Here is a 60591-nt window from a genome sequence, read left to right as displayed (position 1 = left end):
ACAGTGCTTGATCTGCTTAAATCAACCTGAAGCCAGCACACACTAACTTTGAAATCAATAGAAATTAGTATTAACAGCCTACCTTTCACTCACTTTCAAAAGTTTGAGAATATTTAACCCTAATTTTAAAGAGACAACCAAATCAACTAATTTACTGTGTTTTCACCTGTAAACTGCCCTGTCCATTTTCCACCTCAGCTTGCACATTTGCCAGTGAACATAGGGAAATCAGGGAGCCTGTGTCAGCCCATCCAGAAATATAAGTTTGAGAACCAAGTTCGGTAACTTGCAAAGGAGGTACACTGAACTTTACAGTTCTTCCACAAACAAGTACTGTGCCATGAGGCCATTCAACATGTTGTTTTGATTACAGGTCAGATTTCTGTCTTTAAAAGGTACTGTGTTCAAGTTACAAGAGTAATTCTTCAGGAAGAGTTTTTAAAGAAATGCTTTATGATATTGAATTTTACTGTAACAGCTTGGAAGTAGAACTAATTCAGGCAGGAGGGATGAACAAAAAGATTATGGCTTTAATCTCAGCACCTGCTGAGAGAGCATGAGCAGCTCAGGAAGCCAGCTGGCATTCTGAGCCAGAGCCACCACCAGTTATCAGTGTCAATTTGCCTGGGCTGGTGTTGCAGTTCAGGTGGAGCTTGCTGGGTCCTCATCACCTTGCTCTGCCTCTTTTGGGTGCAGAGGCATTGGGGTAGGAAGAGCTCCCTGCTGGGTCAGGAAGGTGACCATCTCCTCCTGCCTTCCTCCTTCCCACACCTCCACCTGTTACATGCCAGAAAATGGTTATAAAGAATTTGCAACCACTGAAGAACTTGCTAGTGATGCTGGATGTTATGGAGTCATGTTACCAAAACTCTTGGACTGAAACAGTTTCAACTGCCTTTCAGACCACAGGATGATCTGTTGGCAGGTCAGGGCAGGAGGTCTGGCTCAAGTGGTAGAGCTGCCACCTTGTGTGTCTGAAGATCTGGGGATGCCAGTTTGGAAAAAAACAGAAGCTGTCAACATACTGATCATGCTGATGAGCAGACCCTCAGTGAAGAGAGGAGTTGCTGTCAGCTGAGGCATCAAGACAGTGCACAATTTGACATGAAATCCAGATGAAATTGAAGGCTTTCTACAGAAGATCAGAACTATTTCTAAAGGGGTTTTTTAAAAGCCTGCTTATGTGAACTGCTTTGGATTAAAGTCTGAAGAGAAAACTGACCAACAAAGGCAGTATATGAAAACCAATTAGTCCTCTACTACCCAGAACTGCATACTCATCCCATGATGCATATTCTGAAGATGTGAAGTATACCACTTTATTGTGATCATAAAAAACTTCTGTCAAATCCACCCTCACTACTACATAATAATTAGCCAGAGCCATGACTCAGGATCCTAAAAGTATGGATGCTCCTGCTTCTCATCCAACCCCACCCCATATCATGAAGAGCTAAATGTACAAAATATAGAATCATGCCTTTTGCTGTGCACAAGAAGAATGGTCATGCAAGAAACCAGGAATTTCTTTTCCACAGGACAAGAAAGAGCACTGCTACATCTGTAATTGAGGGTGGATTTCACTGATGCTTTTTATGGTCACAATTCGGCTCCACCACTACGTGGTAAAGGTGTCTACTTTGTAACATCTTCAAAATATGCATCAGGGGACAAGTACAGTTCCAGATAGTAGAGGACTGAAATGCATTTTATTAAGTAAAGTTCTTGGTGGAGAATTTACTCTTGGAAAAACTGTTACCATTTACAAAAAAAAATCAAAAGCATTTAAAAACAGTAGGAAGGTTTGTAAGATGCAAAGATATGATAATGTAGTGGAAGAACTAAAAAACCTCCTATGTTTGTAAAAATCCCTACATGGGGATTTAGAAAAGCCTGCCTATGTAAACCGCCTTGGATTAAAGACAGAGGAGAAATCCAGTGACAAGAAAGGCGGTATATAAATACTGGTATCTAAAATGGTGGCTAACAAGCTCTGTCCACTGAAAACACCTGTGCTTCACTTTTTGCAGCTGAAATTCTCAGTACTGGTTAAAAAAACCTCCATCCTTTCACACTGTGCTTTTATAAACTTCACATGTCATACTGAGAATGACTGAGCAGCATTTAAGTAGATGTCCAACAGCAGACTTGACAGCTCAGTGTGACGGAAGAGGCAGTCAGAGTTCTTCACTTCTGCAATAAAACAGTTAACATCTGAGCATCAAGAAGCCAGGTCTTCTGCTGCTAGTGTTCTTCAAAGCATGTGGCAGGTGTAGAGTGCTGGGCAAGAGGTACTTTAGAGCTAGTTCTGTACAGTTTCATCCATGAATTCCTGGGGCCTTTCTTCATGGCTATCGGGTTGCAATTCTTTGGTTACTACAGGGCTTTCAGTTGCCACTGAAGACAGAAGAGTTAGTGGACTCCCAAAATCTGCTGTAGATGTGTTTACAGAAATATCCATAGGAAGGGATGGTAAAGAAGAAACTGAAGACATTACTTCATCTAATTTTGGCTCAGGACACAAGCCTTCTGGATGTGTCATTGCATCTTCTGAGACTGGAACAGAGGCCTGATCTGAAAGAAAAACAAACAGAAATTAATCTATTTAGTGTGACTCTGGTCAGTTGCAATACCTACTGTTCTATGAGTGGAGATGGGGAAAAGCAGCAGGAAAGGCAAAACATACTTTAAAGATATGCTATTTAAATATTATTAGACGTTCATTCAAAGCAGAAATTCCCTACTATTCCCTCTACTGCCACCAATCTGGCAACTTCTACGGAATTAGAGCCAGCTGTTCACACCAAAAGAAAAATCCTATGTAGATTTGCTGGCATGCATCTGTCTTTGATAAATAAAGCACCAGTTGGACAAGACAGAAGATGTGCACTGTACACATGCAGGAAGATAAAAAGGTTTTGTTTCAACAAATGCTAATTAATGTGGATGCATTGTTTGAAAACATTTGTATTCAGTGATCACAAGCTAAATCCAACCTCTTATGTAACTGTGGTTGTGTGCTTTATGTATACTGTTCAAGACACACTGAGCAGTATACCCAATACACACAGAGAAAAGAGCGGAATAATAAAGGGCAGCTATATGCCTACTTAAAGGGACAAACTAGACATGCATGCGAATAACTGCTATCCTAGCATTTCCAGCTGGGAGTGCCTCTTTTGCAAACAGACAGCTGAACTGAAGGGGTGTGCCAAACTCCAATTGGGACTGGGGCATGTGGAAAAAGGAGACTGAGTTCCCCTTGCATCATTTTCCTGCTAAACCTTTTCTACCAACATCACGACAAAAATTTCCTCAGATCCCCACTACAGGGATTGGTTTTCATAAGGGAAAGAAGTGAGCCTCCTTTGTGGTGCAGTGTGTGAGTTTTGCAAAGGGGGCACTTCTGCTTGGAAATATACCCACCTAGTATGCAGATTTAGTCTGGCCCTTAGTTTTACTAGACACCCATATAGTAAAAACTACCATTTTTGGACTTCAGAAGCAACACAGGTACGTGCAAACCTTTAAAAGTAAGGTGATGATTTTAGAATTTGCTTACCAAAATATGAGTGGGCTCCACTGTTGATTAGTTCTGTCGTCATATTGTCTGTCATGCTGAGAGAAGCAGAGGAAGGCACACTGACTGTTTTCACCAAGTCAATTAATTCAGGAAAGGAAGCACCCGACATATCTATAAAACCTGAAGGAAAAGCCAAGAATTTACCAGAGAAATTAAACCCACTGCTTTAGAGTTGGATCTGGTTCCCTGAATCCTACTAAAGCAACATTTTCAGAGCATCATCTTAACTTCAGGGCCCAATCCTATCCAACTTTCCAGCATTGGTGCAGCTGCAATGCAGCCCCGAGGTAAGGGAGCAAATGTTCCCATACCTTGAGGAGGCCTCTGTGACTGCCTCCCCAGCACAGGATGTAGCGTACACCCCATTGGCACAGTTGCACTGGCACTGGAAAATTGGATAGGACTGGGTCCCCAGTCAGCTACCTGGTAGCTGTGCACAGTCTGATGCAACAATGCTGAAATCAATAGCTTGAACCTTCTGGAAATGTTGCACTGATTCCTGCCTGCTTCTGCCAGCACCTCTTCTAAATCCCTTCTGCTCTCTCTTTGTGGTTTGTTAGACTCAGTTACGATTAATGATCTTGGTGCAGGAAGTCAGAACAAGGTAGTGGCCCTGAACACATCATGGAGTCATAGGCATTGTTCCCTGTAAACTGCATAGTCCCTCAGCTCAAAGCCAAGCAGCCAAACCAGAAGTCAGTGGTGACATCATCACCAGATACACCACTGCGCAGCAAAGGGGTCCATATAGTGGCAAGGACCTCTTACAGGAAACTTTGATCACAAGACTGAAGCACAATTAAAACAGTCAGTATTAGCTTTTCAGAGCAATTCTGGAATTCACATTGCAGGAGTTAGTGACAGCAGAATTCAGCATTATGAGAATCCCAGCTTTCATTTATGTAAAACCCAGCACAAGCAAATTCCTAGTCATTACAGAAGTGGAATAGCAAAATCTCAATTAAACAGGACTTTCAGTTGACTAGAAGTGAAGCTTTAGCATTGTTCCTTCCTATGAGCAGACTACTCTATAAAGACTAAGGCTCTGCCTAACCTATAGAGGCCAAAGTTCAGCTTGGTGAAGAAATTTGGGAACACAGACCTAGCCATAAACAATCCATTTTCTGTTCTAAAACGTCAACAATTACCTGGATCCATGACTCTTTGGACAGGAGGAGGGTGGTGAAGGGAATTTTCTGCTGAATTCATGCTTATACTTTGATCTGTGCTAGAATCTAAGCTTGCAGCTTCTTCACCTTGGTAATTAGGTGCCAACAGAGGTGTCTGAAATAAGTATGATAAAAAATACATGCTTCAGGCCAAGGGACATATTTAACAAAGCAATACAACTACAGAGTGGAATGGCATTCCCTGGGCACCCCAGTTAACCGCAGCTTCTTCCTAGTGAAACATGGCTACGGACTTGTATAAAACAGAAGCCAGCAAAACTTGAATAACCAGAGTTTCGGGGGGGGTCTCCTCCAGTGAACCACCACTGCAATGCCAGCCAGCTCAGAGGGCATCACTGTTTTTCAAACAAGTTCAAAGTGGATTTCATAAGACAAAAGTGAGAAAGCTGTCCTAGACTGGATTCCCAGTTTTAAGACATAATTTTATTTGTATAATAAAAGAAACAATGTTTTTAAAGCCAGTGGAAAAGATTCAACACCAAGTTAATTAGGCATTTTGCTGAGAACCACCGTGTAAAAAGTACCTCTTTCCCCAGTCCACAGGGGTGACCTTACAAAACAACAAAATCTCTAGCCCAAGGATGTGCAAATTATCCACGAAAACTGCCTTAGCTACAAGGCAGGTGAGTGGAACAGATCCTCTGGAAGCAGAAACTGAGACCGAGACAGTGACATGTCCGTGATAATCTATGGAATGCTAAGATAACTCTCTCCTGTACTGTTGCATATGAACACCCAAATCACTGAATTATCTTTCATTGTGTGCTTACCTCTGTATAGCCATTGGTAGGCTGCTCTGGAGGAACATCTCCTAAGAGTGAAGAAGGGGGACCAACCTCCGTTTTTTTCTTTGGAACAGCAGGCTGTGTTGGAATTCGGTGCAAATAGCCATATCCAATGCCACAACCTAAACTGTACAAGAAGCAGGCAGATAGAATTTTAAAAATTTGGTGAGATTTTTACACCTGCCGATTCTGTAAAGAGAAAAAATAAATAAGATATTGCTCAACGATGCTGCTATTACTGAAATCATATGAAGAAATTTATTCCTGGATACCTCTTATTCCTGGGTACCGCTTCAAAGCTGCAATTCACAGAGCACTAAGGACTCCATCCTAAACGGTGTGCACCATAAAGGACATTTGCAAGCCCTTAGCACTGTTGGAACACCAGTGGACCGCCACTCCATGGATGCCTGAACCGCCAGGCGGCGGAGAGGTAGGTGGGGGCACAGGGGAGGAGGTGTTCTGGAGTGGGGGGAGGGCAGGAAGGAGGCGGATCCTGAGCTCTGTGTCGGGCTGCACGGCCCAGCACGGAGACTCTTGATTCTACGACAGCCCAAGGGTTGCTGCAGAATCGGGTATCCCTATTGCGGGGCTTCTTCCCTTCCCCTGAGGAGCTGGCGGTGGCAGCCCTTTTGTGCACAAGATACCACAGCAGCCATTTTTGTGCTGCTGTAGTTATGTACATGTGAACCAAACCATAAAAAGTTCCAAATATACATTAGTAAGCTGGGTCCCCTGTGTGATGAAGCCCAGATAACAGGAGGGCTGGAAAGAACATCTCCCCTTTCCTCACAGGAAAAGACTGCAGAAGAGTCCACCCTCTTCCCAACCTGCAAAATCAGTCTTGGGTGGCATGTGTTCACTCCTTTTCTACCATTAGTGCCAAGCTGGGACTGGGGCATGTATGTGGGAGGCAGGCAGGCCTCAGCCTCCCTTTGCACCCACCTGAGAGGAAGGAATTTCTCCCTCAGTTTACACATCCCATTCATATTTTAAAGGGTTCCCAAACTACTTATTTATTTGAGACCAATACCCCACCAGATTCAAGATAAATCCATGTGAATCAGTTACTTACAATCACACCTGGACTGCATTTTTACCATGCAGGGTACAAATAAGTGAGTTTCCTATGCAGGACTCTCATATGAAAATGTAGCAAACAGAAAGGGGGGGGGAGGAGTGTAGTAGCCATGAGCAGCAGATGGGAGAGGGGTGTGTGTCTCTCCTACTGACTCAACAGAAGTGGAAGGGGGAAGGCAAGTAATTTGTATGAATGGGATAGGCATGTCAGAGTCCTTGTGGTTGGAGTGACCAATATCACAAGCTTTTTTTCCTCTCGAGCTGAAAATCATGATTCAAGATATTTTTCCTCTCCTAAAAAGAGGGAAGGGAAAGAATGGCAACATACACAGCACACCTGTTTCAAACTGTTCTATGAAGTTCCAGAAGGGGGCAGCACAGTCTCATCCACCAAGGTCGTTCTAAACCTCATTTTGCTGCCTGCCTTGGACTGTGAACACAGGTACCCTTCAGGCAAAAGGACATCTTACAAATACAACATACCAGAACAAAACTGGTTTCACAGTGGCTTTCCTATGCATACTTCCCTATGTTCATATTGCTTTCCTATGTGCTGGAGAGCACATGGAGCTAAAGCTCTTCCAAGTAATTTCACAGAGAAGCAAGATCTCTTTCTAAAAGTCAGTATCAGGTTATAGTCAACACAAAGAACAGCATTATGTTCACTGAGTGAGGGCAAGATCTGAAACACAACAAGCCAAGAATAGGCCTCAGTTTGTCTACAAATCGTATCCCGTCACCACTTCCAGGTCCATACCTTCCTTCTCCACCCCATGCTCCGTTGGGGGTGACAAAAACCTCTCGACAGGAATCCATTTCTGTGTTATACACCATCAGCTTCAGGGGCTTTCCCTCGTGGGATTCAATCAATGAGAAGAAATCTTCAGACTGAGCAAAAGAGAGGTATTTTTGTCATTAACACATGAGAAGCACTCCATCTGCCCTCTTTATGTAATTTCCAGCTGTTCTGTTCCTGCAGGACAGAGGAGAAGGACCAACTCATTCCACACACCAAACACAGAATTAGCATGGCCACCCCAGCGAGGTATTCTATAGGCAGCTAGAAGAAGACAGCACAAAAGCAGGCTGGTAGTCTCAGGATTTCTGCCAAGATGTGGTGCACTATGAATGGGGCAGGTTAGGGACATGCTTACATTATGGAGGAGGCAGAAATTTTGACCTTCTACGGAGGCAAAGAGAGTGAGCATATGCAAAGGGGAGAGGGGAAAGAGCACCTTTGGGGTAGGAATGAGTAAAAGTGGAGAAAGCTCCATATGGGCCAGTTGGCTTTAAGCCTGTCTCCCATCATATCACTCCTATCTGCAGAAAACATTCAGGTGCAACTTCTAGAGAAAGAGTTCCACTTGTGCAAATTGTACATATCTGAGGCACTGTTCAAAGCTATGAGAACAAGGGATGGATGTTGGGTATGTAAACAAAAGGAGACCATTGTTGCACAAAGATTTTTAGCCAATATCATAGTGAAGGAATTGGGCTACACAGGGAGAAAACAGGCAAGTCTAAAGTCTGGGGATCATTGCCATGACAGTCAGTAAGAACAGCCTTGATTTCTTCTGCCTGTCAGTGTCACTGATGACCTCCACGGTTCCCCTCATACCTCCTGCAGTATTTGGTCTGATCCAACAACGTAGTCAGTGTATGGCTGCAAGCCAGCTAAGGCCGCAGGGGATGCTGGCTCCACATCCTAGAGAGACAAGGATCAGTCATGTTACTCCACATCGATTCAACAAAACGAGCAGCAAAAGTCTTAACTAGATTGTTTTCAAACTGTATTCCTAGGGACCTGACCAGGATTTGTCAGTAAAGAAATGTTACGATGGACAAATTCTGCCAAGAGATCGTTTGTCCATCATCAGTGTATGGAACGGTTGGACAGGCTCTCTGTCAGAGGCTTCACAAAGCCTCTGGTGCCACACGGGAACTGAAAATACACTCAAAAAAGCCCAGCAATGTACTGAGATACAAGTCAATGAGGAAAAGCATTCTCTGAAAAGAAAAAGTTTGTGTTTCTGTCTTGATTCATGAAAATACTGCCAGGATTTTTTTAAAAAAAACAAAAAACCCAGAATTTCAAGAAAAAGTCTGAGCAACTGAGACAGCTGACCAAACCTAAATTCAGAGTAAACTACCTAGCCTATAACATGCAACCTTCTGTGAACTTGCTTACCAGAACATGCCACACGTGTTCGCTGGCTCCTTGGAAACTGCAGAACCTCACACTGGCCCCCAGAAGGCCCTGTCCCCCCCACATGTTGCTGGGGATCACCTCCACCTCACGCACTTTCATTGTTTTGATGTTGTAGACCTCCAGCTTCACAGCTTTCTCAACATTGGCCTTCAGCAGGTCTTTTAGGGTGTCACCTTCTTTATTCTAAAAACAAAAAGAAATATTAGAACTTTGCTGGTGGATATGGTACCCAAGGGACTGCTGGGCCCAAAGAAATTTGACAGGGTCACTCACACAGGCTTTGTGAGAGAGTACAGCAACACAGCAGTTAGAGATCAGAGCATCAATGTTTTTCCAATAAAGAATTTGCTGCCACAATACATAGTAATGAGCACTAGCTTAGACAACTTCTAAAAAGGAGGAAACAAGTTTGTGAAATAGAGGTCTACCATGGCTAATAGCAATGATAACTAAATGGAACCTCCATTTTCAGAGGCAGTGTACCGCTGAGTATCAGGTGCTGGGGCTCAGAGAAGAGTTACTGCTTTCATGCCCTGCTCGAAATCTTCTGAGACGCACCTGGATAGTTGAAAATTAGATGCTTAGCTAGGAAGATCCTATCTCCTATCCAGCACAGCTCTTATATATTTCAAAGATTTATACCCCAGGTGTTTGTTAGGTTTTGTTTGGTTTTAAATCAAATTATCTCCAAGGCTGCTTAGAACAGTACAAAAACCATGCAGCAGCCCATGTTCCTCCGTCTCCTGGCAGAGACCAGAGTGTCCTTTTCTCATTTCTTCAGACTATCAAGTGAAATGTCATTTGTTGGCCTTAAGAGACACAACCTAAACTTTGTGGCAGCTTCCTCTAAGTTAATTATTGACAGGGCCATATTTGCACAAGCCATGGAACATGCTTCATGAAATGGAAACTGGCAACACCCTTCCAGTGTGCCACAAGCATTTGCTCTGCTGATTTAATATGCTTGCAGCCCAGTTGCAAGCCCACACGCTGCAGCAAGAGGAGTAAAAATGGAACAATAAGGATTAATGGCTGATCTGATGTCAGGGAAAATGTTCCATTCCTATCCCAGCTGCAGCACTATTACTGTATGTCCATGATCAAGTCTCTAGAGGGAAAATGCTATAACTAAAGACTGCAGCTCTGATCTCCAAAGCGATAAAAAAAAACTTGATGCGACTAAATCTGTGATTCAGATCTTATAATGCAAGGAGCACTAACTTCATGAGTGGACATGAAGTTCTTTTTGCTTCCATAACCATCAACAGGGAAGACCTGCCTAGGAAACAGGAGCTCGGTTTCTACAGTGTCAAATGACTGGTCCACCTACACTAACTGGCAGCAGTCCTGGGGGGGGTTCAGAGACTGCCTTTCCCAGCCCTACCTGCCAGCATCTGAACCTGGGACCCTCTAGTGTCTATATGCAAGACAGGTGATCCAGCACTGAACTACAACTCTTCCCCCTGCTTGTGCATGCAGGCCCTGCCATAACCTGGTTGGTCTAAAGCAAGAGAGAGTTGAACGCTGCTTGTTCACTGTTCTAAAGCAGGAATTCTCAAAGCATGATTTGGGACCCCCGTAGGGGTTGCCAGCAGTTCGGAAGGAGGTCATAAAACTGAAGAATGTGGGCTGCCACCAATGCAACTTTCTCCAGATTTCTTTTGCCTCCAAATGACACTTGAGGAGCCAGGTGGCACTTACTGTAAGATTAGGTCCAGTAACCTTTGTTCACCAACACCTCATTTATATTCATTCATTCCACTGACATCCTGCCTTGAACATAATCATGGAAAGAAGGCAGGATACTGGAGGTGTCAGGCAGTCTCCCATTCAGGCATGGACCAGACCCAGATCAGCTGAACTTCCAAAAGGTGGCTGCATCAGGTGCATTCAAATTATGCCATGGGATGCCACAAACACAGAACACAACATACAGACATACATCAAAACAGGGATGTGCCTTGAGTTGCTTACCAATCTGGTGTGTCCTATTGCAAGGATGAAATCAAAGAATGACTCCAATCCAGCCTGCTGAGCAGGGGAATTTTCCTGGACCTGCAAAATTGCAGTTAATATGTAAAGAAAAGAATGAAAAGAATATCAGTGCAAGCATGAATGGTCTAAATTAAGTTGGCAGCTTAATGCTAAAATGTCCACACCAAGAACACACTTGAGCCAACAAAAAAGAGACATGGGCAGCAGCGGGGAGAGGTTATTCAGGCCTGGGGCAAAAATAATGCAGCCAGCCAGCCTAAGAACTATGATTATTTTTGGAACCCCTCTCTGCCCCACCCAGATAGAAACCACAAGGCATCTTAAATGAAACATCTGAGATATGCATTTACAATAAGCCAAGTCTATAGGAAAGAGTGCAAGCGGAGGGGGAATACTGAAGAGCACAAGTAACATGTGGAGGCCAAGACCAAGTTCTTTGGACCTGAGTTACGCGCAAAGCACCAGCTGGCAAAATACTGACCTACGGCCGCTATGCTTGGTCTGCTTTCAAGCACTCTAGGCAAAGCTGAGCGCACCAGACTGGACTCCCTAAACAGCAATTCAATTGTATCATATATCCTTTCATAATCAGACAAAAGGATGAAAAGCCTTTATGTTGCAGAAATGGGCATTAGGAAGGAAAGACTTCATGTACTTCCTGCTGTGCCCAGAACATCAGTCACTTGTCAGTGTTTCTAGAACCTGCATGGTGCAGTTAGTGGTTAGCATCAGGCTAGAACAAGGAAGGTGTTCAAACCCCCCATACAGCCCAGAGACTCAGAAGTTTGTTATGAGAACTGGGGTGGGGGGAAGCAATGGCACCACCCTGAGATCCATAGTGGAAGCATGTTCATAACATTCCTTGCCTTGTTTATAGGCAAGAATGGAAAGAGGGAAGGGTATAGGAACTGAAATTAGCCAGCCAGTATACCCAATTGTGTCACAGAGGCAAAGTACAGTAGCTATGGGAGAAAGATCAAGAGCTGTGCCTTATGGCTTCATTACACTCCTCCACATGCACCATTCAGGTACCAGCCCCAAATTATCAAAATTTCCGTCACAACCACAAGGGTCAGGAATGGGTTTAAAAAATACTGAAAGCTAGATTCTTCAGCTTCCAAATTCTACCAGGTTCCATAAGGAAAGGAAAGCAACAGCATACACAGAAGCTTTGGCTGTCTGCTGGTATTCTTTTGCATCTTTTTAGATTGTGAGTCCTTTTGGGACAGGGAGCCATTTAGTTATTTGATTTTTCTCTGTAAACTGCTTTGTGAATTTTTAGTTGAAAAGCAGTATACTGTTGTTAATCATCATCATCATCATCATCTTAGAACATCAGAGTTGGAACAGACCTTAGAGGTCATCTAGTTATCCCACCCATTATTCAGGCTAAACTCTTGTTATAGCTTCCCTGACAGGTGTCAATCCAGCCTCAGCTTGAAAACCTCCAATGAGGGAAACCTCACAATTGCACAAGGCAGATAGTTCCAGTAATAGATAGCTCTTGAATGTCTTCCTCACCTCTAGCCAAAATCTATTTCTCTGCAGCTTCAATTCATTGGTTCTAGTACTGCCTTCAGAAGCCACAAAGACTCACAGCCCAATCCTATGAATGTCTACTCAGAAGTAAGTCCCATAAGAGTCAGTGGGGCTTACTCCCAGGAAAGTGTGGATAGGATTGGGCTGTAAGGCAGGGCTGGCAACCTTTTCCTTTGAAAAGACCAGATGCTCCACAGCAACATCATCATGTCACCACTTCTAGGTTGCAGAGCACTCAGAAGTGGCCTGCACAGAGCTCAGCTAGGCAGGCAAAGCCTTCCACCCAGTTTGCCATGGGCCTGACGGGGAATGGCAGTGCTTCCCACTCTGGCTCACAGAATCCCTGTGGCAGGCTGGATGACTTTGGCTGATGGGTCTGATCCTGCCCACAGGCCACAGGTTGCCAACACCTGGACTAAGCCCTCCCTTCTTCTGCGTGGTAGATCTTCAAATATGTGAAGACAGCCATCAGATCTCCCCTTAGTCTTGTCTTCTCCAGGCTAAACATATCAAACTCTTTTAACCCTTTCCAGATCTCTCCCTCCTCTGAAACCCTTTCAGCATTTCGGGGTCCTTCTTAAAATGTGGTGCCCAAAACTGGGTGCAGTATTCCAAGTGGGGTTTGAGAGTAGAGAGAGTAGAACTGTTACTTCTCACAATTTGGACTAGGCCTTTATCAATGCAGCCGAGCACTGCATTCGCTTTTTTGCAACTGCATCACACAACTGGGGCAAGCTCAGCTTGTCATTCCCTAACAACACAATTCTAGGCAGGTCGATTCAGAAGCAGGTTGCTTTAAGGTGAATGAGGCTTATTCTCTAGTAAGTCTGCACAAGACTGTAGTCCAAGACATCTTGATACTTTTCATACATGCTGCCAAGCTGAGTCCCCCCACATCCTTTAGCTTTGCTTTTTGGACAGGGTTTTAGATTTGTTTCAGAAGAATTTCACCATGTTGGTATTGACCCAACAATAGATTGTCTTCCAGGATGTTGACTTCCTTCCCGCCCCCCTCCCCCAATCAAAAACACAGCCTCCTGAACAGCTCTTTTTAAAAGGTAACACAAAACAGAAGCACCAAAAGGTACAGCACAAACTGTGCCAAGCTTTAATTTTCAACTATTCTCGCCTGAAGAGACAATTACACAGCCAATATCTTCACAGTATTGTTCTAAAAGATCTACAGAATAGGAAAAATGGAACAGAAAAAAGTGAGACTGGTGATGGGAAGAGAAGAAACATCCAGTGGGGCTACTTCTGAGCAGAAGTCAGGGTCAGCATACAGTATTTACTTTTGAATCAATTTACGGTCTTCCCTTTCGCAAAACAGCAGCTTCTCCAAAAAAACCTCAATAACAAAACACTGTATGCATACGGCACAACCTATGTGCAATCTTTACAAAGATTAGGAAAGCAGAGTGGATTGGAAAATGACTGATTTGGCACAGAGTACAAAACCAGATGGTGAAAACCGTTCCAGTTTACATAATCAGTTTTTGAGGTATGGTCTTGTTTAAGTGGCCTGAGAGCTGCTACGTTTCATATCCACCTGCACACATGGGCAGGGCAAGAGTGGAAGGAGGCATGTATCAAATTCCTAAGAGCCAAAGTCAATATTTGGGGAGGCACCCTCAGTTACCCGAGAGTCAACTTTATAGAGAGCTGTAAAAAAATATGCAAGTGTCCAAGGGCCAACGTCCAGTTTTCTGGACATCAGGATTTTTCATCGTAAGAATAGCTAGCTTAAGTCACAGCTCCATCTGGTTCAACATTCTGCTTCCAACGCCAGTCAGCCAGATGCTCCTGTCACACAGACAGGGCACAAAGGGCATGGCTGAGCAGGGCCATTATGAAATTATGTGCAGAAAGTAGAGAGTTTTTTTTTCTTTAAATTAAAACGATATAAACCTAAACATATAAAACAATATAAACCACTCTTCTGAACCAAATCCAAAACAGCAGCAACATTACAAATCAAGAGCACAGAGATGTTTGTAATTTTTGTCTAAAAGTCAGCAATGAGACAGCAATAGAATATTCAGGACAGGCAAAACAAATGAAACATGATCAACAGAAAATAAGAGTTTTGCCACCCACTGTCTACGTAACATAATGAAAGTTAGGTGGTGGCAGCAATGGAGAAACAGAGATATATGGACCCACACAGACGACAAACCACCTTCAGTGCAGGTTTTTAAATCTAGGTTGCGCTGGTTTGGCCATCTACTGTGTACAGACAACTCCCGTCTAGCCAAGCAAGTATATGACGCCAAAAGAACTGGGAAAAGACCAAGAACAAGACCAAAGAAAAGATGGCTTATCATCATCCTAGAGGTCTTGAAGTATTCAAAATATGGTTTACCAAATGCCACACAACTTCGTCAATATTGCACAGGATGACTTAATATCACTGCTATGTTGCTTCAAAGGGAACTTGTTTTATGACATGGCTGTTGACAATATGCAGAGAGAGAGGCAAAACAAGGCACTTTTCTCCTTCAAAGCGCAATTCTAAGTTTACAGAACACATTTCCAGAAAAGGCAATGGAAGACGCAAGCTCAGTGGTTCCCAAACCTTTTAGCATTGGACCCTGTATTCCAACTGTATTCCAATAGAAACAGGCATTTCCAATAGAATACGAGCCTCCTGGTGCCCTCCCAGGCACCGGCCTTCTGAGGCAGCCCACTTCTAAAACCAAGAGGTTGCACATATTCATCATGGCTTCGAGCCTGTGATGGACCATTCCTTCATTAATCTGTCCAATCCCCTTTTCAAGGCATCCAGGCCAGCTGCCATCACCACACCCTGTGGCAAGGAGTTCCACAGGCTCAGCTACACGGATGAACAGAACGCCCTGAGCGTGCCTGCGTGTTAGCCCTGGTGGAGCCTCCCTGTACAGTGGCAGGCTACCTAGGCAGCACTGCTGGGGGCAGGGGAGGCGCATACTGTCCTGGTAGCCTGCTACTGCACAGGGAGGCTCCACCAGGGCTAACAGGCCGGGCACGCTCAGGGCGTTCTGTGCAGTCGCGTAGCTGAGCCTGTGGAACTCCTTGCCACAGGGTGTTCACTCCTCACCTTATGGCAGAGGGAGGGATGCCCCCCGCGCACTGGCCAGGCTGCGCTCTGCAGGCGAAGAGCCCCTGACCCCCCGCGGACACCGACGTTACCCCGTGCACGTGATAGCCTTCGGAGCCGCCGCTGGACACCTCGGAGCTGGAGCCCAGCCCCATGGCTGCGGCCTCGGAGCGCTAAGACCGACCCGCTTCCTCAGCCGCTTCAGCCGTCCTCCTGCCAACTTCCAACGCTGCAGGAGCAACAGCGCATGCGCACGCGCCTGGAGGGAGGTGGGCAGGAGACGGAGCCGACCGGCGCGCGCGCACTAGCTCCGCAGACGAAGCTGCCTGTCGCGTCCTGGACAGCTGGTCGCTAGGCAACGGGAGAGGGGAGGGGAGGGGAAGAAGTGGGCGCGGCCCCAGGGCCCTCCGCCTGCCGTGCCAGGCGGCGATTGGCTGGTTGAGGCGGGCGGGGCGGGGTTCGGAAAGTGGGCGGGGCCTAGATGGAGGTTATGGCCGTTGGTGGGCGGGGTGGCAGTGCTCGTTGGGCGGGGCCATGGCTGACGCGGACCCTCAGGCCTTGGTACAGCGAGGGGGGGAGAGAAAAGGCTCTCCCATTTTCCCAGGGTGTCATTGGTCTGTGGAACTCCTTGCCACAGGGTGTGGTGACGGCGCCTGCCACGGACGCTTTACCCAGTGTTATTGGTCTGTGGAACTCCATGCCACAGGGTGTGGTGACGGCGCCTGCCACGGACGCTTTACCCAGTGTCATTGGTCTGGTGGAACGCCTTGCCACAGGGTGAGATGAAGGCGTCTGCCACTGACGCTTTACCCAGTGCCATTGGTCTATGGAACTCCTTGCCACAGGGTGTGGTGACGGCGCCTGCCACGGACGCTTTACCCAGTGTCATTGGTCTGTGGAATGCCTTGCCACAGGGTGAGGTGAAGGCGTCTGCCACTGACGCTTTACCCAGTGCCATTGGTCTATGGAACTCCTTGCCACAGGGTGTGGTGACGGCGCCTGCCACGGACGCTTTACCCAGTGTCATTGGTCTGTGGAATGCCTTGCCACAGGGTGAGGTGAAGGCGTCTGCCACTGACACTTTACCCAGTGCCATTGGTCTATGGAACTCCTTGCCACAGGGTGTGGTGACGGCACCTGCCACGGACGCTTTACCCAGTGTCATTGGTCTGTGGAATGCCTTGCCACAGGGTTTGGTCCCCTTAGGGCCCAATCCTTTCCAACTTTCCAGCTCTGGTGTAACCACAATGCAGCCCCATAGTAAGGGAACACATCTTTCCATACCTTAAGAAGGCCCCAGTGATTGCTTCTCCACCACATGATACAGCACACACCCCAAGGGCTCAACTGCACCAGCACTGGAAAATTGGATAGGATTGGGCCCTCAGTCATTAATGAAAGTAGTCATTAGTTGCAATGAGCTGTAATTGCTGCAAACCAAACAAAAGTGGGTTTTTTTCTCCTCTTTCTCCTCCCCACCAAGTCGAGAATCCTGTACTATGCTCAAGAAAAATACTACAACCATGTCATTCACTTGACCAACGTGGAACTGTCAAAACATGCTTATGATCCAGTGCTCCTGTTTTTCAAGGCTTTTGGAACTTTGCTTCTTGGTAATTGGGAAATGTTGAATGCTACTGGGTAATTTTCTGCCCCCTGCCTCCCCAATCTCAGTCCACAGATAGTGTAGAAAATGTGGGAACTTGGTGAGATGGAATGGAGTCCTCTGGGAAGGGCAGGACAGAGAATTTTGCAGAATGCAGAAGTGCTGGTAATTCTTATAGATGTGTGTGCTACCATGCTTCGTGAATGAGGCTTTAGGGCAGCATATACAGCTTAGCATATTAAGGATCACCAAGTAGTATTCAGCAAACACACTAGAAGTATATATTTATACCACCCTTCCTCCAAAGAGCACAGGGCGGTGTACACATAGCTGCTCTCCTCCTTTTATCCTCACAACAACCCTGTGAGGTAGGTGAGGCTGAGAGAATGTGACTGGCCCAAGGTCACCCAGGAAGTTTCATGGCTAAGGAGGGATTTGAACCTAGATCTTCCAGGTCTACCTACCTAACCACTACACCACCCTGGCTCTCACCCTGGTATACTCTTTTAGTATAACATCCTAGAAAGCATAGCAACATTTAAAATCAGTAAAATGAGTATTAAAGACCAAGGCAACCTCTAGATGAGCAAATATCCACCTTTTGCATCTCATGGTACATTGGCAAGGTGCTAAAATTGTCAAGGTACACCATCTGTTTTTTCACAGTTGACACCATGCTACTGTTGGGGGACTTGCAACCTATTGATAAACAACCCTCCCCCAAACTCCCACAGCACACCTGCTGTGGCACACTGGCTGAAAATCATAGAGCATGAAAATCATGAACCCAGGCAGTCTGTGCCTATGAAGGAATCATTAGAATTTGACACATAGAAAAATTAAATGTCAAAGTATCAAATCCTGGAAAGCATCACCAAGTTTTGCATGTAAAATCCAGTTTCCACTAATCCTCATTGCTTTGATCAATCATAATTCCTTGACCCAAGATTTTGGGCTCTGTCCCCAGTCTATTTAATGGAAGTTAAAATTGAGAAAGCCCTCCATGTTTGCAGGTATCTCAGTGGTATTTTTTGACAGCAGTTCTGGCCACATTTAATTGGTCAAAATCTGCCTAGCAGAGTCCTGTTGGTGACTGCTAAAAATTAATCCATGAGTTGTGTTATACCTTTGCAGGCAGAATTCAAGAAGGTATCTCCTTGCTAGAGAATTCCCGAAAGCGCCATGTCGATGTTTCCTTATGCTGCCTCCTGGGTCTCATTTATGCACACAAAAGATGTGAACATGTTGGTGAGTTATATGGGGCTAATGAATACATTTTATGTTATTCATAAATCCCCTGAAATGAGAGACATTTGTGACATCTCTAATTTATCTCATATTTGGATCTTGATATATAATGTATGTATGCAAAAAGAGTACAGTTTTGTCTCAGAGTATAATACAGCAGAAAAGAAGAACCATAATTCATTTTGGGGTTGGTTGTGAGATTTCTTCTTCTGTATTTTCTTTCATGGTGGAACTGATTTTTTTCCAGCTGAATAAGTGTTAATAGTTTTTAGAGACATGTAGTTGACTGATCCCAAGCAAAGTTAATCCATTTCTGCCCAACGTTGCATATGTGCAACAGGGACCAAATGCGTACACTTGTGGGCCGGGCAAAAATGGGTTTAAGCACACTTCTCTGCAGAGGATCTTCTCTACAGAGGATCAGACAGCACATCTTTATCATTAGTAGTTCAAAGTCATTTACTAAACCCAATGTTCTTTTTGCTTTAGTTTGTCTTAATCACTCTTATGCATGAGACTTACTCCCAAGAAAGTATGTATAAGATTGCATCCGATTTTGATACAATTAAGGACTTATTCCAGTTATTTGTTTTATATTTTCTTAATATTTTAAGACAGTGTTCGCTTATCAAATCCAAGATTCTTAGTTGTTCTATTTTACAAGAGTCACAGCATCAAATTTTATAAGTGGAATAAACAAAGAAGAACATCAAGATTGGGCAATGGATATTTAATAGCCCAGACATCTAAAATGGTGCAGTGCCCCTGCCCCCCTGTATTTTCATACTCCCCTGCTTTATTGCTCCCTGGTAGCTATACTTATACAATACAAAAGCAACCCCAGGTTCTTCCTTATTAAATTAATTTGTAGTATTTTAAAATAAGGCAAGTGAAAAACCCCTTCTGCTTTGTTTCAGATTCTGCAGCTGTTTTAGACTTAGAAAACAAACTAAAGGAAGCACGGAAAACTGCTGGAAGCACTGCTTTGTATTATGCCGGGATGTTTCTGTGGCTAATGAACAGAAATGATAAAGCAAAGGAATACGTTGACAAAATGTTGAAAGTGTCCACTGGAGCAAGAGAGGTAGAGTATATCAGTCTGTTCACTCTTAACAAAAATCACACCTAAACTTTGAAAGGTATTTAAAATGTGATCTTGGTCTTTTTAAATACTAAGTGGAGTGCTAAAGATCTTATAGTGGTGATGCTTGCACAGAACCAGTCACCCATAAATGTATTACCCTCTGGATCAGAATCCGAGCACACTACAGGTACTACAGGTGGTGAGAGGAAAGATCTGCAGTTAATTCTCAAGGATGTTTGCACTATGATCCTGAAGAGGCCATGCAGGTGCATGCCACATGCGTACATACTCAAACACACCATCAAACAGATGGTCAGCACTATCAGAACTGACAGGCTTGACCATCTGTTTGATGGTATGTGCTCTCTCCAGGATCATCTATTTGTTTAGGGAACAGATTCCTGGCATTTCCTTTCCTTCTACCCTTTCAGTGGATGTTTGCAAAGCAGTTAGTGCCAACCATCTGTTCAGTCTTCAGACCATGTGCATGCAGCCTTCTGGATTGGGACCAGTGTATGTTTTACCCAGTCTTCATTTACAGAATCATAGAGTTAGAAGGCACACCCACAAGATCATCTAGTCCAACCCCCTGCCATTGTAGGCTGTCCACAGCTACAACATCCCCAAAAGGTGGCTATTCAGCCTCTGCTTAAAGGTCTCTGATAACAGAGAGTCTACTACCTTCTGAGGCAGGCTGATCCACTGTCAAAGAGTTCATAACATCAGGAAGGCCTTCCTAATATTTAATCAAAACCTCCCTTACTCTATTTAAATACAATTTAAACCTATTTGTCCTGGTTTCCTCCTTCCATAGCAACTGAAAACAAATCCTCTCCTTCTTCCACGTGTCCTGTCTTAACTTTTCTTCTTCAAACTAAACACGTCCAACTCCTTTTACCTGTCTTCATAGGACATGGTCTCCAGCCCTCTCCCCACCATCTTAGGCTGCAATCCTAGACACACTTTCCTGGGAGTAAGCCCCATTGAATGCAATGGGACTTATCTCTGAGTAGGCAACATAGTCGCCTCCCTCTGGACCCACTCCAATTTGTCAATATTCCTCTTAAACTGTGGGTCCCAGAACTGGACACAATATTCCAGTTGGAGTCTGACTAAAACAGAATGCAGTGTTACCATTACTTCTCTCAGTTTTGATGCTATACTTCTGTTGATTCAGCCTAAAATCACATTTGCCTTCTTTGCCATCACATGACACTGCTGGCTCATGTTTAGTTTATTGTCCACTAAAACACCTAGATCATTTTCAAATGTAGTACTACAAACATCCCAAGTTTAATATGCGTACTTCTGATTTTTCCTACCCAAATGCAAAACTTTACCATTATCCCTAAGTGCATTGTTAGGGATATCCTAACATTTATCCCTAACTGCATTCTGCCCACAGGCCTGATGCTTTGCCTGTCCTACCAGACTCATAAGAACATAAGAACAGCCCCACTGGATCAGGCCATAGGCCCATCTAGTCCAGCTTCCTGTATCTCACAGCGGCCCACCAAATGCCCCAGGGAGCACACCAGATAACAAGAGACCTCATCCTGGTGCCCTCCCCTACATCTGGCATTCTGACTTAACCCATTTCTAAAATGGGTTCACTCCTGACTTGTTCACTCCTGATTCCTTTCTGCTGGTAGCTGAACCTGCCTTCTTCTGTGCTGAAAGTGTTTCCCATGATCCTATCTCACCACTTATCTCCTCTGCAGGCCCTGATTTTTGACAAGATGCATGGTTGCATTTAGACATAACAGCCAACCATGATTTGTTGATAAGAAGATATAAAAAAATAAAAGTTCTAAGGTTTCTAATTGCATTTAACTTCTGGATATTTAAGAGAAGTAATTGCATGTAAATGTGAAGTTGATATTCTGTTTCATTTGTGCCTTTATTACAAAGTTTTATGATGTTGCTGAGGAGGGGTTTTGTTTTTTGAACTTCTATAGGGCCTTGTTTTGAAAGGATGGATTTATGTTACATCTGACAAAATGCATGCTGTGAAGAAAGCCATCAAATACCTGGATGAAGGGATTCAGGACAACACAGATATATTTGGGATGATGGGAAAGGTAGGTTGATGAATTGTTCCTTTAAAATTTTGCCATTCACATGTTCATTGTGGAGCTGTGGTGTCTAAGCAGCAGAACTGTATTTCTGGAGGCTAAGATCTTGAGCTATGGCAAGAAACTCAAATATTCTGCAGCCTGTTATGGAGGGTTGGATGTACATAACCCCATTGAAATAAATGAAATTTGCCCAAACTTGGCATACGTTTGGACTGCCTGAATGGCTCATGAGAGGGGATAAAGGGGGTAATTTGTACCTGGGCCCAGGGTCAAAAAAGGGGCCCAGGATCCAAAGGAGGGGGCCCAGAAATTTTGTGGGATCTTACATTTTCCAATCTCACCCAGACTTACTGCCCATGTGGGATGCTGGGGGCACTGCTGTGGGCATGTGGCTGCTGCTGCTGCCACAAACCATATGCGCTGCATTGAGGAATAAATACATGACAGCCCTTAACACAGTGTCAGATCTGGGAGGAAACCGGCCTGCTACAGTAGCTCTTTTGCTTGTGGATCTGATCCATTGAGTTGACAAAACCAATTATGGCTGAATGACCTCATCCATTATGTATTGGCCAGAGTAATGTATGTACCATGACCCAGATATTTTGGAATGGATTTAAGCTTTATTTTAATTCCTTGTTAGGTAAATATTACTTCTTCTTTTTTAAATAGTGGATTTGGCTATTAAATTTTCTGTCCAAAATACATATTGTCTTTTGTTTGTGAAGCAAAATTGATTGACAGAACTCTGGTGAAATCACAGGAGCTCTTTTGGATCAGTGAAGATGTAGGCATGGGCGCCAAATCCATACTGTGTCTAATTTAGCAAGATGGCTGCCAATATATTGTGACCTCCATGGAAGCAGAAGATTATACAACTGGTTCTGCTGGCAGAAGGCCGCATAGTCACCTTTTGCAAATGATAGAATAATTTTTCTCTCCACCCCCTTCTCTCTTTAGGCAAAATATTTCATGGTGCAACAGAATTATTCAGGTGCTTTGGAAATCGTGAGTCAATTAGTGGTTACTTTCCCTTTCTTTACACCAGCCCTTGTAACAAAGATGAGGCTACACTTGGCTTTACAAGACTGGGAGCAGAGTATAGAAGAAAGTAAAAGGTAGGAGATGATTTTAAACAATGGAAGGTTTTTGAGTCATTTTATTTGGGCACTCTTGGACCTATGAAGTTGTTTCTTAAAATGTAATGATATTTCTCAAGGATGAATGGTAGATAGCACACCTATAGTGTTTGGTCCACCAAATCAAATGCTTCAGCTTACATTGCTCCTAATCTTCAGTACGCCTAGTTTTTCACTCCACAGCAGTTCCCATTTTGACTGTTATCTGCTCACTGAGGTTGAACTTAAAAACAGCCCTGATCCAGACCAAAGGTCTATCAAAACCTGCATCCTTTTCCCCACAGTGGGAAACCAGATATCTCTGGGAAGTCCATAAGCCCAGCAGTGGCATAGCTAAGAGGGTGCAGGGGTAGCAATTGCAGTGGGCAACAAATTTTAAATGGGCAACAACCTGAGCTTGACACTAGTGGCCAAAATTGTGAAAACCTTGGTTATTTTTGAATAATACTATTTGATGTGGAATTTAGTGCAGAATGAAACAAACTGCATCTAAATATTTCTATTCTAGCAAAACTTGTAGCTAAATTATCCAAAAATAAAAACACAAGTGCATTATGTAACAAAAATTGAATTTTCTTAACTCAAAACTGACCAATGAGACTGATTGTTATGAGGGCCAAATAGGTGTTGTTATGATACAGCAGGAAACCAATAAGGTGTTAATTTGGAGGAGAACCTGGGGGTAGGCAGCAGAGCAAGTGGGTGGCAAGCTGCTGGGGGAAGAGGTGGATTTTTCCCCATTTTCACTTTTTTAAAAGTCAGGCGTGACGTCACTTCTGGGGCATCATATTGAGCTCGGCACTGGGTTACACAATCTTTAGCTATGCCACTGAAACACAGCATGAAGGCAAGAGAACACCACTGCAGTTGCCCCCAGCTACTAGTGTTCAGCAGCATATGTTCTTTGAATCTAGCTGTACTTAGCTTTCATTTATTTGTAGAGTCATCACTATTGAGCTGGCTTGGTCTAAACAAAAGGGACAAAGGAGATAAGTGGCTAGATGAGCCAAAGAGATACCCCAGTAATAGTATATATTGTACAAATAGAATAACTTGAGGCAAAAGGGCTAGTACAGAGGTAATTTTGGTTGAGGTCTTAATTATATTTAAGTCCCTTTCTCTCTTCTTGGGCACATATTATCTCCGCTTTTAGTTGTGGCTCTGTGTTACATTAGCAGCAGTGTCAACCATAACAATTGATGCCAGTGTAATGCCTAATTTTAAGTAGGAGGAGGGAATTTCCACCCAAGAAGAGAGAGCAAATGGAACGTATAATCTTGCTGATTGCTCCTGGTTTCTTAAAAGATCTACCAGTCTTAGGTCTGCCTTACGTTATTCTGCCTTACGTACGTTTTGCCTTATGTTAGTCTCAAGTTGTTCTTACCAACCCAGTATTTAATTTCTGCAGATGTAGTTTTCTTAAATTTCCAACAAAGGAGTTTCCATGATTTCCTAAACCAGGGGTGCCCAAACCCTGTCCCTGGGGCCACTTGCGGCCCTCAAGGCCTCTCAATGCGGCCCAGTCTCCAATGAGCTCCCAGTCTCCAATGAGCCTCTGGCCCTCCAGAAATTTGTTGGAGCCTGCTGTGCCCCGACGCAACTGATCTCAGCGTGAGGATGACTGTTTGACCTCTCGCGTGAGTTGTGGGATGAGGGCGCCCTCCACTACTTGTTGTTTTACGTCTGTGATGCAGTAGCGGCAGCAAATGAAAGGCCAGCCTTGCTTTGTGCAAGGCCTTTTATAGGCCTTGAGCTATCGGAAGTCCTTCATTCATTCATATAAGTCCATCTTTAATATATTCATTTATGTAAACGTATGTAAACTTATTCAAATTTTAAATGTAAATTTAATTCTTTTTTTCCCCCTGGCCCCCCAACACAGTGTCAGAGAGATGATGTGGCCCTCCTGCCAAAAACTTTGGACACCCCTGTCCTAAACCAATTGTTTCACTGTCCAATTGTTCTAAAATATTATATGAAGGTTCAATTTCAGAACCTTCCATTCATTATCTTTTATCATACTGTAACTATGTGGCAGTCTAGCTATAAATTATTAATAGTTTCTTTGTATATAATACAGAACTCACCAATATACAGTATTAACATTTCATATGATTTTACTTTCTAATACTTTTGAACAAATTATTTAAGAATCCTAAGCAAGGAAGCAAATGATATAGATGCACTCCAGTATATTCTTGTAAATCAACTTGCCATGACTGGGAATATAGATGTGGTGAGTATTAATACATTTTCTGACATTTTTAATGTGATACTGATGTTGTTTAACAAATTACATTGTTAAATGCCTATCAAAGGAATGGGATCCATTATAACCTTTGTGAGACTCTTTCTACACAATGACATGATGAGTTTCTGATTGTTAGTGATGTTGGCTGTATTTTTGTACATTTTACTTTAAGCATGTATACTTCTGGATATACTTGCATTATAGATTAAAATATGTACTGTGATGCTAAAGAACTCTAATCAATAATCTGTCATTTTCTATCTCATAATTAAAAATAAGTTTCTAACTTGTGTTGGAAAGTTTTAGTTAAAATGGCAGTTGCCTTTAGAAGTGCTGAAACCAAATGCTGCCTTGAGCTGAAATTTGGGCTGTCCAACTGTTGCAACCTTAGGGAGGGCTTGGGGTGCTCAGAGTTCTTGGTTCTCGAACCCTAAAGCCCCCCTGTTCAGTAGTACTGCCACCACCCTGTACGTGCCAGTGCCTCAGTCCAGGGAACTGAGACCCTCTAGGCTTAACTCTAACCCTTGCAGGCACTGAGCACTTTCTCCAATTAAAGCTTCAGTCCTCAAGTTACTAGACCTCAATGAGCACTTGGTAGCTTGCTGAACGGCTAGGCAGGATTCTGAAACTTTGTCCCCAACAGACAATGAAACAACTTAGTAAAATAGATTTTAGTTTATTAAGTACATAAGGTTACATAAGTTACATAAGGCAGCAAATGTTAGAGGCATAAACATCTAGGAAACATATCAGCAATAAAATAACAAAGCCAGCTGGCTATCTCTATTAATCCCTGTCTCTCGCCTGGGTCAGCTTCTTGTTGATCTTTTAGCTCCAGGCTACCTGTGAGGCCAGATGCTTATGTTGGACAATGGAGCTCACCGCTTGCAAGATGTTGCGCCCAAAACCTCTGACCAAGAAGGGGCCGGACCCACCATTTGGGCCTCATTATTATACTGCTTATGCTAATAGTACTGAGGTGACTTCATACTTATTTAGACTGTCCAATCTGAAACTTTTGAGGACAGAACCTTCTCAAAGTGGGTCTGGTTGCTAGTCCTCCTAGTTCTTACCCCTCCCAACTGGAGATCCACAGCTGCATTTCATCAGCTTGATAAGGTGCCGTTCTGTCTGCAAAGGTGCTACATTCCAAAGGGTTGTAATTCTTGTTGTCTGTCCTTTCTGGCCAGCAGAGGAGAGACAACAATCTTTGTGTTTGTTTATTCACATAAACTAGGAACTGCTAGCAACTTTTCCATTACTGACTTAGTTTGGTTCAGGCTCCACATGCTAACCAAGGCCTAACATGTACATATTCATGACACCAACCCAAATTGCATTGTTAAATGCCTTTCAAAGGAATGGGATCGAAGAAGTTGAAGTGCCTCTGATTTTGAAATCATATTCATATTTTAAACACAGGCAATGGACCAGCTTAGAGAATATATTGCTGCTTTAGAGCTGAAAGAGCCTCAGAGACCCAAACTTCACCTTCAAAAAATTCTTGTAGTCAGTAGACTGGTAAGGACATGTTCATCTTAATTGTCATTAAGGCCTATAAACACATAAGAGAAACCCTGTTGGAGCACTCATGTTTCCAGCATGCTGTATCCCACAATGGTCAACTAGCTGCTTCTGAGAAGCCCACAAGCAGTCGAGAAAGGCATACTTCTCCCCCCACCATTGCTCCCACAGCCCAGAGGGAATGTGTAGCCACCATGGCCAGTAGCCATTGATACTAGATGCTTTTCTCTTTATAAATATTCCTCCTTTTCCCTCCCAAGAAATATGTTTGACATATCTGTGTAGAAAAATCTGCAGTTTAACAAGCTAATCTCACCCATTTGCTATGCTTTGGGTTTTGTTTTTGTTGTTTTTTGGGGGGGTGAGGGTAGGAAACTATTTAATTCAGTTTGAGATTTGTTTTCCTTGACATGGCTGCTGTTTGCAATAAAATGTTTGATAAGAGATATGTCTCATTGGCATTACTTATTATTATTTTCAATTGTATTGTATTTAGTCTGGGAAAAATCATGAACTCCTGCAGGAAGTGTATCAGTTTATTAAAAACTCAAGTGATAAACTAACATCAACTGATGCACATTTTGTGAATGAGCTTGGATATCAACTAATTCTTCAAGGAAACTGGAAGGAAGCTTCTATGTGGTATACTAAAGCTGTAGAGTTGGATGAAAACACAATAGATTCACTTACAGGTAAGTGATTAAACCAGTACCTTCTGCCTTCAAATTGTGGGCCATATGCTATCCTCAAGTTATTCCTGATTCAGGGCACAATCTAAACCTGTAGATAGGCCGGCCCAAGTCCCTTGGGCCACCTGGGAGGGTCGCAAACGTGCCATAAAGCACGTTTGCACCTCCTTGAGGGGAAGCCAGGCCGGTGCTCCGAGAAGTGAGCGGCTTCCCCTCCGTGCCGGCTTCCCCTCTGGTGCTTGCGTTGGCCCCACAGGACCGACGCAAGTGAAAAAGGTAGGCATGTGGGGGCAGGGAGGAGGTGGGAGGGAGGCGTTCCTGGGCAGGGGGAGTGAGGCCAATGGGCGGCCCCTGGGTCGGGCAGGAAGTGGGAAGCAGGGCTGGAATCCGGCAGTTATGCTGGATCCCAAACCCTGTTCCCCGGGAGAACAGAGCAGCTTCAAGCCGTTTCAAGCTCTTCAAGCCGCTTCAAGCTTCAAGTTCAGGAGGTGGCGCAAGTCCGAGGAGACCCATAGGCACCAGCAGCCCGTACCCAAAGGTAAGGGGAAAAGTTTCCCCTTGCCTCTGGCTAAGCGCTGCTGGCTACAATCCTGCGCTGGATACAGCGCAAGCCTCCTGGCTTGCCTGTTCCAGCGCATGTTAGGATTGCGCCCTCGTGCATTTACCTGGACTGTGGATCCTTTTAGCATGGTGAAGGAGTGCATACATGCCTCCCTTCTACCATACGTGTAAGATGTTATTTGATATTAAGATGTCATAAGTCAGTCCTTGGTGGACACAGCCTTAAATGCGGTGCTCTAACATCAGATGGTACACTGGGCATGCTGGAGTGGAAGGGCTCATGAACCTTCTCATCCACTATTTTGAGAGGAGTTATAGCTCAGTTATGAATTGGACCTTTGACTTTCTTGTTTGGAATCTAGCTTTCTCCCAACGACTGTTTTATGAAAATAGGCTGAATCCTGAGAACTGTATTTTCTGAAGGGATGGTTGTTGAGTTGGATTGTAGTCACAGACTTGAGCCAGAGGCTGTTGCCAGGTTCCCTATTACTGGAATTCACAAGTTGGGCAGGCCAATTATAAGGGGCCATGAAGCAACAGCAGTGAAAAAGGAGTAGCTACTGAAGTTAAAGCAGCATCACATTCTGGGCAAATGACCCAGCTTTGCCTTGCTCCAGTTCGTGATTCATTTCTAGAACAGGCTCTCATGGCTGTTAACCTGACACATATGCTAAGGTATGTGTGGTTATAGTGCTGCACACTAAGAGGATAAGTGACCAAGACAGGTTCCTGTTGTTCCTGCCTAGGCTGATGCCAAGGGGGGGGAGTGGAGGCCTTCTTGTTTTGCCAAGCTGTCTCTCTCTAGTTATGTTTTGGGTTGGTCTGTGATCTTGGGGTTATTTTTATTGAATTTGTTTTTATTGGATTTTATTGTATTTTTAATTATTGTAAACAACTTTGTGCATCTTATTTTTTTTAAGGTAAGAAATAATTATTTAAATAAATCACTATTACTGTGTTTGAACCTATATTGCTGTCTCTCCCATTCTTGATGACTGCCAAGGTTCATTGGGGTGTGTCATGAACTAATGGCTATGGTCCTTATGCATATGTTTATTTCCTAATGTGTGCATGTTAACACATGTCTTTGAACATGTCTGGTGACATGTTAGACAATATTTGGCTACTGAGTTCAAATTAAAGCTTGTGGTCTGAAAAGTTTTAAAATATATTTACAAAAATGTAATATTGCTGAATAGGTTTAATGTATTTTGCAGGCATTATTTGGTGTCTGGTGCTTGGGGGAAAGCTAGAAGAAGCAGAGCAACAATTGGAGTTCCTCAAGGAAGTTCAGCAATCTACTGGGAAATCTTCGGTTAGGTTATTCTTTTTTTCTTTGATTTTCTGTTTCAACACCTACTTTTAGCTAGGAACTGACAGCCCTTGGTTCAAAATGCAGTCTGGGTTGGCGATATTCACTCGCAACACTGAAGGCAGATGTGGGAGGCCTGAAATTCAGGCATAAAGAGTGAGAGAATTCTGATTTATTTGCACATTTGCCATAGTGTGGATATAATAGTGGATATAATGCCTAAGGAAAGATATGGGTTGATCAGAAATGGAGTCTTCAGTTCAGTCAAATGCAGTGATCTCTGTCTGACAGGTCCTAGCTTATCTTCAGGCTGTGCTTGCTTCAAGGACAAACAAGAACGAGCAGACGGCCACCACCCTTCTCAACGAAGCTGCAGAACTTCATTTTTCTGCTTTGCATGGCCTTCCTTTGAGCATTGAATACTATGAAAAACTCAACCCCATGTTTTTGATTGAAATTGTGAAAGAGTATTTGGTTTTATGTCCCAAGCAGGTGAGTGTTTTGGTTTCTCCACATTTGGTTAATCCCCATTTCACTAGAAGGGCAGCCTTTTTCCAAAGCCGGCTTATTTATTTGAAGAACTTGCACCCAGCTGTTCAGCTGACAAGATTCCCAGAGTTGTTTATATAAAACCCATAAAAATAGCAAATCATTAATAAAATTGTGAGTATTTTTCATTCTTCTGCCGCTTCTCACAGGGCAGTTGGGACTTAGGGTGTTTTAAGCTTTAAGCTTAGGGTGTTTTGTAATATCTCTTGATTTACAAATGTACAAGTTGTGCATAGGGAAGCAGTCAAGCACCCAGGCAGATCACACTAGCTTCAACAGGGAAGTGCAGTGGGTGTGGAGGCAGATGAGGTAGCGTCTCCCCACCGGAGTCCTATGAAAAGTGCCACTGCCCTGCGAAGTGTGCAGGCACTCACAACCCACATGCGAGTTGTGAGTGCTTGCACATCTCCCACAGGAGCAGTGCTTTTTGAAGGATTCCAATGGAGAGGCTCTGCCTCACCTGCCTCCCCACCCACTGCATGTTCCTGAGCTTTAAGTACAATCAGTTCTCACAAAAACAAATGACAGGCAGGACTTGGTATTTCTCCCAGATTGCTTCTTGCTAGCCAGCTAAAAAAAAATCTGTTTCCTTCCCTGACGGCACTCAGTTGCTAAACTCTTTTGCTCCTCTGTCTGAGCAGCTGAGGTGTGTTCTGTAGCCAGAGCCTCAAGAGAAGAGAAAAAAAAAAAACCTCAGTCTATGAAAGTATCTGTTAACTAACAGGCCCACTAAGGAACATCTTTAGCTATTTAGAAGTCTCAAGAAGGTTAGCGTTTTGCTTGACCCAACAGACTATCATTTTCATTTTACAGTATTTTAGATTAATTCCTTTCATTCCTTTTTTGTTCTGTAATGAATATTTGTCATGCATAACACTGAACTTTATAAATGTTTCTCTAATCTCTTATGTATTCATAGAGATCGTGTGTGATGGGTAACCAGATTGTTGCTCGTAAATACCATATGACATGCAGGCTATTGAATTGAATACCAAGCAAATGTATTTTATATTTCCAGAAAATATGTAATTTCACTTTTTTTTTTTTAATAGCCCCGGTTACCTGGTCAAGTTTTATCCCCTCTTCTTAAGCAAGCAACTATCATTTTGAATCCCATTGTGAAAAGTGCTCCTGGGATGATAGAGCCACTTTTTCTAATGGCCCAGGTTAAATATTTATCAGGTAAGTTGAGAGATGATTGCCTTCTCCAGGCAAAAATAAAAACACAGGGTTGTATCATAAGGTTTGTCATGGTCTCTGTGCAGTCATACATAGTGGAGTTCTGTATATATGCAGAGCAGATCTTGGCAACCTCCATAAATGTGTTGATCATTCTGCCCATGCTCTCATTCTGCCCATGCTCTCAAATGCACATCATTTGGTTGCTCCATGTACATCATGTGGTTCACGGGCGGGGAAAAACATTGAATCCCTCGCTTTGTTTTTGTCTGCCGCTGAAGTAATTCTGTGAGGAATGCTCTCCTTGGCTTTCATTCCTCAGAAAAATTCAGTGTACATTACACATCTGTGTTTGGGAGACTTACGTCATCATGGGCACCTACATCCAATGTAAAAAAAATGTTCAGGCAGATGAGGAAGAACAGGCAGATCCATCATACATTTTTTAAATTTCTAATGGCTTTTGGTTGTGGGTAGGGTGGAGGAGGGAGATTTGATAGTTGAGGACATTGGAGAGTGCTGGAGTTTTAAATCTGCTGTTTTTCATATGGTTTTATATTTATCTGCAGTTTTGTTAGGCTACTATGGGTTTAAGTATTGTTTTAATGTATGTTTTATAATGTTTGTTTCTCTCTTTTTATGCTGTAAACTGCCTTGAGCACCAAGTTTGTTACCTAGGGAAAGGTGGCTTAGAGAAATCTCCAAATAAACAGAAAGACATAAAATCTCAGCACTCTGGGAGTCAGCCCACGTTCCCTCTGGAACAGTACTTGATGCCCCCTTGTAAATCTGCCTCCTTTCAGCCACCACCAATAGTGCAAGGACTCCTGCAAGTGGAAGCTCCTTCTACCGGAACTTTCACCCACTCTATTTCTAATGTTAAGGTAGAATTTTTCAACAATGTTGATAAAGTCAACAAAAGTGTGGAAAATTACTTAGAAATCTCCCTTCTATGTGGGTGCTTTAGGGTGTAATCCTAACAGGGCCGTAAAGCACTTTTGCGCCACTCTGCTGGGAGTTGGGCCAGTGCACGGATGTGCATTGGCCTTCCTGCACCACTGCAGGCCCTGGGGGACAGGGTGAGTTGTGCCTGCCGTGCTTGACTGGCACAGGGGTCTGGGGAGGGCATGGGGAGAGCAGGGAGGAGGTGGGAGGGAGGTGTTCTAGGGCAGGGAGAGGGCAGGTGGTGGGCATTCCAGGGGTGGGCAGGGAGCAGGAGGCAGGACTAGGTTATGCCAGATTCTGACCCCATTTTTGGATGGCGTGGCACAGCCTCTGGCTACTCTCTTCTGCTCAGATCTGTATAACCTCCTGAGGTGGCTCAGATCCAAATAGACCCATTGGGGCCACTGCAGTGTGACACAGGGTAAGGGGAAGCAATTCCCTTTGCCTTGAGCAGTGCTGCTTTCGGCCCCAAACTTGCTACAGTGCAGGTCCGCTGGACTGCCTGTTCCAGCACCAGTTAGGATTGGGCTGTTGTTCTCATAAATTGGTTAGTATGCTGAACATGTGAGTTTTTCATGTGGTTGTATTAGAACTTCACCCCGTGAATCTAAGATGCTCCAGTGCCATGCAGAGTTCAGGGCAGGAGAGAGAGATCTTGTTCACCCCTTTTCCTCCATCTTTTGCCCTAAGCCCATTGCAGTGGCTGAAAGGAAGATCTATCTGTAGCAGTTGAAGGCTTGCACTTGTACACCACAAATGGTTCCTGGCAACAGAAGATAGCATGTTTGTGTAATCATGACTGGAGGACTTTTTGGGGGGGGAGGGAGTAATTTCAAGGGAGCAGAATTCAAGAAAGAAATTAGAAATTGTCCTGTTCATCCTTGACATCATACACACTCCTTCACTTTTCATTAATAGAAGGAGGGAGAGGGAACAGTGCATATCTTGAGCCCTACTACTTATATACCCCTACTTATATAGCCCTACTTACTACTGCCCTACTTGGAGGCAGGCCCGCTTGGAGGCAGGCTGTGCAGCATGGCCTTTCCCAGTTTGAAGAGACACCTGGCCAACAGGCTGAGGCAAAGAGGCAAAGAAGGAAGGCCCATAGCCAGGGAGACAGGCCAGGGACAGACTGCACTTGCTCCCAGCGTGGAAGGGATTGTCACTCCCGAATCGGCCTTTTCAGCCACACTAGGCGCTGTGCCAGAACCACCATCCAGAGCGCGATACCAGAGTCTTTCGAGACTGAAGGTTGCCAACAACTACTTATATCTCAAGCCTCACTGCTTCAAAAATAATGCATCAGTCTTCACCTTAACAAAATAATTGTGCAGCTGGGCATCAAGTTAGCAAATTGCTGAGCTTCCTCAGTGAGTCTCGTCTTAGATTTTGAAAATAATAACATAAAAAGAGTATCCGCAGGTAATAATGCCAAGGAGAAAATAACATGCTGGCTGTTTTCAGGAGAACTAGAAACTGCCCAAGGGACGCTGCAGCGTTGTTTAGAGTTGGACCCCACATCGACAGATGCCAGTCTTCTTATGGCCCAGATTCACCTCTCTCAAGGAAACATAAAAGAATGTGCCCACGCACTAGAGATAGGGGTCAGCTACAATTTTCAGGTGAGACTGAGCCCAAGAGATTTTAAAAGTCTTGCAGTTAGTTCTGGCAAGATCAATTCCGTCTGCCTTGCCAGTGGGTCTCCTTGTGATGAAGCAGCACAACTGGTCTGCTCAGTCACACATAATTTCCTGCTTGCTGATGTGAGCTGTACACACATAACGAGCAGCTCAGGAATTTGCCAAGTTTAGAGAAGTAATTTAGAGAGAGCGTTAACCATTCCCACTAAGGTCTGAGCCAATCCAGGAGTCTTTAACCTATTCAGACCCAAGACCCACCCTTAACTACAATTTGCAACATATGACCCACTTTCAGTTTTTTAACTCTGCATTACCTCTTTTGTCTGTAGCTTGGGTGGCATCAAAATGAGGCAAGGGGCTTGCATTTGCCCAACCAGGAGGGAGGCGGAGCACCCATGGCAGGGAGGCTCAATGCAGCGGGCAAGTGGCCCCTCCCTTCAGAGCCATTCCCTGTGGGGGGGGGGCAAAATGGAGCTGTATGAGCCTCCCTGCCATGGGTGCTCGGCCCCCCTCCAGCTACGCCACCATGCCCAACAACCCCCATCCTTCATTACTGACCCCTTGCAGGAAAGATACATTTTACAAACTCAAAGTATCTTTTCTCTCTTATCATCATTCCATAATTAATTATTCAATAATCGGTTTTGTCAATCCCTGGAAATGATCACTGAATCATGAACCAGAAAGTAAACTAAAGCTACAGTTAGAAGTATGCTCACTTGAAAATCACTTCTATCAAAATCAATGGGTTATCCCCTAAGTCATAAATAACTGAGGGCCCAATCCTATTCAACTTTCCAGCACCGGTGCAACCATAATGCAGCCCTGAGACAAGGGAACAAATGTTCCCATACCTTGAAGAGGCCTCTGTGACTGCCTTCCTGCCACAGGATGCAGTGCACGCCCCATTGGCACAGCTGCATCAGCACTGGAAAATTGGATAGGATTGGGCCCTAGGTTCCCAATCCTAACAGGCCGCTGCACTGTCAGAACTCATGATTTACAGCCCAATCCTGAACCCAATTGCTGCCGCTGCATCCAGTGCGCTCCAGGCGGCTGCCGCCTCTTCCTCAGCAGAAAAGGACTTTTGTCCCCTTCCCCCAGGTAAACCAAGTAGCCCTGCAATGGGGCTACTCGATTCTATGTCAGCTCAAAGGTTGGTGTAGAATGAAGAGCCTCCGTGTTGGGCGGCCAGCCCAGGGCACAAGACATTTATATGTGTTGCCCCATCAGTTAAAAGCCAATAGGCCAGTGTATACTGCTTCATCCCACAGGAATCAACTCCAAACCTGAAACTTTTATGAGCCTTATATTTTCAGATTGGGGTTCTAATTGGTTTGGCCTCATGATGTCATCTTTTGATATTTTTGCCAGCTTCGTGATTATCCAATGTACCACTTCATCAAGGCCAGAGCACTGAATAAAGCTGGGGAATACTCTGAAGCCATCAAAGTCCTTAAAATGCTTATCAGTCTGCCACAGATGAAAAGAGAAATTAAGAAAGGCCAAGGGGCCTGTATAACGACAAGCGAACAGGTCTCCATCTATCTAGAACTTGCCGAAGCTCTTCGACTGAATGGGGAATTGGTAAGTAGTTAGTACAACTTCCTTTGAGAAATCAGATGTCAGTTATTTTTAAAGGAACAAAGACCCTTTGTGGCTAGAGCTATCAGTTGAAAAATAAACTGGTCAAAAATGAATCTCATTAATAATTGTGCGTCTAAGAGGTTGGCAACCTTCAGTCTCGAAAGACTATGGTATAAGCCTACAGCACCTGGTATTCCCAAGTGGTCTCCCATCCAAGTACTAACCAGGCCTGACCCTGCTTAGCTTCTAAGATCAGACAAGATCAGGCATGTGCGTCTAAAATGCCTGCAAATGACTTTTGAAGATAATATTATTTTGTAGAAGTGATTGCAATAGACTGTAGAATGGGGAAAACATGTCTCTCACATAAGACAGAAAAATACTAGTGAATCGCGTTTTATATCTTAACTGCATCTTTAAGGAATTGCCTTCATCCACAAGCAGGGGCAGTGGCAGGGTTCACCAAGCCATTGGGCAGAGCCCAGTTGTGAGCCTCTGTGCACACTGCCTATCAACTTTCCCCACCCATCAGCATACCTCGCACCTGGGTTCATCCCCATACCCCTAGGCTCATCTCATTTCCCCCTTCCTTCCCCCAGCCTGAAACTGGGGCTTGATTGTGACAAATGTGGCAGCTCCTCTTCTTCCCACCCTTTCTGTCCTGACTTGCTGTCAGGTGGTGAGCTGGCTGCTTGGAAACATGCCAGACCACTGCTGCATTGGCAGCCAGTAGGAATTTCTCCCAGGCAGGCCTGACTAAAGCCTGACCAGTGTCTGAAGTGGTTCCCCAATTCCGCCCCCCCTCCATGTACACACACACACACACACATGCATATCTTGTCACCGGCACCCTACCTCATCTGTCCAGGGCTTCTTCAAAACTGGCTGGGCAGAAAGAATACTTTGTTTCTCAGGATCCTCCTTGCCTAGTTTGTTTGGAAGAATGAAGAAGGCCAATTCTATGCTTGGGATCATTAGGAAGGGTATTGAGAACAAAACGGCTAGTATTATAATGCCGTTGTACAAATTGATGGTAAGGCCACACCTGGAGTATTGTGTCCAGTTCTGGTCGCCGCATCTCAAAAAAGACATAGTGGAAATGGAAAAGGTGCAAAAGAGAGCGACTAAGATGATTACGGGGCTGGGGCACCTTCCTTATGAGGAAAGGCTACGGCGTTTGGGCCTCTTCAGCCTAGAAAAGAGACGCCTGAGGGGGGACATGATTGAGACATATAAAATTATGCAGGGATGGACAGAGTGGATAGGGAGAGGCTCTTTACACTCTCACATAATACCAGAACCAGGGGACATCCACTAAAATTGAGTGTTGGGCGGGTTAGGACAGACAAAAGAAAATATTTCTTTACTCAGCGTGTGGTTGGTCTGTGGAACTCCTTGCCACAGGATGCAGTGCTGGCGTCTAGCCTAGACGCCTTTAAAAGGGGATTGGACAAGTTTCTGCAGGAAAAATCCATTATGGGGTACAAGCCATGATGTGTATGCGCAACCTCCTGATTTTAGAAATGGGTTATGTCAGAATGCCAGATGCAAGGGAGGGCACCAGGATGAGGTCTCTTGTTATCTGGTGTGCTCCCTGGGGCATTTGGTGGGCTGCTGTGAGATACAGGAAGCTGGACTAGATGGGCCTATGACCTGATCCAGTGGGGCTGTTCTTATGTTCTTATGTCAGGCAGCAGGGAAGGAAAGGATGCAGTAAAATCTTCTCTTTCAGAGTCCCAAAATATTGCTTTATAATTATATGCAGCAATAAATCAGAATGTCAAAACCGGTTTTCCTCTGCATCTGAATGATATTTAACCTCTGAAAGAAACTTAGGTGGATTCCTAATCTGCCTTGGTTTATGTGTTCAAGAAAGTGGGTAAAAAAATAACATAAAATAATTTTTTAGGAGTGTTCCAAAAACTGGGTCTCCAGTTCAAGTCTTACTTGCTCCATGAACCCAGTAGGTGACTTTAGGCCAATCCTTTCTTGTCCCTTGTCTGCACTATGAAGATAATAATACTGACCCACTGCATCAAGTTGTAAACATTTCTGAGATAATGTATGCAAGCACTTCGAACATTCAAAAAACATTTTAGAAATGTTAGGTGGTGTTACAACTTTTAAGCAGGTGCAGTTTGTCTTCTGCTGGTTTTTAATCTTGTTGGTTATTCTTTTGGAGTCTTTTTGCTGGATCGCTGCTTTATCTTTGATGTTGGATTCAAACCAAATCTAAAATCTGTTTCAACAGTTGCTGTAAACCATCTAGAACCTTGGAAAGGTGTAGCAAATGTTTTAAATCAATCAATACAATAAATTGTTATCAATATCTTGACCTTAGTTATAGAACTTTTCTGGTGGCCACCAGGGATGTGTGGTGAGGAGGCAGGCAAGGCAGAGCCTCCGAGTCCTTCATAACGCAGCGCCGCCACTGTGTGAGGCACTCAAGCAACCCACGCGCTGCGCAAGTTGGTTGAGAGTGCTTGAGCATCTCACACAGCGGCGGCACTGCTTTTTGAAGGACAGTGGGGTGCCTCCCCACCCACTGAACGTCCCTGGTGGCCACAACTGTTCATGTAAGACACGATTGTTTCAACATTCCAGCATGAAGCTACGAAGATAATGCAGGATGCCATCAATGAATTTAGTGGCATGCCTGAAGAAATCCGGATCACTGTTGCTAATGTAGATTTGGCTCTCAGCAAAGGGGACGTGGACTTAGCCTTAACTATGCTGAGGAATATCACACCAAACCAACCATATTACACTGAGGTGAAGGAGAAGATGGCTCAGATCTACCTTCAGATTCGAAAGGATAAGAGACTCTACATTGGATGCTATTGGTACTGTTTCAGTTAACCATTGTTTTTGCCAGAATGCATTTTCACATTTTGTTTTAGGTGAAGAAGAATCCAGAAAATTAGAACAAAGATTATTTGGAGGTCTCAGAAATCCATTCTAGGGGTTAAGTTTATTACCAGCTCTGAGTATTGGGTTCATGCTCTGCCTCTGCTCTGTAATAAGACAACGGCTTGCTATGCTGAACAGGAGACCTTTTCCCCACTGGGAACTCACTGTTTATATGTCACATGGAGCTGGCTCAGCTTAGGCAGTAGCCCCATCATCCTGATCTCTGTAACTGGTGCGTGCACTAGAAAGGCTTAGCTTGGGACATGTATTGACAGCACCAGTGTGGGCAATTTGTTTCCCTGGTAGAACAGTGGGCCAGGAAGAAACCACCACCCCCTACTGGGGTTTGCTCACACGTGTTCATGGCTGAGAGGGGATCTGGGGGCACACCATGGGGCGCAGCCTGGGTTTCAAATCAAATGACTGACAAATCACTGTGTGGTTTGCTTCCTATTGGTTCATCAATAACATTCCCCTTTTTATATAGTGAGCTGTGTGAAAATTTGCCTAGTCCTCATACAAGCCTTCTCTTGGGTGATGCCTACATGAAAATTCAAGAGGTTAGTATCAAGGAAGAGTTTTTGTGCTGACTATATTGTTTTTTATGTTAAACTGCAAATAAACTGTACCTAAACAAGTAAAATGCTGCATTTAAAGCCAATTTTTAGATGCATGTATGCAGAGCTCCCCAGAGTGTGTGCAATGTACTAGAATCACGAGTGTATTCTTAATACTAAGAGTACTAAGAGTTTGTTCTTAGTTCTAGAATTATAATTATTAGACAGCGCAGAGGGGAAGAATTTTCTCTGCACCAGGAAGCTCCTACATTGGAAGGAGGCTTGTATCATTCACCTTTCATATAAGAATGTGGCTGTGCAGAGTACTTTACACTCTTTATCTTGCACTCAGGACTTCCTTCTAGAGGCAACTGGCCATTTGGCAAGAGACTGTGCAGAGATCTTGACATGCTAGAATAATTTTTAGTGGAGGAAAGCATTAACCTCCATAGGATCCTTGCATGTCCTAGACTTTGGTGTCCCTCAGCTTGCCCCACACTTTGAGAACTTAGATCTTTTGAACTAGAGTTTGAACTATCTCAGTTTAGTTCTCTGCCTATCTTCTTATCCAGAATGACCTTCTTGGGTGCTCTTGCCCGTTTTAATCTGTCGGTAGTTCTTAGAAGTGTCGTTCTGCCAGCTGAAACTTGCAACTCAATCTGCCACTACTCAATTGGCATCCTTCAGTCTCGGAAGACTATGGTATCACACTCTGAAAAGTGGTTCTGGAACAGTGTCTAGTGTGGCTGAAAAGGCCAATTTGGGAGTGACAATCCCTTCCACACTGGGAGCAAATGTAGTCTGTCCCTGGTCTGTCTCCCTGGCTACAGGCCTTCCTTCTTTGCCTCTTTGCCTCAGACTGTTGACCAAGCATCTCTTCAAACTGGGAGAGGCCATGCTGCACAGCCTGCCTCCAAGCAGGCCGCTCAGAGACCAGGGTTTCCCACTTGTTGAGCTTCACTCCTAAGGCCTTCAGATCCCTCTTGCAGATGTCCTTGTATCACAGCTGTGGTCTACCTGTAGGGCGCTTTCCCTGCATGAGTTCTCCATAGAAGAGATCCTTTGGGATCCGGCCATCACCCATTCTCATGACATGACCAAGCCAACGCAGGTGTCTTTGTTTCAGCAGTGCAAACATGCTAGGGATTCCAGCTCGTTCCAAGACTGTGTTGTTTGGAATTTTGTCCTGGCTGGTGACACCGAGGATGCGTCAGAGGCAGCACATGTGGAAAGCGTTCAGTTTCCTCTCCTGTTGTGAGCTAAGAGTCCATGACTTGCTGCAGTACAGAAGTGTACTCAAGATGCAAGCTCTGTAGACCTGGATCATGGTATGTTCCGTCAGCTTCTTGTTGGAGCAGACTCTCTTTGTGAGTCTGGAAAACGTGGTAGCTGCTTTACTGACACGTTTGTTTAGCTTGGTATCAAGAGAAAGTGTGTCGATCATTGAGCCAAGGTACACAAAGTCATGGACAACCTCCAGTTCATGCGCAGAGATTGTAATGCAGGGAGGTGAGTCCACATCCTTAACCATGACCTGTGTTTTCTTCAGGCTGATTTTCAGTCCAAAATCTTGGCAGGCCTTGCTAAAACAATCCATAAGCTGCTGGAGATCTTAGGCAGAGTGGGTAGTGACAGCTGCATCATCAGCAAAGAAGAAGTCACGCAGATGTTTCAGCTGGACTTTGGACTTTGCTCTCAGTCTGGAGAGGTTGAAGAGCTTTCCGTCTGATCTGATTATTTGATTTTTCTCTGTAAACCGCTTTGTGAACTTTTAGTTGAAAAGCAGTATATAAATACTGTTAATAAATACTGTTAATAATCTGGTCTGGAGATAGATGCCTTCTGTTGCAGTTCCAAAGGCCTGCTTCAGCAGTTCAGCGAAGAAAATCCCAAACAAGGTCGGCGCAAGAACACAGCCCTGCTTCACTCCGCTTCGGATGTCAAAGGGGTCTGATGCGGAGCCATCAAAGACTACAGTGCCCTTCATGTCCTTGTGGAAAGACCTGATGATGCTGAGGAGCCTGGGTGGACATCCAATCTTGGGGATAATCTTGAAGAGGCCATCCCTGCTGACCAGGTCGAAAGCCTTTGTGAGATCTATGAAGGCTATAAAGAGTGGCTGTCGTTCCCTGCATTTCTCCTGCAGCTGTCTAAGGGAGAATACCATATCGGTGGTGGACCTGTTGGCTCGGAATCCACACTGCGATTCTGGATAGACGCTCTCTGGAAGTACCTGGAGCCTCTTTAGTGCAACTCGGGCAAACAGCTTTCCTACAACACTAAGGAGAGAGATGCCGCGGTAGTTATTGCAGTCGCCCCTGTCACCTTTGTTCTTGTACAGTGTGATGATGTTTGCAGTCCTCATGTCCTGTGGTACTCCACCTTCTCTCCAGCAGAGACAGAGGATTTCATGCAGCTCAGTAGTGATGATCAAGAAAGTCCCCGAGAAAGAGCCATTGTTCATCCTTGGCGACTTCAATGCTAGAGTTGGCGCTGATCACAGTTCGTGACCCACTTGCTTAGGTCAGTTCGGCACTGGGAAGATGAACGAAAATGGCCAACGCCTGCTGGAGTTTTGCTGTCATCACGGTTTCTGTGTCAGCAACACGTTCTTCAACACGAAGCCCCAGCATAGAGTCTCTTGGAGACACCCACAATCAAAGCACTGGCACCGGCTCGACCTGATTCTCACCAGACACTCCAGCCTTCCCAGCATCAAGATCACATGCAGTTATCAGGGTGCTTCCTGCGACACTGACCATTCCCTAGTGAGCAGCAGAGTGAAACTGCTAACGAGGAAGACCTCGCATTGACATCAGCAAGACCCGGGATCGGGGAAAAATGAAGAAATTTGCACAAGTGCTTGAGGAAATTCTCCGAGGCCCGGCCAATGCAAACACATCCAACAGATGGGAACATTTCAAGAATGCTGTTTACAACACCGCCTTGTCCATATTTGGCAAGAAGACCAACAAGACTGCAGACTGGTTTGAATCCTACTCTGAGGAGTTGACACCAGTCATCGAGGAAAAGAGGAGAGCTCTAGCAGCATACAAAGCTTGTCGCAGTGAGCGCAACCTGCAGGTCCTTTGAGCTGCTCGTAGCAAAGTTCAGCAAACTGCCAGGAGATGTGCTAATGACTACTGGCTCCAACTCTGTTCCCAGATACAGATAGCAACTGACACAGGCAACATCAAGGGGATGTATGACGGTATCAAGCTGGCCCTAGGTCCAACACAGAAGAGAATTGCCCCTCTGAAGTCTGCCACAGGTGAGGTCATCCAGGACGGGGCGCAGCAGATGGAACGCTGGGTGCAGCACTACTCTGAGCCGTATTCCAGAGAAAATGCAGTAACTGAAGAAGCACTGAGCAACTTTGAGTGCCTGCTTGTGTTGGAGGAGCTTGACAGTGAACCAACCCTAGAAGACTTCACGTGGCCCTGGACTCCCTCGCCTCTGGCAAGGCACCTGGGAAAGACAGCATCCCTGCTGAGGTCCTAACGTGCTGCAGTGAGATCATCACCACTGAGCTGCCACTACTACCAATTACAAAATTAGTCATTAACTGAGAGCCCAATCCTATCCCTCAGTGCCCCCCCCCCCCGGTGCAGCTGCACCAAAAGAAACATGGTGTATCCAGTGGGAGGGGTTCAGATCAGGAGGTTCTGGAGGGGAAAGAGGAATAATTTCCCCGTACCCTTCCTAAGTTTCATGCTCTGCAGTTCTGTAGCTGGAGCAAGTCAGAGGAGATAAAAGGGGGCAGGGAGGCTGTGAAAAGAGGGGATAGGGTCCAGCACGTACCATCACCTCTGGATCCACCCCCTGCTGCAGCCTCCCCACCCTAGTTTTTCCCCCAGTTTTGTCCCGTCCTGCCCATCCCCCACAGTTGCCGTAACTTCTCTGGCGGGAGCAGCAAGATCCTCTTGTGGAAGCATGCTCTTCCCAACATGGCTGCTTCATCAGCAGCCCTTTTCTGACCACAGAAGACTCTTATTTTCTGACACTGGAAGACTGACAGCAGAAGGCCCCAACATCCCAGTCTGGGATAGGACTGGGCGGTGAGTGAAGCTTCATATTAATTGAGACTACCTTAAATCTTATTTACATCAGCAAGACATAAGCGTAACCAATTTTTTCCAAGACAGAGGTAAATACATTTCAAGCTCTATTTATTTTAAATGTTTATATTCCACCTCATCATTTTTTGTCATCAAGGCCTCTAATACCTAATCAGACTCAAATCTGAAACTGACTATAAAAGTGCTTCTCAAAATTTAAGAGAAGCAGCCAAGCAGTTTAAAATCAACCCAAAGAAATCTCTTGGATCTCAACCATCAGCCATTCTGATTTTCAAAATCTGCATGTTCAGGTTTTCAAAATCGAGATAAAATGTCCTCTTAATGTTCACTTACCAGAGAGTCTCCATTTCAAAACAGAAGATAACAGGGAACTGCAGCCACTAAGCCTATTTGGTTGGGAGTAACCCTGCTGAACTCAGCGGGCCTGACTTCCAAGGACACGTGTGTAGAATGAACTACTCAGCATGATGAACTGTGACCAGAAAAGTTGCTGGGAGTGTTACTAGTAAAAGAGTGTTACTATTACAACCCAAAATAACTGCCATGTTTCCAACATTTATTTTAGCCTGAGAAGGCTTTGGAAGTTTATGAAGCAGCTCAGAAGAAGAATCCCTTGGACGCAACCGTGGCAAGGAAAATTGGGCAAGCATATGTGAACACCCATCAATATAATAAGGTTCAGAAACAGACCATTCTTTTTGCTGAACATTATTCAGGCCCCACCCTGGGAAATTTGTAACTTGTCCTTTCTTGATCTGTCCTCTGAATGGGTGGTTTGAATTTAGGTCTATATTCAGAGCAGGGGTGGGTTGGCCAGGTTAAGCAATGGCTCATGCCAATACCCATCAGAGGGTCCTTCTGGCCTGTGCAACCCCTGAAGGGTTCTGGTGACAGGGGCAACACCTCATATGCTATTAAAGGCGGGGGGGGGAGGCTTGATGAGAGGGCCTCCAACAACCTGCAGCAATTCAACAGCAGCCATTCAGGAGCATGACCTGGGATCATCTGTCTTGGTTCCAGAGCTATGGGGAACCAAGCAAGGAATTTGAACCTTAATTCAAATGGGTTTGTACCCAGCAGTCCATAAGATTGTCCACTCAGTTTGGCAGGATGAAAACAAAAGGAGTCCATCAATCTATTGGTAGATGATTTCTAAAGTCCCTTCCAACTGTCTGATTCTAGAGCTAGGCTAGAGAAAATCACATGGTTTAGCTCCTGCTAAACTGTTCCACATCAGACCACAGGGTGCACTTTTAATACTCCCCCATACAAAAGAAAAAGGCCTGTCAGGAGAAAGGGTCAGAAAAAGTCTAGGTTGGAACCTGACAATACTTTTCTCTGCAGGAAGGTTTTTTTCCTTTTAAATATGGAAGAGCATTCAAACCTGCAGTGAAGTGAGATCAGCCCCATAGGATTCTCTTGGTCACGTACTTCAGTTTGAAGACTAGCAGATGTTGCAAAAGCATGTGTTTCATTTATAGCTAATTGTTGAGTTTCTTGTGTTTGAACTATATCCATTCATTTCAGGCTATCAATTACTATGAAGTTGCTCTCAAGATGAGTGAGCAGGATTTCTTGTGCCATGATCTGGCTGATCTCCTCTTAAAGCTCAAAAAGTTTGGCAAAGCGGAGAAAGTTCTAAGCCAAGCCCTCGATCACGACCCTGGTAATGTTTCTCTTTTCTTGAAATATTCCACTGAAGCTTTCATCTCAAGTTAAGGCAGAAGAATGCAAAATAAGCACAATTCCTAAACATTGTGACAGATCCCGGGGCACACTTAGGACCATAAGAAGAGCCCCATTGGATCAGGCCAAAGGTCCATCTAGTCCACATTCCTGTATCTCACAGTGGTGCACCAAATGCTTCAGGTAGCACAAAAGACAGCAAGACACAATCTGCGTCCTTGTGCCCTCCCTTGCATCTGGCCTTCCGAGGTACTCTACTTCTAAAATCAGGAGCTTGGATATAACTGTCATGACCTGTAACCCGAGATGGACTTTTCCTCCAGAAATTTGTCCAATCCCCTCTTAAAGGCATCTAGGTGAGATGCCATTACCACTTCCTGTGGCAAGGAGTTCCACAGGCTAATTACACAATGGGTAAATAAGTATTTTCTTTTGTCTGTCCTACACTCAGTTTCCGTGGATGTCCCCTGGTTCTGTTATGTGAGAGGGAAAGGAGCATCTCTCTGTCTACTCTTTTCACTGCTTTTCACCCCTCTCAACTGTAAAAATTGCCCATTTATACTCATTCTCGGTTTCTTTTTCTTCAACCAGTTCCTAATCCATAAAATGACCTGCCATCTTCTTCCCTGATCCCACCCCAAGTCTGCTCTAAAGTTTCAGAACAACACCAATCCTAGTTTGCCACCAATTCTCTCAGCTTATCAAAATAAAATGACTGCTCTTGCCCTTGTCACCAACGCATCAGAGTTCCTTCTGCTCACAGTCAGAGCAAAGCCACTAAACTTTTGCCCAATAGAAAATTATGGTCATGGTACATATGCCATACATCAGTTTCCTTTGCTGGGGTCATGAAACTATGCACACAAACTAATTATGTTAAACTTTTCAGTTGATGATCTTCCCTCTATGATGAAGGATGTCCGGAACCTGATGTTATTAGCAAAGGTTTATGAGACAACTAAAAGAGGAGAAGTTGTTCTGGAAACTCTAAACAAGGTAGAAATTAAGCAAACTTTGTATAAGCTTCATGTGCTACTGCAGGTTATTCCAAATTAGTAATCTTCATGTGTGACAAAATACTTCTGGTTTTTCAAAGCTGCTAAATTGGCACTTCCAAGAACAGTATGCACATGGTGGCCACTCCCAGAACCCTGGGACGCAAACATCTTTCTGGGAAGTGGTATAACAGGTTAATTCAGGGGTGTCAAACTCATTTCATACAGAGGACTGAATAGCATTCATGATGCTTGCTGAGGGCTGAAAGTGATGTCATTAGGCAGGAAGTGATGTCATTAAACAGTTCATGACCAAAAATAAGCACTTTTTCTCACTTGGGAACGCATTAGCTGCAAATGACAGAAGAGAAGATATACATATCTTGATCGTATTCAAGATATGGGAGAGCTCAATTGTCAAGTGGGCTGCCCTTTCAGCAGTAACACCTCAGCATGGCTCAGCAGCTGAGAGCCTGAGGGCCGGATAAAAAGCTTCTGTGGACTGCATCCGGCCTTATGTTTGACACCCATGGGTTAATTCTTCCCATGTGATATTGTCACACGAAAGTGATTTGCAAGATCACTCCTGTGATGTAAAAATGTAACATAGGTGCACCCTTTCACATAAGATGACTTTTATACAGTATGAGCTTCTGTAAACTTCTTCAGAAGCAGAAGGGTAGCTGGCAGTGAGTTATACATGCAGTTAACCTTGTACAAATTACTGTACATGGAAGAACAAGAGGTATAACATGATAAATGGTTCATCTAGAATTCATAAATAGGAGATAAACCCATTGCATCCTTTTGGGACCTCGTTTATGCACTCATATCTTTGCATAAATGTCTGCTTTGTTGCCTCATATGCCCAATGGAATGCATTTACTTATATAATATTTCATTCTGTACCTATGTTGCTATTAAGGGGCAGAGCTGGCACCTGGATCTGTTGCAGGGTCTGGTGGCTTAATAAGATTGTGTTGTGTTTTTTTAATTGCTACTGCCTAGTTGTTTCTGATTAGGAATTGTTTAAATACTAGCATGGATCTCCCCCCTCCTCCACTACTGTACATTTGTTCATCCAATATCCAGGCATACGATATCCAGCAAAGAATACTGAAACGAGTCCGTGTAGAACAGCCTGAACTGATCCCACCACAGAAACAAGTGGTGTTGATGATCTGTGTTCAGTTTGCGGAGTTCTACCGAGAAGAGAAGAACTATGCCGAGGCGGTGAGGTTCTACACAGAAGCCCTGTCCTGCGTTCCAACTGACAGTCAAGTAAGTTGAGGTTTCTGTGTGCCAAGGTTAGGCAGAAGTCAAACTGCAATCCACTACTGGATCCCTAGCCAGTTTCTGGTTGACCAAGCACTTGTGAATAACTGGGATTCTTGCAAAGAATGCTGGTCTAGGAGAACTTTTGTCAGACAATCTGCTTGTTTTCTTAAGAAAGATCACAAGCTCCGAATTACATGACAGTTAAGTCACATCACATTTATTTTGAGAGAGCCTGAATATGCACTATTGCTTTGAAAAAAAACACAGGACTTCTAATAACAAAAAGGTACCTTATGTAAGATCGAAATTAGCCTATTCATTTAAAAACCCTGAACCAGTTCAATATTTGTGGCCATCAATAAAAAAGCACACCAGGAACTGGAGTTCTGTGGGGAGAGGCTGGAGATACCGGACACAGGCTGCAATCCTATCTGCACTTTCCTGGGAATAAGCTCCATTGACTATAATGGGACTTACTTCTGAGTAGACAGGTATAGGATTGGGCTCACAATTCTCAGTACCTCCCCAAAATTATCATTAACAAGTTCTACTGCTGACTGAATTGTGCTCCCAATTCATTTTTAGATCATCTTTGAATTGGCTCGTTTGTATCTGATGCAAGGAGACACAGAACAGTGTGAGCATTATTGTGTTTTGTTACTTCAGGATGACAGCAGCAGTGAGACTGGAGCAATGGTACAGTACTCTTGCCTTACTCATTTAGTGGGCTACTCTTCTAGTTCACAGTCTTTATGGGCCACCAGGTGTCAGGGGGCTTGACACGTTCCTGCAGGAAAACTCAGCTGCTTCTGCACTGCTGTGCAGCGTCACAGGAGGTGAAGGAGAAGGGGATTCATGTGGGTCCTCCTGACTGACAAACGTCTTAGTGACGTGCACGCACTTAATGTTATCTTTCTAGCAATGCTTCTTCCTGCCTTTTGCATTTAGTACAGCTGCGGAGCAGAAGCCATTTCTGCCCTATGTTGCCTTTATGCAACAGGGACCAAATGTGTATGCTTGTGGGCTGGGCAAAAATGGGTTAATTCAGCACTCTGGAAAAGGCCTTCAGCACCACAGGACACCATCAATCTCGGTTTAGGAAAATCATTACCCCACAAAAATATTTGATTTTGTTTAAAAATATTGATACAGGATTCGTGTATGATGTCTTCTCTGTGGGTTAAAGGAGATTTATGGGTGATCCCTTGGAGAAAGCTGGCAGCAGCTGGGCAGCTTCCATAAGGGATAATGGTGTAAATGTTGCAGCAGGTTTGGAAGGGGAAAGGGTGCAATTAGGAAATGTGTGTGAGACAGGGCAGGACAGCAGGTCATATGGAGTTAAAGGGAAAAAGGTTTTACTGCACTCACTTGCTTCCACCATTTGACCACTTCCAGGCAGCGGAGGCAAACGCCTGGAATAGCTCCGAAGGGGAGGGGGGCCCTTGCACATTGCAGTGAGGCTTCCTTCAAGACTTAGTGCTTTGTAACCCCTCTAGCTACGCCACCAGTGCCCTAAGCTAGAGAGTGAGAGAGCACAAAAGGCTCAGCCCCTCCTCTGCTCTCAGTCCTTTGTGAATTGGTTAGGGGAATCATTTGTTGGAGGCCTTCGGCTGAGACCAGACAGTATTTAAAAATAGTATTTAGTATTTAAAACTATAAAGTATAAAAATAGTATTTAGTATTTAATAATAGACTACGGGTCTTGGGCTTGCAAGTCTGCTCACACAGCACTCATGTGAAGGGGGAAAGGTAGAGGTGCTAAGAGTGTACTGCACATGTGACAAGGAGCTAGAGGGGCTTTGCAGGTCAGTGCTCAAGGTTACCCATCACTTTTTGCTGACTTCAGTGCAGAACATTGTAGGACTTGCAAGACTAGGTTGCCAAGACCAAACACGCAATCCCCTAGTTCAGGGTGCCCAAACCCTGGCCCTAGGGCCACTTGCAGCCCTCAAGGACTCCCAATCAAGGCCCTCAGTGAGCCCCCAGTCTCCAATGAGCCTCTGGCCCTCCAGAGACTTGCTGGAGCCTGTGCTGGCCTGATGCAACTGCTCTCAGCATGACAGCCAACTGTCTGACCTCTCGCATGAGCTGTGGGACAAGGGCTCCCTCCACTGCTTGCTGTTTCACATCTGTGATGCAGCTGCAAAGGAAAGGCTGGCCTTGCTTTGTGCAAGGCCTTTTATAGGCCTTGAGCTATTGCAAGACATTCATCCATATAAGTTCCATTTCTAATATATTCATTTATGTAAATTTATTCAAATTTGAAATGAAAATTAATTCTTTGTTTCCCTTGGTCCCCAACACAATGTCAGAGAGATGATGTGACCCTCCTGCCAAAAAGTTTGGACACCCCTGCCCTAGTTCAAAAGCAGTGTAGAGAGCCTGGGATTCGGTTGCGGCCATAGCTAGTTGCAAGGAGGGAAACAAGGTAAAGGAGCTGGGGTTGCTGTCCCGTGGGAAAGGGCTGCATGGTAAAGTGGCTGACAAAAGGATGGCTCCCCAGTGGGCACTGGCTCAGCAGCTTTGTACTCAGGAAGAGTGCGTTCCCTCACAGGGCTTTCTTGAAACATACCTCTGGCTCTTAAAAAGATTTAGGAAATGTAAGAGAATGTTATGAACCCACTTCTTTGCAAAGCACTGAACTAATTGTTCTGAGCATAATCTGTTTGTTCTTTTGCAAGATGAAGGCAAACCTTATGTTTCAAAAAGAGAAGTATGAACAAGCTATCAGCCTGTACCGGAATGTTCTGGAGAAAACACCAGGTATTTCTGATGGAAGAGCATGTGTGCATTTGGTGTCTGCATGAATACAGGGCTAAGAGCAGGTTTTTTAAGGGTTCTTTGCATCCCATATGTGGAGTCTTGCATCTTTAGGGGCTTCTCATGACAACAATATCTTATCCATAGAAAGAGTTGGAAATATTACAATGTTCTTTCTGTGCTTTTAGATAACTTTTCAGTCATGGAGAGCTTGATTGATTTGTTAAGAAGAAGTGGTAAGCTTGATGAAGCAACTCTCTTTTTTGAAGTGGCAAAGAAAAAATCCACTCGAACACCTCTGGAGCCTGGCTATAACTACTGTAAGGGACTTTACTGCTGGTAAGTTGTAAGGAGCAGAATTGTTTTAAGTCACAAACTTCAAATTTGATGAGATGAAGAAGATTGATTATTAGGATCTGGTTTATAAAAATTAATAACCTGACGAGGTGGGAGGATTCTGATCAGGATGCCAACATCAGAAATATTCTTGCCTCTTCTGGATTCCAAAACAATGCAGAGTTAAATGCATTTAAGCCCATGATTTCTATGAACCTAAGCACATGTAAATCTGTACTGAATTATTACCTTCATCTTGCATTAAACTCTTAAACTAGGTTTAAAAGTGAAATAGAATGTGTTGCTATATTCTTCTTAGCAAGTTTCAAAGCATTCATATGATATCTAAAACTTAAATACTTCCACCCCACAAACAGGCACATGGGGCAGCCCAATCAGGCCCTGAAGTTCTTCAACAAAGCTCGTAAGGACAGTGACTGGGGCCAGAAAGCCCTTAGCTATATGATTCAGATATGCCTAAATCCTGACAATGAGATAATCGGTGGAGAGGCTCTTGAGAACCAAAATGGGGAGGCCAGGTAAAGAAGAAGTCCTGAAGTGGAATGGAAAATTCAATTCTTAAATAAGATCGTTTGGAAACTTTCTTCCTCTATAGATGTACTTGGAGAATGACACTACCTTTAAAAAAAAAAGATTATGCATGTCATCAAAAGTAGGGAAAAACCTCACTGTGGTATACAGTACAGCTGCCTGATAGAACAGTTTACATGCAGCCTTCTGCTGGTCTCACAGCTGTTCTTGGCTTAAGGGCAAAGGCCCAAATCCTAACCAACTTTCTAGCACTGGCATAGCTGTGCCAATGGGGTATGTGCTGAATTCTGCAGTTGGAGGGCAGTCACAGAGGCCTTCTCAAAGTAAGGGAATGTTTGTTTCCTTACCTCGGAGCTGCATTGCCCTTATGTCAGTGCTGGAAAGTGGGTTAGGATTGCACCCTTAATGTGTGTGCAAATTATGCTTTGTTTATAGGTCAGGAGCAATCCAAATCAGATGATCATATTGGCCTTATAGAATTCAGGGGAGGCCAGTGATAACACCCAGTATTTGGCAGCTTATGAAACATCAAACACTTTTTCCTTCCCGTAGTATTCTAAAGGAAAAGAGAGAATCCGAACAGCATGGGATACGTACAGCTGAGAAGCTTCTCAGGGAATTCTACCCTCACTCACAAGAGGGCCAGAATCAAGTGGAGATGCTGCAGAGCTACTGTTTGATGGCCACAAAAGAGAGGCATAATGTTGAGAAGGCCCTGCATGCATTTACAGAAATGGCCCAAAATGAGGTAAGAAAATCAGTGGCAGCAAGTGGATACAATCAGGTGTCACAGATCTGCAAAAGCTTTCAAGGAGGTACAGGGGAAAGCTGTAGCTCAGTGGTAGGGTGCCTACTTTCTATGTGGGAGGTTCCAGGTTCAATCCTTTCCATCTCTAGGTAGGGCTGGGAAAGGTGCTTGTCTGAAACCCTGGAGAACCACCGCCAGTTAGTGTAGAGTCTACGCTGTCTACGCTGTTGACAGCACTGAACTTGGTAGACCAAAGGCAACTTCATAGGATCACTGTAAACAGATGACTTTTCCAAACTTTTTCAGGTCTTTGTCTGTTCTCCGAATGCTGTCACAGGAGGTGGAGGCAGTGATCAGTTTCTGAACAGCTTCAAGTTGCCTGAAAGCCAGGCCACCTGCCCTGCTCCTTAAGAGGATGCCTGTGACCACAGGCAGTAAAAATGTGAAGGAAGGCACTCTGTTCATGCTCAGAAGTACTTTATTATGATATATTCCCATCTTTTTAAAAAAGGATGTGGCCAGGGATGGGAGAGGATGGGGCTCAGTGGGTGTGGTTTAGGAAGGAGAGGCTGTCATTTCTTTAAAAAATCCTGCTATTTAGAACCACACTACATGTTTTGTTCCATGAATGATTCTCCCATGGGCTTTCTTTTTTCTCAGAGAGTAATTGTGGCTGGCCTCATTTTCAATTCAGTTTTCAAAATCTATCAATAGATTTTAATTTTATGATCATACTTATTTGTTTTTACTCCTGTTTCCTATCTGTTTTTTTTACATAGAGGGAAAGTGTTCCAGCCATTTTGGCAATGGCCCAAGCATTCATGATTCTTAAATCTACCTCCAAAGCCAGAACTCAGTTGAAGCGCCTGAACAAAGTGAATTGGTCTTTGACAGATGCTGACGAATTAGAAAAGGGTTGGATTTTGTTGTCGGATATCTACTGCACAACTGGGAAATATGACCTTGCAACTGAGCTAGTCAAGCGCTGTTTACGGTACAATAAGGTGAGAGAAGGAGTGACTGTTGTAGTGAAACAAGAACCTTGATCTGGATTGGGCCCTTAAACAGAAATAGCTAACTGTTTAGTGGTGGCAATGGTTTCTATTCAAAATACATGCTCAGTTTCTGATTAACAGCTTGCCCATCAACTTGGAATGGGCTCGCTCTGTTTGAGAATTCTCAGACAAAGTTTAAGCTTTTAATCCAGGCCCAACTCAAGCCCCTGCAACGCTTGAGTGGACACTGTGAGATTCTGCCCCACCACCTCCCGCACTACTAGCCACTCTCCCAGCACACAGATCCAACCTCTCAGCGTGAAGAGCATGCCATGATTTGGCCCACATGTCTGGATCCAGCCTCTCGATGGCTTGCCTTTCTTCTGGCCACCTCTGGCTTTCTCTCCTGTCACTTTTTCCTCTCATATCACCACCGCTACTGCACTTCCTTATATTCTCTGCCTTTTAAAAAGGTAGAGGGCGGTGAATGGAAACAGAACAAGGGAGTGTGGAGGAGCACACAAGTGTGGAGGAGTGGTGGGCTAGAATGTCTCTGTTCCACCACACTTTCTTGTTCCACTTCCTGTTCCCCGAAGTCTGCTTTTTCAAACAGCAGGGAATGAGGGCAGGAAGAGCAGTAACTGCTGCCGCCACCAGCACCAGCAGAAGGTAAGGTGGGAAAACCTACCACCCGCCTGCAGTAGCTGACTCACCTCATCTCTAAAAGCTCAGTAAGACCACAGCCATTAAGAAGCAAGAGGAGAAAGACCAGTTGTATGGAAGGCACCCTTAAGAACCTAAGAACAGCCCCACTGGATCAGGCCATAGGCCTATCTAGTCCAGCTTCCTGTATCTCACAGCGGCCCACCAAATGCCCCAAAAGGATGTGTAGTCGGTAGGATTCAAACCTGCGCAGGGAGAGCCCAATGGATTTCTAGTCCATCACCTTAACCACTCGGCCACAACTTCCTGCATCCTTCTGTTTCCCTGATAAAGCTTGGAGGTTTCCTGTTGCCTTTTCTTCTCCCAAAGCTTATGTTTCAGCAGTGTGCAACTGGAAGATGACTTTTCAAGGCCTTCCCTAGCCCCAAAAACTACTAAAGGGACATTCCCAGGGCAAAGATCCCTAAAAACCGTAGCTGCAATTGTAGCTTGCAAAATGACAGTTCCCCACAAATGTTTATAGGAGCTGAGGAGCGTCCCTGTCCTGCCCCTGCCACTCCACCTGCCAGTTGCCATTACTACTGCCGAAAAGTACATTTGGGAAAGGGTACGGGAGGAGAAGTGTGAAATGAACTTGCTTATTTACAGCCCTTGCTGAGATTCAGAAGTACTTTGGCTACCTTGTAAAGAGGCTCTGATTCATAAAATGGGGGATGTTAATTTCTCCTTCCAAATTCCCAAACTGAGCCACATCACTAATTAATATCAGAAGTTACATTCACAATGCTTCTAAATAAACAATCATAGATATTACATTTGGGTGACAATCTTAAGAAGAAAATCTTTTTGCATTGTCATTTTATCTCTGTAGTCATGCTCTAAAGCGTATGAATGCCTGGGATACATCTCTGAAAAGGAAAAAGCCTACAAAGATGCGGCAGCTAACTATGAATTAGCTTGGAAATACAGTAACCAAGCAAATCCTGCAGTTGGCAAGTAGAGAAATAACTATTTTAGACCCATTTCTTTGAGTCGTGCAAAGTTTAGGCCTGTATTTTACAAAGGTTTCTCCTGTGTAGAGAATACTGGAAGTTCATTGTGTTTTGTGAACATGTGTTCACTAGAACAGCCAACTGATGAAATGGCTTCTTAAACTGAGCAATTAACATGAATGAACCTGGGATTCTTCTCTAAAAGGCTCAGGCTTCAAGAGATTGGCAGTGCTCCTATATTATATTGGCTGTTTTCCTTTCATGAATACCACATGAGATTTGCATTCTCCACTGAAGGAATCACCTATAAAATATTTTGCTCAAACCTTTGTGCTATATGATCGAGAGTCCCTATATGTTTTTGGCACATACAGTGAGCTCCTGTATGTGGAGGCTACCTCATGCATGTCACTGTGCTAGAATTCATCAAAGTGAGTGGAGCAGCTCTTGTGTTTGCAAAGCTCTTTGTATATCCCAGAGCCCCTTCTGCTCAGGAAATTGCTGAAATCGAGGTGTTTGAGTTTAGCTCTGGCAACTATAAAATCACTTTCAGTCAGTTGAGGAAAATTGGGGGTCTGACAAAAATTGAGATGCAAAATTCTGAAAATAGTATTTGCTTTTTCCATTACCAGCAACACATAGTAAAAAGTACAGATTAAAAAGCACACATTAAAACTCCCCAATTGACCAATACAGTTTTTGCTATTTATACTCAAGTTTAATTTTCCATGTTTATGATCCTTTTTAAAATTTGTATCATTGAATACATTTCTGTAGTGTCATCAATGGCAATTATCTTCAGCTGTTTTTATAATGATCACACACAAAAAGTCAAATGGTAATCACTATGTTCATCATCATGATATACAAGGAACCCCTGCAGTTTATTTTTAGATTCTATGTAAATTGCTTAATATTAAGCAGAACCTGAACATTCCTCTTTTGTCCTCTAGGATTTAAACTTGCTTTCAACTATCTAAAAGATAAGAGATATGTGGAAGCAATAGATGTGTGCCACGCTGTAAGTACTACAAAACATAATTCAGTAAAGGGTGCTATGGATCAGTAGTTTTTGCATTTCTTACTTTCAGGGAAGCCTTTCCTCATTGAGTTTATTGTCAAGGAACACTGTACACATTCTGTACAAACTGGAAACAGCACACCCAGAATGGCCACATGTTGTCCCCCTACACACAGCAACACTGTAGGACTCTGTACACATTCTAAGGCATGCCTTCAGTTTGTACAGGGCTCTGGTCAGGCCTGCACAGACCCACACAACTGGAGGGCCAAAGATGATACCATCATAAGCCTCACTCTGAGTAGTGACTCTCAGGCTTAATCCTGTGCATGGCTGCCTAAGAGCAAGCCCTGCTGAAATCAACAGAACTTACTGCTGAGTAGGCAGGATTGACCCAAGACCCTGTCTCAAGCCCCAACCACAGCATGTCAAACCACAGAAAGAACCCCACCTGAGCCTGAAACCCCACAAAGAACCAGCCCCTCCCATGCCAGGAACCTTGCAAGGGAGGACACCAGGATGCAGGTGTCTTGTTATCTGGTGTGCTCCCTGGGGCATTTGGTGGGCCGCTGTGAGATACAGGAAGCTGGACTAGATGGGCCTCTGGCCTGATCCAGTGGGACTGTTCTTATGTTCTTAACCTTGTGCTCCTTGGTGCTGCACAGCAGAGCCAACAACAAGCTAAGTGGGACTTGACAGAGATGAGAAGCAAGAGACCTCAGGCCTTGAAGGCTGCTACTCTTCAGGTGGAGCCCAGCAAGGTACTCTGAGCAAGGAAGTATTTAAGCTATTACTGCCCAATGCTGCATATAAGTAACAGGAAATGTGTACACCTGTGTACACCTGTGGGCTAAGTAGAAATCGGTGAAGGCCGCAGTATACCTCTAACCATTGTTGAGCAACGTGTTCCCTCAGAGCTGCCCCTGCTACAGTCCCACCTTGCCTGCCTACAAGTCACTCCTTTGTGAATGTTAGGAAAACCAGAGACTGACCAAGGAGACTAGCATCTTGTGGTTAGCACTCCTTCCTACTGACCACTTTTTGGATGCAGTAACTAGTAATACCCAGCAGGGGGAACCAGGTAGCTACTTAAGAGAAAAGCATACAATACCTCAACCTCCTTTAGGAGGAAAGCTTGCAGATTGATTTGAAAACAAAATTAACTCCCCAAATGCATCTAGCTTAGAATTGCCGTTCCTATTGCAAGCTGCTCACATTATCCTGGGAGTCCTGGCCTTCAGCACTTCAGTGGGGAGTCAGTACATGTGGCTTCTGCAAACCAGCAGCTCGTTCTCATGGCAAAACACCCCCAAGCATCCTTATGCTTGACCTGAAGAAGGTTGATGATGCTGTAAGACCATCCAGTTGGATGAGGGGCAGCCAGCCACTTCATCCTTTTATCTGGACTTTATCTAGAAAGCTGGACTTCTTTGCCAGTCTCCACACAAACAGGGGGCCCAAAAGTGGTCACATGCCAGGCTCAGTTGGAGGCATGGCTTGGCGCTGCAGTCTCTGGGGAGAAACCATAAAAGTGGAAAGAGCTACACTTACCCATCCACACATGGCCATTGCGGGTGTGCTGTTTCTAGCAAGGAGTCGTGACTGCAGAAGGATGTCTCAGCAGCTTCTAGAATATTGAGCAATTAGAGAGGAGTTCAGGGGATTAGAGGTGTCCAAAAATAAGGAAAAATGGGGGGAGGTAATGCGGGGCTTGCATCACAGGAATCTCCTGGCTGCTGCTTGCCCCATGAGGGAAGCTTCCATTGACATCAGTGAAGCTTTCAGTCCTGTCTCAAATAGCATTCATGCAGAGTTCCAAGCAAGATCATGCTCATAGTGGGGGAAGGGAGGCTGTGGTCTTTTTACCCCTTTATAGTCCTGATCTGGATCATGCTACCGCCACCACCTGGGCTGCTGTTTGGTACCAGTGGCATCTTCCCTCCTTGGTAAACACAATCCTAGGGGAGGGGGAATGTAGACTGGGGTGGGAGCAAAGAGTTAAAGCCTCTTGTAGTGCAGTTTGCCTGTTGTCTGGGCCTGGGAGCACCCAAGACCCTCCTATTCCTGCACACTGTAGAGCAGTGGTTCTCACATATTTAGCACTGGGACCCACTTTTTAGAATGAGAATCTGTTAGGACCCACCGGAAATGATGTCATGACTGGAAGTGACATCATCAAGCAGGAAACTTTTTAACCATCCTAGGGTGCAGTCTTACCCACACTTACCCAGGAGTAAGTCCCATTTACTATTACAGGTTGAGACTCATTATTCGCATGGGTTCCATTCCAGGCACTCACGGGGATGGCAAAAAACGCACTATAGCAAATTGATTTAAAAAACAAAGTTTCTTTGGTCCAGTGATTTAAAAACAGCCTAGTTTTTAAATCATTAAAAGCCATTAGATATTTGATTTTCTCTGTAAACCGCTTTGTGAACTTTTTGTTGAAAAGCGGTACATAAATACTGTTGTTGTTGTTGTTGTTGACCTTTTGACTCTAAGGTAAGAGTCATTAAGAGGACAATTCATCAATCAGTCATCCTCCAAGCGCTTCACTCAGTCCCTCCCTTCACCAATGCAAAGAGATCACCTTTCTCAGGGGGAAGGAAGGGGTCGCCTGGAGAGAGAAGGATTGATGGATTGTCAGCTAGCTGCCCCCCCCCTCATTAAGGATGCTATTGTTAAAGGACTGTTCAGTTTTTTAAACTGATTTTAAAGGGGTGCATTTTTCCCCTTCTCCAGGGATCAGCACATTCTTTCTCATTTGCAGGGGCCATTCATGTTGAGTCAAATCCGTGTATAAAAAATCCATGTATAAATAGGCTGGACCTGTATTGTTAAAAGAATATACATAGTAGCTTGTTAAAAGTAACATTTCCCCAAATGCAGTCACATACCATGGCAGCATCAAGTCTAACATATTAAAAATAAAATATTGAAATGAATGGGGACCCACCTGAAATTGGTTCGCGACCTAGTGGGTCCTGACCCACAGTTTGAGAAACACTGCTGTAGAGGGAAATCAGTATTGATGGTAAAACTGCCTTTCAGGGTAGTTTGTCTACCATGTGCACCTATCTGAGGAACCTGATCAGGTTCTGCAGAACACCAGCTTTCCTGGGAACACAACTGTATCAGCAACGACTGGTGTAGGGGTGGCTATGGGTGTAAAAAAGATAACCAGTCATTAATGTCTTCTTTATAATAGGTTCTGAAGGCGTGCCCAGATTATCCGAAAATTAGAGAAGAAATTTTGGAAAAGGCCCAAGCGGCAATTAAGCCTTAGCATGTGTAATTATATATTCCCCTGCATCATCTAAAAATATGTCGGTTGAGCTTGAAAATTAGACCATCATCTTCAATAAAGATTTCTATACATCCCTAATTGGTGGTATTAAAACCAACTATAAATGCTGTGCCAAAGTGCTTCTTGGGAAGGAAATTAGCCCAGTCTGTGATTGCTGGTAAAACAAAATGGTATTTTTTGGTATTCCCAACTTTTGTTTTGCAGGGACTCTCTTCCTTCAAGAAGGTTTTTGAGCCTAGGGCAAGTAGGTGCAGTGGGGAATCAGTCCTTGTGCATTTCTCCCCACCCCCCATGGATGAGGGACAGAAGATTCAGGGATTACGTTGCAGGGATCCCTTGTTTCCAGGAGCTTCTCAGTGAAGGGGGGGGCTGTGACTGGAGCAGGGATTAGTCAAGGGTCATTCACCTCTGTCAGATTTCTTTAGGGCTGGTTTGTACACCACTCTGCATGACCCCCACTTCAGCTGTAGCAGTCTCCAGCTTCATCCCCCACCACAATTGGCCACAGCTGCAGAATCCTATATCCAGACCTACAAGCAGGATCCTGCAGATTCTCAGCAGTATACCAAACTGGGGGGAAAGGGGCTTTGTATGGCAACCAGGCCTCTTGCAGCCCAATCCTGTCCTCAAGATACTCTGGCATATGTCCAGCCGTGTAACACACATGCTCAGCTTAAATGTGCTTGCAAATATTTTTATTTATGTTCTCCTTATTCAAACTCCCCCCCCCCACATTACCATTTATGGATCGTGGCTATGGATCGTGGCAAACTTATAAGTGTCATGGAAATAAGCAGCATGATTCCACCACAATGAAGCACATTTCATTCCCACTGATTTTAATTCTGAAGAGTCAAGCGCCTTTTCAACTTTAAAGTCAGTGGGATGTAAAAGTACTTACCTTTGCCTGGATCATACCCACAGCGCCTAAGTATTGAACACGTTGATGCTTAAATATTTTTACCTTCACACCCAATGAACATGAATCCAGGCTTTCAAACTCGAGTCATGATTTACTTTGAGAGTGGCCATTTAACCTCAATGTTCATCCTCTGTAGCCCCCTCATGTTCTGCTAAAAGGAAATCAGATGGTAGGCTTGGGGACCCAATGCTGCTAACAGGGGTGCAGATGCTGTTGTCTGTACATCAAGGGGTTTACAGCTCCCAAGAGCCTCAGATAATACCATTGGAATTCTACTGCTGAGAGACCCTCAGGCCCTAAACTAGGCCCAGGAGTTCTCTCATTCATGCATTTGTTCTGGATACACATGTGCCTCTTTTGCAACTAATCTACTTGTAACAGTTGAGCACTCAGTGCTGTTTGGAAAGCAGAAACATACCCTCTATTATACAAAGTAAAGGCCCTTTCAAAAAGTACACCGCAGGTCTGACTCAGTTGGTAGAGCTGCCGTCTTGTATGCCTGAAGATCTGAGGCTGCCAGTTCGAAACAACCGGAAGTAGCAGAGAACTGACAGCACTGATATACTGATGAGCTGACCCTCGGTGGCAGAGAGGAGTTACTGTCAAGTGGAGTGTGGGAGGCAAAGGGCCAGAGAGAGGCCAGACCGGGAAGGAATCCAGCTGGAACAAGGAGTTCTGTGAAAGACTAGAACTATTCAATTGTAAAATTCCTTACGGAGGTTTAGAACAGCTTGCCTATGTAAACTGCCTTGGTAAACTGTATGACAAAGTTAAAAATTCACGTCGTTCCAGGTGTGTTGCCAAAAGCTTGGAAGTTGACATATTTTTATGGGAGGATAACGTGTTCATTGTATAAAAAAAGAGAATGAAATAATTTCCTTAAGATTCACAAGATTCGAGGAATGTCGAGCATCACTATGCAAGGCCTTTAAATTATATATTATGGGAGTGCAGTATATGTTAATTTGGCTTACAGTATTTGAATTTTTCAAACAAGGAATAAATGTCAAGTGAAATAATGGATAAGATAATAGAATTTATAACATTCCATAAAAAGAGACAACAAAAGCTACCTTAGATTGCAGTAAGCAAAGACTAAAAGGTGAAAAGTTTGTTTGTTTATTTGTTTGAAAGAATCTGCTCATTGTTAAACAAGTTTGGAACAAGTAGGGAAACTTGGCATGCTGTGCTTGAACCTGTGTGTCATTCCAAATCTGACCACTAGATGAGGATGTTGCTGCAGAAAAGTACACCCTCAATAACTTAAATTCTAACTTGTTCAAATACATAATTAACACACTTGGAAGTTTCCTAACCAAAGGGTGGGTGCATGTGGCCAAGTGAAGCAGACTGACCTCCAGGAATGCATCTTTCAGAAAAGGGAAGGAAATTGGACTAAAAAATATTAATTGCATCACTTCTTATTTTGATCCCATGATTTCGCATACTACTGGGTGGACTCCCTGCATCCATTGCATAATTGGTCGGTTAAAAGGTCTTCATGAAGAGCGTGTCTGCTTATTGTCCAAAATTCATCCAGCATTTAAGTGCGTCAGTTACACATTGGTGAGAGCTCAATGCTAGTTGCTCCCAATGGCTCCCTTGGGACCTTCCTGTAGTCTGCATCCCACTGACCCCATCAGGACCTTCCCCAGCCCTCTCACTGCATTTTTAACTGGATCCAGAGGAGCTGGCAGAGAGGATCACATGAATACATGAAACTGCCTTATACTGACTTGATCTCTCTTGAATGCTGCTGCCTTTGGCTGGCTCAGGCAGGGGGTCACTCCAGTCCTGCTATCAGAGATCCTTTTGAGTGGTGATGCAGGGAATTCAGCCCAGGGACTTTCCATTTGGGCTTTCAAAGAAGATTAATATTTATTTTCAATCAGTGTGGAATAAGGCCAAGATGATGAAAACAATCCAAGAAAATTTTAG

The 60591-nt window shown here is 44.2% G+C and overlaps 2 protein-coding genes across 2 annotated transcripts; one reads left to right on the top strand and one right to left on the bottom strand.

Annotated features, from left to right (window-relative positions):
• Positions 1-1234: 1234 nt before the first annotated feature.
• GORASP1 (golgi reassembly stacking protein 1) lies at positions 1235-15659 on the bottom strand. Its single transcript, XM_066627769.1, has 9 exons — positions 15550-15659; positions 10822-10902; positions 8827-9030; positions 8257-8343; positions 7396-7526; positions 5544-5685; positions 4732-4867; positions 3563-3703; positions 1235-2574 (listed from the first exon to the last, which is right to left on the bottom strand). The coding sequence occupies exons 1-9, from the start codon at positions 15610-15612 to the stop codon at positions 2303-2305; spliced, it is 1257 nt and encodes a 418-aa protein (XP_066483866.1). The 5' UTR covers positions 15613-15659; the 3' UTR covers positions 1235-2302.
• A 332-nt stretch (positions 15660-15991) lies between these two features.
• Positions 15992-57710, top strand: TTC21A (tetratricopeptide repeat domain 21A). Its single transcript, XM_066627642.1, has 29 exons — positions 15992-16018; positions 16941-17070; positions 18198-18311; positions 19229-19395; positions 21354-21476; positions 22434-22591; positions 24764-24848; positions 26286-26384; positions 26884-27079; positions 28855-28952; positions 29241-29441; positions 30551-30680; positions 33090-33247; positions 34640-34852; positions 37457-37695; positions 38250-38322; positions 42964-43074; positions 43926-44064; positions 44974-45080; positions 46172-46360; positions 46943-47053; positions 49039-49120; positions 49306-49456; positions 49831-49992; positions 50558-50753; positions 51533-51757; positions 53283-53403; positions 54357-54424; positions 57633-57710. The coding sequence occupies exons 1-29, from the start codon at positions 15992-15994 to the stop codon at positions 57708-57710; spliced, it is 3951 nt and encodes a 1316-aa protein (XP_066483739.1).
• The last annotated feature ends 2881 nt before the right edge of the window (positions 57711-60591 follow it).

This window comes from Tiliqua scincoides, chromosome 5 (assembly GCF_035046505.1).
Source record: "Tiliqua scincoides isolate rTilSci1 chromosome 5, rTilSci1.hap2, whole genome shotgun sequence".
In the NCBI taxonomy this organism is placed as follows: Eukaryota; Metazoa; Chordata; class Lepidosauria; order Squamata; family Scincidae; genus Tiliqua; species Tiliqua scincoides.
The sequence above is the reverse complement of the archived record's forward strand: the minus strand, read 5'-3'. Positions and strand labels throughout refer to the sequence as shown.

Excerpts from the sequence above, each read along its gene's own strand:
- GORASP1 (XM_066627769.1), bottom strand. The coding sequence starts at position 15,612 with ATGGGGCTGGGCTCCAGCTCCGAGGTGTCCAGCGGCGGCTCCGAAGGC. Across the intron at positions 9,031-10,821 it reads CAATAGGACACACCAGATTG|AATAAAGAAGGTGACACCCT; the intron begins GTAAGCAACTCA and ends TTTTGTTTTTAG. Across the intron at positions 7,527-8,256 it reads CAGACCAAATACTGCAGGAG|TCTGAAGATTTCTTCTCATT; the intron begins GTATGAGGGGAA and ends TCTTTTGCTCAG.
- TTC21A (XM_066627642.1), top strand. The coding sequence starts at position 15,992 with ATGGCTGACGCGGACCCTCAGGCCTTG. Across the intron at positions 28,953-29,240 it reads AATCTACTGGGAAATCTTCG|GTCCTAGCTTATCTTCAGGC; the intron begins GTTAGGTTATTC and ends TCTGTCTGACAG. Across the intron at positions 51,758-53,282 it reads GCTGTTTACGGTACAATAAG|TCATGCTCTAAAGCGTATGA; the intron begins GTGAGAGAAGGA and ends TTATCTCTGTAG.